Below are 60948 nucleotides of genomic sequence, written 5' to 3'. Positions count from 1 at the left end.
GTGTTTGGAAAAGTTCCCTTAGGATGCTATGGTTGTTCCCTGTCCTGGTCGTGGTTGGGATAGAATTAATTTTCTTCTTAGTAGCTGGGTCAGTGCTGTGTTTTGGATTTAGTATGAGAATAATGTTGATAACACACTGACGTTTTAGGTGTTGCTAAGTAGCGCTTACTCTAAATTAAGGACTTTTTCAAGTTTCCCATGCTCTGCTGGTAAGCAAGTGCACAAGAAGCCGGGAGGGAGCAGAGCCAGGACAGCTGACCCAAACTAGCCAAGGGGATATTCCATACCATAGAACATCGTGCTCAGGTTATAAACTGGGGGGAGTTGGCTGGGGGCAGCCGATGGCTGCTCAGGGACTGGCTGGACATTGGTCAGTGGGTGGTGAGCAATTATATCGTGCAACACTTGGGTTTTTTTCCCTTGGGTTTCATTCCTCTCTCTCCCTCTCCTCTTCATTACAATTGTTATTGTTACTATTATTATTACTTCATTTAAATTATTAAACTGTTCTTATCTCAACCTGCGGGTTTTACCTTTTTCTGATTCTCCTCCCCAGCCCACCGGGAAGGGAGGGGAGTGAGTGAGTGGCTGCATGGTACTAGGTTGCTGGCTAGGGTTAAACCATGACACTCTTATGTTTCTGCTCTCTGCCAGCATTTCTGAAGGGGACTGTCAGATGCACTCCACGCTCGTCTCACTGTGCTCTGCCCATAGCATGGGCTGCCTTTGACAACAGCAAATGTAAACCAGGGTTGTCTGCCTTTGAGCACTCTGAACTGAAACCAAAATAAAGTTCTGCAAAATTAAAGCAACCTTACTCATGCAGATTTATTCTAAGGGAAGTGGGCAGAGAATTGGTCCCAGGAAGATTGCAATACAGGAATCTCTAGACTCCTAGACAAAACCTGTCTAAATGAGTTTGTGGTCAACACTTGAAACAAGCAATTGGCCCTCCCATCAGCTCTTACAACAGACTGATTATGGCAGAGTTCCATGTGGCTGGCACGGAGAGCTCCTCCGTGGCTTCTGCTGGCAGTCTGACATGTGAAGGTGCGGTAATATATTAACTGCACCACAAGACTGAAACCACTGCTTCTTTTGATTCTACCTAGAATACTTCTTTTTCTACTCAGCCTGTAAACATGTGAGCAAATAAGAAGAATGGTTCAAAAACCAGCAAGCATGATTAAAATGCTTAAAGGAGAAGAAGATACTGTTCAACTGAGCAGAAGTGAGAGGGAGGCAACTATCCAACTTGGAGGGACAAGGGACTTGCTCAGGGAGCCACAGAAATATTTGTCTGGAAGCCATGGGAGAAAATGAAGAAAAGTATGCTTTATAATAAATATCAAGACAATCTTGTATCACTAAGATCTAGCAGGCTGGGAAATATTTCCTTCAGGGAAGCTCTGGACTTTAAAGTCTAACAAGAGATTTTCTAATAGCTAAAGAATAAATACATGTGTAGCGTAATTAAAATAGAATTAGATTCCCATGCAGAATATATAAATGAAATAGGAATAGCACCTTTAGAGCAGCAAGTATTATACAGGACTAAAAATCTAGTGAGACAAATCTAAACTGCTGTTCCATAGTCAGTCAGCTATGGTCTCTGATCTGTGACCATATCAGCAGGAAATAATGGGAGAAATTAAATGGGTCAGTATAAAACCAATAAGGAAGTAGAAACCCCACAAAATCTGTGAGACAAAATCAGTACATTGATCACTTTTTGTTGTCTAGCTCCGTTACAATGTGGAAATAGCTCATTTGCAGTGCCACGGTGCAAGAAAAGCCTACTGCAGACTTTCTTGCACCTTTCTAAGCCGATGATCACAATTACAAATTCTACTTAACAATTAATGATGGTATTTTATTATTATTAGTAGCAGCATCAGCAGCAGTAATGGTTGTTGTGTTACAGTAGTCTTGAGAGTCACGAACTGTATGCCCTGGCCTGCTGCACATTGCACTCTACAAGCACAGAGTAACAGATGGAAGAGTTTAAAACCCTGATCATATTTGTTTGTAAAGTTTTGATTTGATTTAAAATTTGCTCTGTTCCAGCAAAGATTTATTTGTGTGCTTTTCTTTACCACTGTGAGGAACGTGACTACTCACAATGTGGAAAGCAAAGCACATGCAGGACAAAAATCAGAAACAAGCAAGAAAAAGAGGGGAGATGGAGAATATTAGCATCCTTGAAGACTTTATTTGCCTTTGCCTCTTTGTAATGTGAAGCTTTACTCACTGCCAAGCCCCTCCACACTCAGAAAACATGGGTGAAGACCCAGAGCATGCTTAGATTGCCTTAAAACTTCAGAGATTTAAAAATGGCAACATGGTTTGGCTTCTTGTTGTTTGGCATCTGGTTTCTGAGCCTTGCAGTGCATTTGGAACACATTTTCCCTGCAACTGGGAGAATTAAAAATTTATTGTTAAAAAAAATGAAAAGTGAGAGAGTCATGTGATCATGTGCTTCCAGGAGCTGAGACTTGAAGAAAAAGCCCACCCCAGACTCACAATAAAATCATGAGAATTGAAAACACCAGACTTAAGAAGCTCATCCAAGCTTTCTGCTGTGCATATGGAAAACCAGGGTGTTGTCAGGACTAGTTAGCTAATGTCATAAAGCACTCAGAAGAATAACGTTAGTTATTATTTAGGAGGAAACCAAAGTGTAAAGTGTTTTACATATAAATCTGCCCTTTAGAAGAGCAACATTAAAAACGCAAGATTGAGCTCTGGATTACTGAAGGGTAATAAAGAGGTTTTAAACACAGCCATAACTCATTCTGCATGAAAATGACTCAGCAGTGCCCTGACCAAGCTGGAAACAGGACCTCTGGAAGCGATTAGAAGTGGACTGTCTCCCATCATGCCTTCCCCCACTAAACTGCTTCGGACAGTAGATGTGTGGAGCAGCCCAGTGAAAGGACCTAACCCCAAAGCCAAGCAGGGAGACAATGGTTCTGCACCTTTGCATTCAGCCTGCCTTTTGACTCAGAAGCAGAGCGATGGATGGTGGCAGTGGGTCTGCTGGCACTGACAGGTAATGCCTTGCAAAACAGCAGATTGTGCTGTGAAATATATGGTGTGGTCATCCCTGTCTCTGTATCACAGTGATTTCAGGGGTTTCAGACTAGCTGCTGCCTGGGTATGTGGACTGAACACCCCCACTAGCAGTTGAAGCCCATTTGGTGCACTCCTGCCTCTGTCCGTTTTCTTTCAGACAGCAATTGAGTTTGCACAGCTGAGACCATGCTGCAGTGCAAGCAGAATCGCGTGAGTGGGGACAATAGGGAGGTTACCTTCAAAAGTGACTGCTGAGCTGAACCAACCCACTTCCACAGACTCACCCGCTGCTGTGCGTGGTGAATGTGAGGAACATGGGCTCTGAGAGCAGAATTGAGCCTTCTGAAAAAAAATTTTGGGGCCAAGTGTTTTTCAACCTTGTCCACTTGTGGGTTCAGTGATAGCAAATGCAAGCCTGCTGACAATAGGTTCACTTTTCCTTTGCACTGTTTGCATTCTTCAGAAGTCCCTCCCTTCCCCAGACACCCCCAGTTAAGAATCACTGGTTTCAGTCTTTTGGACCAGATCTGCCAGTAGCAGAGTTCTGTTCAGTTTGGTGGCAGTAGAATAATTCACACATGTTGAAACATTCGTTTCCTGACTTTAGCTGCTCTAGAGCTGGACCTGTCTTACACGCTACATAACTGCTTGGAACTCGCTGCTCTGTTCAGATGCAACACGAAGGGAGTGCTGTTACTTTGTTAAGAGAGAACGTAAAACAAACAAGCCGCCACCAACTGCAGTTCATGTATACGGTTATGATTTTAAATTGCAAACAGGAGGCTACTTGGCTTTGCATGGTAAGCATTGTCTGGCAGCGGATGGGCTCCTCTGATCTCCCTGAGCCTTGGATTGCTGCTGTGAGATTGTGTCACAACTAGTCATTAATTATTTCATCAAAAGCTTATTTTTCTCATTTCCTCATCATTATTTCCACCTAGTTTCTTATAAATTGAATCCAGTTATTGGCAAGGCTTGTTTCTCCCTTAAGTGGGGTCTGGGCTTTGTAGAGAAAAACACTGACCTTAGAAAAAATGTACTGTTGATGCACGTGCATATGTATACATACACCAAGCGAGAAAATACTGTATATGCATATGTGTATAAACACTGTTCTGACCCTCCTCATCCTCCCATTTACTCTGGAAGCAGATTCCCCTTCTTCCTAACTGTTAATAGATAGAAATATTGTCATTCTCACCATGGGAATGAATAAACAAGGAAAAACAGAAATAAAGGAAGGCAAGTGGTGCTATCAGGAGATTCTAACAGTACCTTCCCCTCCTTGGGAGACACTTACTTTTTAAAAGTGCCACAGTATTCTTGGAAAAATGGAGACCCCTCCTGGTAATGTCATCCCTGATAGACAAAACAGTACTATTCATGGGAGATAATTACAACCTCCAGAGAGTTGGGAGTACCAAGCCAAAGAAGTGGGGGAGGAGTGAGGCAGCCAAAGGGTCCAGAGGAGAGGCTCAGAAAGCTCTCCTGTCACCAGCTGCTGAGATACTAGCAAAGAGATAGGAATGCCGGAATCTACCAACGCCTCCATCCCCTCAGAGAACAAAAGCAACCTTACAATCACTTTGTGGATGACGGCCGAAGCATGGAGGCTACTGGGCCACAGTGGGCCAGAGGTGAGGGGAATGCCCAAGGAGAGGCTCCCCAGGCAGCCCCAGCAACTAAACCAAAACAGACAGAAAGCTGCTGCTGCCACCCTTCCGTACCCTGGAGCTCAGGTAGCCCAGCTGCAGGAGACAGGAACACTAGCAGCAATTTGCCGTACCTATGTAAGAGTCACCTTGGTGACGAGCCCAGTTGTTTTTGGGAAACAGAGTCTTCTCCTCACAGTATGTTCAGCATGTCATGCACAAAAGCAATGAAGAATGTCAGCAAGATCCCTTCTGTGCCTGACTCAGCAATGGCGCTGTGATAAGCGCAGTTTGTCCTGCAGCCTGTGCTAAAGAACGCAAGACTTACCACAAGGACTCCAACTCTTTCACAACACGAGAGCACAAGAACACAAGAGCAGCCACACTGGGCCAGGCCAAAGGTCCATCTAGCTCTCATCTCCAACAGTGGGCAAAAGCAAAATGCCTGGGGAAAAGTATGAGCACAGGGTAAGCACATACAATATTTCCCCTGAGTGCTCTCCCAGCCGCCAACCATCTCCAGATTAGAAATTTCTGGAGCCAAGTATGTTTTTATGTACTTAGAGCCCTGTAAGCTGCCCTGGGTTGCATCCTTCAACAGTCCTTGTGCTTCCCCTAATCCTTGTGCTCTCTCAAGAGTTATTCTTTCCGATCTCTTATTCATTTGCCCTCCAGATACTCTTCACCCTCTTCATGCCCATTCATTTCAATGTTTCGTCCTTAGTCTTACATGCTCCTCCTTTCTTTCCCATCCTTCAAACTTCACCACAACTGATGAAGAAGATGCCTAAAGCTCAAAGTCACCTACTGGGACTGTCCACCACTTGAAAGTTGACTCTTCCATGCCACAAACTCTCAAAATGTTTTGGTCCCAGAATACACATATTGTTCCATCTTTCCCACCCTCACTGGTTCTTTCTGACCATCCATTTTTGTGGTTCTCTGCTCAGGGCTGATGCCCCTTTCTGAGGTTCACTTGTGCTCCCCCCAAAAAAATCTCAGTGAATCATCAGAATTTCTCCAAAATTTTTGATTTTGTAGCAGAACTGTTGATGAGAAGTGATGGATCAATTTTCTGATGCTGTTAGCCTGTGTAACCAAGGTTAGGCCATAGAGTGCATGACACTCCTGAACTAGGTGGATTAAATGTACATCATATTTCCGTGAAATGTGAAAAAGACAAAAGCCCTAGGTCTTTCCAGAAATCCCCATGCAATCTTTTTTTGGCTTCTGAGAAAGACCCATTAAACTGTCTGCAAGCCCCTATTGGCAGAGACCCCATTCTGAGGGGACACTACATGTAGCAGCCCAGTCTTAGTAATTCAGAACTGACAGTGAGGAGATGAGTCCCTGAGATCTGCACCACGTAGCTCATTCCCAGAAGCAGCAAGTCATTTTCAGTACTACGACAGTCAGGGGAGGAGTCCATGTAAGAGATCACAGCTGTCCCTTTTGGGAAGGCGGTGTCCATACTTCAACCTGGACTTCCCCAGCAATGAATCACCTCTCCAAGAAAGCTGTTCCCATGAGTGCAGTGGGTTCAAAGAACAGCTCTTGCACCCATGGTGATGAGTCAAGCCTCTGCTCCCTATGCTTTCTGTTGAATTGTCATCAGTGTTGACACGCAGAGCCCACTGCTGCTCTGCCTGTTGAAGAAACTACCAGAGCTTTCAAATGGCACTTTCCTTCTGGGGAAGATGAACTAATCTGGTGAATCAAAGGGAGGCTGTTATTCCTCTCATCCCTTATTCCTGGTGGAAAGGGAGGAGGTCAGGGAAGGTCATATGATTTTTCTCACTCCCTTCTCACCAGTAATCAGAGTGAAGGATTAAGCATCATAGGCTCTGGGACAATTTTTTTCCCCATCCACATGCTCCACAGATACTCATTATAAAGAGTTAATTTCTTGTCTGGCCTCTAATTCCAGAGGTTAAAATCTGTTGCTCATAGAAATGGTACAGTCTGGGCAGGGTTCTTGTAAGCACCTCCATGTTCCTTTGTGCTGCTATTGAGGTGTGGAGATCATGTCTACATATCTGCAGGGCGCACGTTTTAATGCCCATCAGTCTTTGGCTTCTCACAGCCAGTAACTGTGTATCATTTCAAGTGGTGTTCTTGCAAGCTCCTGAGTTGTGCCCTGCCAGAAGGTATCTTTAATTTAGAAAATCAAATAGTGAGGCAAGCTTCATCTTGCTGCACACACAAAGAAAAGAGAGGATATAGCAAACCGTGTAGCTTAACCCTTGGATGCTCATCACAAGGACTTGGCACAGGAGCTATCACAGCACTTCTGGAGTGCTGAACCTCTGCCAAGCCAGCTATTGCTCACGTCTGCAAATGGCACTGGGAGAATCCATACATATTCTAACCCTGTGGCACACCATGACTTCGAAGCCAACCCGAGTGGATGATCAGCTGCAAACTGGTCCAAAGCTGGAATTAGCTCCTCCGCCAGAAGAAGCACACAAAGCACAGAGGAAAGCTATTATCAACATAAACAGAGTCTTATTTTGGCTTTGCCAGTTGTTGCCCATTTGTGTCTGGTGAAGTCATTGTCCTGCAACTAATAGCAGGCACATGCATGCATGACATTATCAAAGCAGAAGATGTTGTCATGCTCCATTGGAATTAGAAATATTGCCAGGAAGAGAAAATAATATTTTTAAATACGATGTTGCTACATCCCCATGTCTCCATACAGCAGGAAAGTGTTTTAAGAATTCTTACTTAACATGTTTATCAGTATGTAAGCAAAATAAGATTATTTGATAGCTAAGGTTTGTTTGTGTTAAAAGTTGGAATAAGAGAGGATACTTAAAATCCCACTAATATAAATATGTAAATCAGCCACTGGTTGGAAATGCTTCACTCTGTTTAGGAGAAAAATGTTATTACAGTATTACCCTCCACGCACACTTTTTTCTACTTATTCCTTTAAATAATTCATGTGTTTAAAATGGTATTAAATATTTTTAATAGTTGCCATACAGAGACTGTGTGTCTTTAGGGGCAGGGACCACTTAGACACGCCCTCCCCCCCAACACCTAACACAACAAGGTTGTGCCCTGGCTAATAGCCAAGACATCTGTTCCAAAATAAATATTAATGCTACACCTCAGCATGCACCCTCTGATAGCTGTCAGGGCTGTAATTCACAACATACATCTCACCAAGAGATTTTCCTGCACAGCACTCCAAAGCCCTAACAAGCTTTGAGCAGATGACGAAACAGTCTGGCAAGCTGGCAGTGACAGCAAAAATGGACATTTTTGCAGCAAACCCAGAGATTTATTCAATGTCTTCTAGAACAGCAATACATTATGGAAACACTACACATCTGCATAATTGCGCTCTACATGATACCATCTACTCTGTACAGCCCACTGTGCTGGAATATGTGCACTGATCACCTAAGGTACACTGGGCTCCATTTAAAACACATTAGTACTAATCATAGCATCTTCTCATGCTTCCTATGCAAGAAAAAACACCAGGAGGAATGCATTGCTCTGCCCTCCCCCCTGCCATGCACATGTGGAGACTATACGGCAACATCGTGTCCCACTCACAGCAGACCTGAGACTCAGCATGACATAGGTTATCTCCGTATGGAGGTAACACAGCACATGGATTTAATTTTCAACAATTTGGCTGGTTTAATGGTAATTAGTCCCTTTAAGAGCTTTATACTGAAACATTCACACCCCTAGACCAGCCTAGCTCATACAAGCTGTCATTACAGTGTCAATGCCAGCAGCCTGTCTCAGAAATCCCTTTGGTCACAGACCCTTGTCTCTGGTTCCTCACCCTCCTGCTATTTCCATCAAATGTGCTTTGGCCATTTCTGAGCTCCAGCTTGGAGCTGTCAAGTGCCACCAAAGAACAAATGTGACAGCAGTGGCAGAGCCCCTGATACATTTCCAGTCCCAAACCTCAACCATAGCAGGGGTATGAGCTGCTGGAGCCCACAGATGCCCCGCACCCACAGCATGCACCAACCTATGAGGCTGAGCCATAGGCATCCCTGCAGCTTCTCTCAGTGTTGGCACCACTCACTGAACTGAGCTCTGAGTTTTTCACGTTAAAAAGCAACTTCCTTCCCTCTTGCATGTGTGACTTGTGGACTCCAGCAGCAGCTGCACACGTGATGGTGGGGAGTGGAAGGGAGGTATAAATTAGTAAAAAGTTAGAGCTCCACTAGGAAAGACACACAGAAATCAGAAAGCTAAAGGGACCTCCCAGAGCCAGTGCTGTTTCTGAGGTAACTAATTTGAAAGCAAAAGGGGAATAATATATTTATACTGAGGCAGAATTACACAATTAGGAGGGGCTGGGATACTACCCAGTTGACAGAGTCAGCAATAGAAGAGAACCTAGCCATGCATCAAGAGAGGAACTGGACACATATTTGGAAGCAGAGCAAACTGAGGCATAAAGCCATTGGCCAAGGTCAAATAAGCTGGAAAAGAAGCTGATTTATATGTCCTGGGCTGATAAGGGCAGGTCTTGCTGGACTTTCAGGGCAGACGTTCTCCATTTGTTAGTGTTCCTATATTGCTTGCATGTTCAGTTCATATTGATGAGATTAAATGTAATGGCTTTGGAAGTGTGAAGCCATGACTGCCTGAAACTCCCAATCAATGGGATAAATCCAGATTGCCTTCCCTGAAGCCAGCAGACAAAAAATGGACATAAACCAGTTTGGCAAATATCAGTATTCAGCCTTTGATAACATTAACATAACATTACATAATGTACTCTTTAGTTTAAGCAAAGGTAGCAGATCTGAGCTCTTGAGAATACATTGCTCATATCACAGAAAGGGTATTCTATTTCTGCCTATCATTAAATATTTTTTTGACGCAATATTCAGTGGCAACCAAAGTGTACATGGGCTGAAATGCAAGCTGAGGTTTTACAGCTCCCATTGGTTCAGCATCTCTGAAAAGTCGGAGCTGTGCGTATGCACAATCTCAACATGAAAATAAGGATGAGGCATCCTGGCGAGGAGACCAGCTCTTCCCTGGCTCACATCTAAACTTGTCCATTCAAGCATGTGTATCATGTCTACCACCACCACCTACTACGTGGAAATTTAAATCCTTGAACCGAAGGAAGGGAGGAGGTATATGGGGGGTGTCTTCCCTCTAGACTTGGTAATGAGAATGAAAAGTTACATCAGGCTTTCTCAGAAGCTAATCTGTGGCTTTCAGGCCAACATGGGTTGTTGCCAATGACAACTTGATTACTGCATCAGCAGGTCACAGAGATCAGGTGGGGGCAGAGGGAGTGCATGTATCCACCCAATGAGACAAGGCTGAGCTCTGTCCACTGTCTCCTTCCCCTTTGGTGGGTGTCTCCCTGTCCTGAGTTTGGGGGTGTGGGTCGGAAGTAACCCTTTGAAAAACAAACCCCAGATGTACTCAAAGGCAGCTGCTGGCCATTCCTGGCTGGCAGCTGTGGTGCATCCTGGACAGTCAGGGGATGAAATGACTGTGTAACATGCAGGGTGTTTACTAAAGGCTAGACAGATGAGATAATGGTGGTGATACCCATGCTAACAATACCGCATTGATATCTTCACTGCTATTGCAGGGCACAGCAGTTCAGGCACTGGCCTCCTGGATTACTGTCCTGATGGGCAGACTCTACAAAAGGTCTAAGGACAGAAGCCACCACGGTAAAGGCCACTCGGCAGCCTGCCAGGGAGGTGGATGCCACTGTGGAACAGTGTACTGGAGCAGCTGACCTTGCTTCGGGTGAGTGGTATGGGCTCACCACACACACTGGCCTGGCTGAGAGTCCTCCCTACTGGGTGAGCTGCTCTGCAAAACCAGCTGAAATGGATGCTGGAGCTGTTTTGTCAGAAGGCATCAGACAAGAGGCACCTACTGATGAAAAATGTGGTGTAGGATGTAAAATCTGAATCCTGGCTGTTGGAGTCACAGAAGGTAGGTGAGAGCTGCACAAGGATGAATCTCATATCCTCAACCTGGGAGCCTGGCTATGCTGCGAGCACGCTGGGGCAGAGTAGGTCCAGCTGTAGCTGCCAGTTAGCTCTAGGGCAATCTGAGGACATTTGGGCCATCAGACTTGCACAGCATAATCTTTCCCAGCCTCTCATCAAAGCCTGAGAGACTTTGGCCTCATTTGTCCTGAATGGATTTTGAATCAAGCCCATAAGGTATGAGGGTTTCAACAGAAGATGGTTGGGACCAAAGCTGCTCAAACAACCCTAAAGTCAAGCTGATAAAGGAACTTTTACGACACAGTCCCCATTTTATAAATGAAGCAAGAGATAAAAGGAGATAACAGATTAGAGAAGATAAACCCTCTACCATCCTCCACCAGTCCATGATACTGATCATACCAACTGGCTTTAGCCCAAGGCACTCAGACCCTGCAAGGCTGAGGCCTAAGGTAAAATGTCTGGGGAAACAGCATGAACTGAATATAGATCTCCTGCTTGTGGCCACAATTCCCAAGTGATAAACACAACTTCCCTCCCAATGAAACGCTGAGCAGATAATAACATTCTTAAGTAAAACTATTACAATAAAACACTTAAGTAAACAACTTGCAATCTGGGATTGTGACTGGAGTGCAGAAAGCAAGAACTTGCAGTGTCTTGAAGGTACACCAATAGGTAATGGTTGAAATTTCAGAAGCAAAAATTGCTACCACCACCCCAGGTTTAGACCCCAATGCTAATGATATAGAATTATAATTGCATTAGCAGAATTGCATGACTGTAACATAAAAATCAGTTCAAGAAACAGCTTGTAATAGTGCATATTAACAGCAAAGTGATCAATTCCTCTTATCTTTGTGATCTTGACACATGCAGACGCTCCAGCTATGCAAGTTGTAGATTGGCTGTACTCCCAGCTGGGGAGGTCTGTAGCACCTGACTGAAGAAATTCTGCATTTCCAGACTTGTTCTTACTTTTCATACATCTTGGAAGAAACACCTATATATAAAAAGGTACATTTCCCTCTCTAACTTAAAACAAAACCAACCAGAAACAGACACAAAGTGGCTTCTGGCCAGGATTTTCTTCAAAACATCTGCTCCGCAGCTCAGTCAGGCTCTGTGCCCTGTGAAACCAGATTTTAATGAAGAAGGAAAGGAAGAGGAAGCAAAATCACCTGTGGCTTTGCTTCTGAAGAACTGGATGGTTACATTAGGCTTGGTTTAGCCTGGCTTTGAGCACAGGTGCTAACTAAAGAAAATGTGTTGTTTTTCTAATCCACAGCCTATAGAGGAATGCATGGTCTGATAGGAAGGAGTCTATTGCAAGCAAGTCAATGCAGTATAAAATTCCTTTTAAGTTGATGCATTTTGAATTTATATAGTATGCAGATAAATGTGTTACTGGTTATTGCTGTTCCTACAGATACAGCTGACTCAAATCGTAACCAATGTGAATTTGAAAATGTCACGAATTTGCCCATTTAAGATATTAACTGCCAAACATTTCAGAAATTACTCTAAGTTTCACTAAATCTTAGCACTAAATCCTTTTATATAACCTAAAGAACAGATCTCTTTTTGTTTTTAAAATGTACTCACTCTTGTCTGCTTGACTACCAGCTGCTGCTATCTGCCTGCTGTGGTTGGTAACTGTAAATGTGGGGGGCCATTTTGAAACCAAAAGAGATTAAAGACAAGAAGAGGAAGTCCAGCAACCTGAAGATGCTATCATCAATCCACAGCTGGCCGGGAACAGGAAGCAAGCGGAGATGACATCCATAACATACAGCCTCTATGGCAGAAAGACAAACAAAAATGAAAGGCTGTAGGAATGGTAGAGATTATTCCTCTATGGGCATGGCTATTGCTTTAGGCTGGTCATCTGTGAATGACAAGCACACACTTAGAGTGTGGGCTCTCTCCCAGTGCAGACAAGGCACAGTTTGTCTTACAGCATAAATGCTTCTAAAATGGTTTAGAAAGGGAGCAGGGCGAAGCGCAGAATGAAGAATAATGATCTGCAAGGAAACTTGAGGATCAGACTTCATTCCCATGAATGTCAGAGCTTTGTATTGACCACAGTGGAAGGGTATTCAGGTCCTGAATGGTTTCATCACCAGTTTAATTATAGCAGATGAAATGCAAAACAAGACACGGCTTCTCGTACACAGCTTGCAGAGAAACAACATTATCATCACCTCAGGAGCCTGCATGCAATGGAAAAGCTGCCATTAAGAGAAAGGCCATTTCAGGCCAAACATGAAAAAGCCAGATGTGGGAAGTCACAACAGCAGTCCTTGAGAACAAGCCTGGAAAGGCGGGTATGCTGGATATACTGAACCACAAGAGCAGCAGTTTCAGCAGAGCTGCTTTGCTCCCTCCCAGCACTGGGTCCTAGGTGAGGCCTCTGCTTAGGATTCACAGGAGCACTTTCGCTGGTGGGTTGTGTCCACTCAGGGTGGCAGACGCATGTGCTTTGGCTGTGGCATCCCCTGCACCTGGACCACAGCGCAGTGGCAGTTAGCAGTATGCCACACCATCTCTGCTACAGCTGCTTGGAGAAAAAGGACCTACAAAGAATCTACAACATTTTTCAACTCATTGTGACCCCTGAAGGCCAGTGTAAATGAGAAGAACTCTCAAGCCTGGGAGGAGCAGAGAATTCAGACTAGTGCCAGGCACAGGACAGGGAAAGGAAAGCATTACGCCCTGACTTGCCGCCTGTGGAGTTCAGCCAGCTCCAAGGATCTGACCCACAGCTCATTAAACATTTCACAGTGCAGTCCGAATCTCTTTTTATGTTTTGGTAATGCCGTGAAGTAAATTGTACCTGTAATACATTTGCATGTGTAGCTTGCATCAGGTTGGATTAAGGTATAGAAAGCTTCTTAAGCACAAAAGTGCCCATTGTAAGAGTGCTGTCATTAATGACACTGTACTCATTTAGAGCAGAGTTCAGCCACAGCCTACCTAGCGTCACTGTAGAGAAATCAAAGTGGGCACATTCAGCCTAAGCGCTAATACTCAATATCTGCACCAGTGAGGTAATTATGATAATCCCTTAATTACTGGCACCGGGAGAGTTTGAGGAAAACCTGCCTGGCAAACAAGCTCACCCTTTAAAAACAAAAGTTCACAGGCCTGAGAAAAGTTGAAAATATTCAAGTGAATGGTTATATCATCACAAGTAAAAGATAATCAAAATGGGAGACAAGTGAGAAGAAAAAGTAGAATCCACATTTTTACAGATGACTTTCTCATCTTTGCTGCTTGCTTCCCATAGCCCTTTCTGGCAAAAAACACAGGATCCATTTCCTAGACTTCATTGAAGTCTCCCAGTACCCCAGCTCTTCTTCACCTGCAGCACCACACCTCCTAGCAGAGCAAGAACATAGGGGTGATGCACTAAAACTTGTGCTAGCTGAATCTCAGCCCCTTGCTGTAACCACTAGCTCCTAGTGGTTTCTGCACAGCAAACTCACAGCAGGCAGCAGGCACTGTGCTGTCCCGACTGGCACTAGGTGCTAACAGGAAGCCCACAAAGACTAGATAAAAACTGAAAGGAAACAACAGCACCAGATGCAATGAATTTCACTGAGGACTAGCCTGTGCCTGACCAGCCTGCCCCTAGTGAGGGGCTGTGCTTGGCTCTGCTGCCTCAAAAGCAAAGTGGGGAGACTGCGGACTGTGAGTCACCGCTTGTTTCCTGTTCTCTTCCCTATCTGTGATGGAGCAACTTGTGCTGGCTATGCCAGCTACCCTCGCCGTGGCACTCAGTGTCTCAGCCTGGCACCCCTGCTCTGGGCTGCAAAGGGGAAGGGAGTCGCGTGGTGCTGGGGTACCGCCCTGTCATAGTGTGGGGGAGCTGCTCTGTGAGACTCCTGTCACCCCTGCTTGGCTTGGGGAAGTCAGGGGTGCCCCGGGTGTCACGTACAGCAAGCGGTGACGCTGACCTGGAAGCACATGAGTCGCAGCCCCAGCAAACTCCCAGGAACTGGCTTGGTCAGAGGAGAGGAAGGGTCTCAGATCCATCCTCAAGACATGAATCTGCCATGAAAGATTTTTAAAATGAGGATTCTCCAACAATTTTGTGTCTCAGGACACTGGGGTGCTTTGCTTGCATTAAAGTTCCCCTCTTTGATTCACAAAACAGATGGCTGCAGACTTTAACTCCAAGAGGACTTGGGTCTGTGTTCTCTTCATCAGAGCTCTAAATGTGACAATGGAGAACATACCATGCTGAACTGCATGGAAAACGAATGCTTGTCTCAAGCTCTGTGAATAGTGCATTCAGGACTGCTTAATAATAACAAATCACAAATATAGCATAGCACACACTGTACTCAAACTACAAACCACTGAAAAATTACTAATACAGATTTGTTAAAATAGAATAAAATAGGTCAAGCAAAGCACCGAACAAACTGCCATACCAATCTTTCCTCGACAGGATGGCACTCATCCTTCATTTTCACAGTCTTTGTCTCTTTTCAGTTGCATGTACAACTTTTATCCTGGTTAGTATTAACTCACCCAAAAATTCACAGGCAGTTTTGCCCTTTGTTTAATCGCAAGAGGCATAGGCAAGACTGCATTGGGGTCCAGGCATGTGTTTGATTGGTTAGCTGAGAATTACACTACACTAATTGGGACACCTGTGCAGTAATACCAAGCAGTATGATAAAGTTTTAAGGGAATATGAGTTTTACAAAGCAAAACCTAAATATATACCACTACCACCATGGTACATACCATCAGTAGAGATTTCCCACTTCAAATGCCCAGACCAGTTATAGTATCCACAGAGTTTGTTTCTCAGAGAGGAGGTACTGGGGGAGAGAGAAATAACTGGTAGAAACTTCTTGTAGTAATTAAACCAAAAGCTGAGTCTGGCATCCTTTGTGACTTACGCTCTGAAGAGCAGAGTTGCATGCAACATTTTGCTGCAAATTGCCTTGTTCTGTGATTGTAAAAATGAAAATAAACACTTGAAGAATTGTTCTTGTATTCGCCCTTCCAACAGCAAATATCAGGCCAAGTTTATCAGCTGTACTGACTTCAGTAAAGATACCCCCAGACTAAATTTGGCTTGCTGACCTTTGCACCTCTTTAAATTTGGAGTAAATGTTATTAGTTGTGAAGACGACAGACTGAGCCAGACAGCAGGCACGTGCTGCGCAAGCTTCCCCACAAAAGTTATGCTGATACAACACAATCCTGACCTGCAAAACCTCTGCTAGTCTTACAGTCTGCCTTTCTTAAAGAGAAACTGTTACTAATGTGACACTAGATCCAATTGTTCTGTGACAATGAGCACATCTCTCCTAGGAATTAGACCAAACATACTCCATGGGCGATCCAAAGCAGCCTTGAATTCTGCTGTGGGTCTAAAAGAAAATAAAATCTAATTAAATCTGCAGGGTAAAAAGCGCCGCCCCCCCCCCCCCGCCCCCCCCCCCCCCCCCCCTTCCCACCAGAAGCCTGACTTTCAAGCTTCAACAAAGACCTCTCCAAATCTAGGTAAACCTACAAAAAACTCAGCAAGCCACACCTGGCTAACAGTTTTCTGGAATGCTCCAGTAAGTTGGTAAAGGAGATAAAAGTGAAATATTTTCATGAAGGCTCATTAAAAGTGTGCCTGTTATGAAGGATGTGTGTATCTTGCAGTGCAGAAAGACACCAACAAAATTGTTGGAATAGATTCTGCCACTTTTTGTGTCCTTGCTGTATTCCTGGTCTTTGACTTGCCCTCAAGCTTAATAATGAAGTGATTCTATATAATGGGTGGACTAGAGAATTGCATATATGTGCTTTGCTTAATTGCCTGTTGCATGCTGTGGTCGATCGTGCAATAACAATGAATCCATTATAATTAAATCTGAGAATTATTAATTGATTCCATTTACACATACTGTCATCTTCCATAGGAGCTGCAGGAATCTGTTGTCTTTAATGAAATTGTATTAGAAATTTTGGGGACTGTTTAAAGTCATTTAAGATGGAGATTTACCTGTGGTAGGTATTCCTAGTGAAGATTAGGTAATTAATTTTGTGTATAAATAAAGGCTTAAATGCACATTGTAATCATTAGGTTTGTTTGGCTTTTTAATGTCAAAAATTAAGGACTTAACTTGTTTACTGCCTAACTATAGATCGGTTCGTGTGGAGATGTTTATAATGAAATTCAGCAGCAAGGGAGCAATATAAAAACCAAGGAACTGGAACCGATCTCAGGAATAGAAGTTTAGTATTGTCCTAATAATTATGCTGGCAGCTGTATTTGCATGAAACCATGCTTTTTCTGTAGTACTCAATTAAGGTTATTCAGCTGCCTTGATGTGTTTAGAAACAAAACCACTGGCATCCAAATAAGGCTAATAACAAAAATGCAATATGATGTTTCCCATTTCCAGCAAAGGGTAGGAGAACAGATGTTCCTTATGTTGCCATGTTTCACCAGCACAGGGGGGAGCTGAGAAAGTTTGCAATTCATACTGACAGTGCCATTAAACTAATGTAGTGCAGAATGTGTGCAATGGAAGCATGCAGCTCTGAACAATCTGTTTGGGCACAGAGGAAAGGATGGGGAGAACTAGAATTGACCTTGCAGGTTAAAAAAGAAAAACAAACCCACAAAAATTCTTCTGGCCTCTCTTCCCATATTGCATGGAACAATCAGCTTTCAGGTGGGACTTCTGACAGTATTCCAGGCTCCTTGTGTTGTCTGGACGTCCAGCCTTGTGCAATGGACTTTCAGGATCCAAAGGGAAACAGTTGCTTTGCCCCGTTGCCCTTGGCTCACGTGTGGGAGTGTTGTTGCACAGTGCTGCACAGGCAGGCTCTGCTCCTGCAGCTATGAGAGCAATGCCACTAAAGAGGACAGTCAGCAGTGGCAAACAGCTACCCCAGGCCATGAAACAATCTCTTGATCTCGCACAGACAGCGCTGCTGGTCCATGCCAGGACACGGCACTACTACAGTGCGGGAGGGACTGACACAAGGTGGCAGTGCTCTCAGAAAGTTGCCGCAGCTTCTCCTCTGGGATCTTGCAGGGCCAGGGTGACTGCTGGTGCTTGCCACCTTGGCATAGCACAGCCGTGCCGTGGCCATGGCGTGACCAGGCCCCTGCACCCACATGTCCCCCTTGGTGTGCGGGTGTGCCACAAGGCCAGCTGGCAAGGATGGTGGCTGGCACAAGGATACGACAAATCTTCACTGGGATGCGACTGTTCCCTGGCCCTATGGCTGCATAGATGCCTGTGGAGACCTGGCCAGTGGGGCAGGGGCTGGGGGACTGCACAGGATGGGGAAGCACCCTTCACTTTTCAAAACTGTTTATTCCTCTGTAGAGACCTCCTGGTGGTGGATATTTGCAACATGTCTGCCCCACACGGGGACACAAACAGAAGCTGCAGAGAGAAGCACCCCTGATTCGGACCTTGCTCGCAAGGGCCCCTGCCCCAGCATGACAAAGCACAGCCTGCATGGGGAGGGCTCTTGGCGGGGTCTACTGGTGGGACAGCCATTTGGCTCCCTGAGGTGCTGGGACCTCAGCGCTGCTGTGGACAAGCTGGGGTGAAGCACAGTGGGACAACTAACCCTGAGCCCCAGGGCTGCCTGTGCTCCCCAAGGAACACCTAAGTCCTTTTGGAACCATCCTCCAGCCCTGGCTGGGCAGCTGCCCCAGTGACAGCTGAGCAGGGGAGCCTCTCCTGCTAGAAATCCCCAGAATGAGCTGAGCAAACCATTGAGCAAACATATTCCCCCAGGGAGATCTCCCCTCCTGAACCGAGTCATCCTAATACCCCAGAGACCTAAACCCAAGAGCAAAATATTGTATGACACGTTAACACATTTTGGGGAGGGGGGAACAAGGAGCAACAGACTGCATCCACTCCCGTCAAAGTCTCTACCACTGCTTGGTTAATAGTTCAGGCATCGCCACTGGGGCAGAGTGGGCATTGGGGTGGGAAGGCCACTGGAAGACACACAATATCAAGCAAAGGGTAGATCTCCAGTGAGGCAGATGAGATCAGGGCCACCAGCAGAGAAGGAGACACACAGAAACCAGTGGCCGCCAAAGTAAAGCATCAAATGGATCCAATATTGATTTTACTTTCGGTGCAAATTCCTCGGGAAGACTGCTGGTGCCCCAGCTGCCTGAGCAAGCAGGTTGTGCTCCAGCTACTCCTGAGCCAGCACCATCACCTTGGAGGGGTGCTGAGCACCTCCCCAGTGACAACAGGTCCTCAGCACTTTGCAGGATCAGACCCTTTGACAGTTCTGGAGTATTTTCACTGACCTTCCTCCAAATGTGTCTTGTCTTGGCTCACAATGCCAAAGTAAATAAATAAATAGACTAACAAGCAGAAATGCCTTTACCGGACATTATTCTGGGCTGATTGGTTGTGAAACTACTCAAAACCCCAAAACCACAAAAACTGCCAGTTTTCCAAGCCCTGTGTTTTTCATAGCTCTCATAGCATTCTGAATAGTTTGCATTACTTCAAACATAGAATAAATATACATTTAAACTGGTTCGATTATTGACACAGGGTAAAAAAAAAAGGCAGTTAACTCCTTGTTCTGTTTCTTTTTCCCATGAAGTGAAATAAGAATTAACACTAGTGAATTATGCCTTGGATTTTCACATTTACAGATGCAAATGCTGACAACAGCCAGAGTGCCTGCAAATGCATTTGTACAAAAATCATTGAATAGGTGTACTTTAAAAACAGATCTAAATTCACCACTTAAGTCTCTCTGCCATTTACTCAGAGAAAGCCTATTGTAATGACCCCAGGCACTTACACAGTATTTTTCATTGCATTATACGCCATGTTCTCTAATGTTAGCACATCACTATACTTCAGCTGAACTCGGTAAAACACTTTGGAATGCAGTTACCCCTGTTTTATAAGTGGAGTGATATAAAGACAGGTAACTTGGCCAGAACCATGCCTAAGTCAAAGGCAGTGTTGAATTCTCAACCATCAGCTCTCTGCTCTTATGCTGTCATGAATGGTATTTGGTGGCTATGGACTGGACTTCTAAGGTCAGAGGTCTGTGGTAACATCCAGACGGGGAACAGCTTTGTGTGAAGCATGAAGTGCTGGTGCCCACGCCATGCCCTGGCACAACTACTTGCCTGAGCCCATCCGGGCTGTGCACTCAACCCCTGCCCCGGGTCACTCACAGCCACAATGCCTTAGAGAAAAAAAGGCATGTTGGTCCCCTATTGGAAAATCAGGCACAGAAGGCAATTTCTCCATTATTCCTTCAGAAATGCTGTTGTATTTCATATGGTCATAATCCCATAAATTCAACATGCTGCCGAACAATCACAAAAGGCTACTCAAGGACAGGAGGACAGACGTCTGGGAAGGAAAACCAGTCTGTTATATTTGGAGATCCTGCTCTAATGAGTAACCTTATACAGTTATTCAAATACAAATGTCTGGGTAGCTGAAGTGTCATATGTGATTAAATCTCTGCAACAAATTATGTTAATATTGTTACTTCAAGAAGACAAATTAATTAAAAAGTTACAAAATGTAGGCATGGAAATCACATTCTCTAGAACCTGTATAGACAGTTTCCCTTTTCATGCAATGGCTGGATTCATTACTGAAGTTGCAAGAAAATGAGAACCCTTGTCAAGTAAGGTATTAGAGACCTCAATAGCCTTCATTGAATAACTCAGTACTAAATGCACACAAGTGTGATATAAGGAGACATTTATAAAGGAACATGAACAGTATCACATCTGTACTTCTTATACTAATTGTAACTTTGAGATTATTTAAATTGAAGAGTTTTGCTGAAAAAGAGAGATCAGTTTAACTTTCAGCACTTGCGCTCTTCCTTTGTATTCTTGCTGTCCTCTGGTTATAGGCAATGTAAATTGTTTTACTTTCTTCAGCTTCATATTTATTTCTAACCTGTTTCATCCACTTACCTAAACAATTCTCTTAAGAGATAGAAAGTCAACAGCATTTGGGTGGTTGTTTAAAATCAGGAATTTACTTTAGTGCTATCTGGATAGGGAAGTGCTTTCCTGAAATGGGGTCTTGGTCCGAGTTTCACTTCTAGTGAAAAAATGCTTTCTTTAAAGCAGTAATAATTGAACTGCGGGAAGAAAGTAGAGCAAACAACTTCAGTTAAGCTTCAGTTGCTGCTTTTTAAACAGCAACAAAAGAAAATTCCTTTCAACTTCAGTTATACACTGGGCCTAGAACTGTCCAAGTCTTCACACAAACACCCATCCTTTCTCTGGGACAAGAGGGGTGGATGCAAAGGGTCAGACACGATGCTGGCACACATTCACTTCTGTGGGGAACAGGTCCCAGGGGTCCCAAGCAGACTCCCCAAAGCTACCAGCATTCTGCACAGGTGCCTCCTTCTAACTGTGTGAGAGAAGGGCCTTAAACAGTCTTCTAAATCAAGTGAAACTGCAACAGATGGAGGAGCCAGGGCTGCTTTCCACTGAAGAGCCAAATGCCTTCAGGACTGCCTGGGTTTAATACAGAGCATGCAACCAAAAGTCTTTTATTTATTTCTTTGTTCTTCTGAGCTGAGGGAGGGATGCCATTTTTCTTTTCATGCTGCTGCAACATAGTCACCTATTAAAGTTATGGTTGTGCTCATTCCTGGAATTTGTAATGGACGGTAATTGTGCCTGTAATAGTAAAATTGCTCTCAGCTAGGCTTTAGCTTTGCTGTGATGCATTCCCTACTGTCACCCAAATCCTGGGATAATAATGAGGCTGAGCTGCTTTTATCACAGACAATAAAAACTGAATACACAGTATTGCTGAGAAACAAAGTAGAACACTTCCCATTGGACTATCAAAAAGTAATACATAGGGGTTAATGAAAAAACAAAGTGCTTGGTGATTGATTTGAACATTAATTAAACCCTGTATTAAGATTCATCTTGGAATGAAGCTTGGAATTAATGCTACATCCCTGCATCTCTCTGACTTAATTGAGACATTGCAGCAGCTCAACAGCTTTGGAAAACATCACATGCCTTAAAAGAGATCTGCATTGCATTAGTGAGTGTCATGATACTTTAAGTAAATCAATTGCTCTGGACCATCCCTGATTAACAGTCTGGTAGCCCAGTGTTCACCAAATATGTAGAAGGCATGGAGGCATTGTTCCTAAATATGTTGCAGTTCTTATTTCTAGAGATGAGTTTATTAACTTCTGCATCTTTACAGCAACTTTACTGACACTAGTCTGCATTTTAGCTGCGAAGTTTTTGGAACCAGAATTTGAGATGACCACAAAATGGAAGTCTGGCAAAGTCTAGGCTGCAAATTTGAGCTCTTATATCTTTCTTCATATGAACTAAGGGTATTCAATTGGGCTTTTGCACTAAGTGAAATAAGAGTGTGGGTGAGCTAGAAGTTAACTGTATATTTAAAACATTTTGACATCTTCATCAAAGGCTGGGTGCAACCATCAACACACGGTACTACAGCCTACAAACAGTAGAAAGCAGGAATCCCCAAGTGCTAACACATGTAAGTAGGATGGGCTGCTCAAAAGATGAAATGCTGCCTACCTCAGTGGGACACTAACTCTAGTAATCATCCTCCCAGAAAGAATCACTAAAAAATAAGATTTGACACTGCTTCTACCTTGTCTGGCTTAGTAATTGCAAGAGGAATCCATGCTGTCCTCTACCTCACCTGGAGTTCATAGCATTCCTTATACTCTCACTGTAGTATGTCAATGCTCTTCTTTCCCTAGGTCATTTTAAAAATGAATATGCCATACATAATTCTCATCTAAGCCTATTACAATGGGCTATAATAGAAACAATGGTGAAATGGCTTTGAAATAATGATGAATTGGGCATGTGGCACACGAATGTGTGCTTCATCAGTGAGTGCCTTGTGGACACTGTGTGTCTCTGAGGCGAATCTTACTCATAGTCCATTATTATTCTTTTCAGCAGGAAGACCTCTTCTACTAAGCCATGGTCCCTCTCACCCCAGGCCCCTGTTAGTCTGTACTTTATGGCAATTCTGTTTCCCAGCTCTGTTCTCAGCCACTTTTACCCCACATTCAAAAATAGGAAGGACCCTGATACAGGTCTGCTGCTGTTACTTGGTGGCTATGTCAGAGCTTCCTGTCATGGCGTGTCTCAACAGCAGAAAATACACATTGCAACAGCACAGAGCTGTGGCTTACGGCCAATCAACTGTTACGATTACACTACCATGCTGAGCTACTTTTGCGTTTCTCTGTGAGGGAACCTTTCAGAGGCCCTAAACTATGTTTCATAACCTTTTCTGGTTTTACATGTTAGACTCATATTACTCCCTTGCACCTTCCACTGCACAAGTTCCCCCTGCAAGTCTCTGGGAGATGCTGATGTAGGCATCAGAAAATGGGCCCTTCGTTAATATGGGCTGTTCACTGAGTGTACGTTAAGGGGACAGTGTTCAGGGCACCAACAGGACCTGGATGCCCAGTTTCTTTTCAACAGGGAATCAGTTCAAAGCCCTGTGAGAATGCCTGCCCAGCTACCCAGATTACTTTATAGAAACTGTACAGCCAGAACACAGAAACCAGCTTGGGTTATATCAACAGCAGGCTCCTTTTGAAAGCTAGTGCTTGAGAGCTAAGGTCCCGCCTTTGGCTTCTCAGGAACCCTAAAACAAGACAATCTATGTACAGTACTGAAAAATTAATTTTAAAAGTGTGTGTGAAACTGCTTATAAGCAATTGAATCCTAATAGAATTATTTGCAAATACATCAATACTCTATTGGCAAAAATCCAGTAGTAACAGACTTCTAAAATGGAAAAAGCTGAGAAAAGAAATCAGCCTTTGTAAAGCAAGAAGAAATTGAAAAACTGTCTTCACATAGGCCGTATCTATTTACTATCTGGATATATTAAAACCCCCTTATCTTCTTCATTCACTCTTGCTATACACCAGTGAGAAATTTGGTAACAGGATCTAAAATACCATGTCATGTAATTGACAGCACATTACTATGGTACATACTGATGTAACGTGAACACACCTATGTTTTATAGCTGAAAAAACTGGGAGACAAACGTGGCCATCACTTCTGCCCAAGTTCAGCACAGCGCTCGTTGTCACCAGCCTCACATCAACCAGGCATTGAGCAGGTATTCAAAAGTCCTCATTTGCAGTGCATGCTGTAGCCTATAATCATAGTAATCCTGTAAGGCAGTGCTCCATGGATGCCAAAGACCGATTAAAAAACTGGAAATATTACTTTTTTTTTCCCTCCACAAATCAAGCCCAAGGCAAAATGCATTTCTTTGCCAGATACTTTCAGTTCTCCATGGATTACCTTCCCAGACAGGGGTAACCAGATGCTTCATACGTTTCTAAACTGGCATTAAAGGTGTGTCCTGTGGTTTTCAGTTTTTCAACCTGTCAAATATCTTGCAAATTTTGGAGGCTACACACTGTTGACCACCGCCGAGCAGCAAGAGAAAAGCCTTGTTAACAGGCTAACACAGCACCAGGACAAGAACTGGACCATGCTTGGGTGCTCCCTGGTACAGTGCTGGTGAAAAAAGCCTTTGAGCTGAAGTGACTTTCAGACCCAAAAGACAGACAAATCTAACACCTCTGTGCAAAGACTATTGCCATAGTCATCTTCATAGTGCCACGCTCTGCTCTGAAATGCATTTTGCTACAAAATACTAAGGGAAATTCAGTGCCCTGAAATGAAATATAGGTTAAGCTGTAAATGCTTCCTCTCTGCATCACACAACAACAGTAAAATGAAACAGTAAAATATTTAGGAGCCACTGAGGCATATGCATTATTTATACAAAGGGATGCCCTCAGCAACACTGGGAGTTCCCTGCAAGCTAGGGACAAGGTAGAAGGTGAAAGAGGTTGAAGTCTTATGAAAGAAAGTTCAAGGAGATAAGATCACCTGAAATGTTTGGGCCAAAGCTATGGGTAGGAAGTGGGGGCACACAGTGTAGTGGGGCAGCTGGCTTTGAGCAATGGTCTGATCCTGCTTTGAGCCAGTGTTGCTGAGCATGAACCACGCAGCAGTATGGCGTGCTTTGATGTGTCCAGCGACAGAGCCCTGCAGACACCTCTGGCCTTTTGGACTTGCAGCTGGGGCTCTCTCCTGGTCTACCAGGACTTCGCTGCTCACTCCATTAGGACATAGAAGGAGTTCATCCTCCGGCTTTAGACTCCAGTTGCTTATTTGTTATTTATTATTGTTTTTATTATGGTAGCCTCAAATGGCCCAAACATACAAGGGTACCACAGGGTTCAGACTTGATGAAAAGCAGATGAGGAGCCAGACCCTGCCTCCAGTAATAAAATGCAAAAAGTTGATGTAGCAATGCAACAAGGCTTTTGTGTGGTTTCCTCCTTACTACCCCTGTCTCTTGCTTCCTAGGGGATGTAGGAGACAGAGTCCTGGTACTACTTTGCAGTATTACTATTAGGGGGGACCTATTCTCAAGGCAAGCAAAAACCGAAGGCAGCTCCTGCCTCCTTTGACAAGAGCAAGGTCCTAATAGCCCTGTTCAGCAGTACCCTGTGTTACCAATGGGTCCTGTGATGTCCACAGGGTTGCTGCTGATCTGCATACAAAATGAGAGGTGTAAAGATCAGGCTCTAATCATCATTAGACAAAATTGTCTTGTTTGTGCCAGGTTTTAAAATTCATACATCAGCCATTTTGGGGAAGGGAGATTTTATCAGAGATCTGTTCACAGCAAGGTGGCTCAATTTATGCTGGGGAATGTGTAAAAAGTTTCTCTGACACACACAGAAGTGGCTGAAGAGATCTTGTTCAACCATAGGACAGAGTGTGCTGTACCTCAATGGCACAACAGAAGCTGAACTCAGAAGTTACAGCAAACACAACTACTCAGTTCAGGAAATTAGGAGCCTGCTAAAAGCAAGGATTGTAATGGAAAATATTTTGCAACCCTAACTCTTGCTGTTTCTAGAGAGATAAGCAGAGGATAGCCAAAACTGAAATCCAGCTAAAATATCTGGGCAAATTCTTCTGCAAAATGTCCCACAGAATTTTTATTAAAAACACAGTCAGTGCCCTCAACAGCCCAATGCAATGTAAAAGCAGTGCGGGGCTATTGACTCAAGCCAGCTACAGAACCAGTAATACTGCTTCCCCCAGCGTTTACATTACACCAAGACGTTTCCCATTCAAATTCAGATAAGAGCCAGCCCTATTTAGTTGGTTAATTCTGGCAAGATTATATCAGAGGAGATCTGACTTAATGCTGATTTTAATAACATATCAACCCCTCATTGGTTGTGGGTTGGTTGGGTTTTTTTGACAGAGGCAGAGACTGTCCTAAGTAATACATCTTTCTTAAACTACCACTGTTAATAACATAAATACAGAAGTGACAAATACATTTGTAATTGCACAGCTAGTTTGTGGTATTGGCATAGCAGAAAGCGTTTCAAGCCTATAATACTGTCAGTAAGAATTACTTTAGGTAACAACTTGGGATCAGTTGCTTCCTCTAAAATTGGAAATTGCTGAAATTACTCCAATTACCAGAGCTCTCTGGGAACAGCATATACACATACCACTTGTCCTCTGTGCTATCTGGGAATATTTTAACTAATAGCAAATTATGGATTATCCATAACTGGCTGTCATTATTTCGGAGAGAGCTTTTAATCTAAATCTGATTAAAAGACCATTTTTTGTTTCCCACGTTTAAAGAATACAGCAGATGTGGATCTGAATGCTGTTATGTTTGCTAATAGATGCAGGACACATGGTAGTGTGGTATTAATAAAGGTTTGGGCCAAGATTTTCAAAAATAGGAGCCTAATTTTAAGATTCCACCATCCATATTTAGTGTTGGAAATGAACAACCTTTTTTCACAGAGCTCCAGCAGCTCCTATTGAAATCAGTGGGTGTCAGAGCTTTTGGAAGTTGAACCACCAATTCAAGAATCCCAAGGGGGGATTAAGAGCCAAATTTTCATATCCTCATGTTTGAAAATCTGGGGATAAGATTCTGTGTGTGTAGCAAAATTCCCATTCACTTCAATGGAGCCAGGATTTTTCTCTGATCTGGAGCTGGTTTTGAGAAAACCAGGTTACCCTAAGAGACACAACCAGAAGGGAGTGATGCAGGTCATTCCAGCACAACAAGAACATGAGATCATCCCAGAGATGCTAGGAATTTTGTAGAATAACTATTGCTATTTTAGCTTCTTCCCCACCCCCCACCCCCTTCCTAACTTGGCTTGTTAGTATATTTATTGCTTTTAATTTTCCTATGTTCTGAGCATTCTTATACACATGGAAGTAAAAGACAATTTTGAACTGTGGGAGGACATGTTCAGAATCAATACTGTGTGTATGATAAAATGGGAAAATGCAGTACACTGCAGAGACTTCTCACAGCTCATCAGCTTCAAAGACTGTTGTATCATGGGCAATTTCGGGGATTGGGAATGCAGTTCATGTGGTCTCAGAGCATAACCAATTTTTCTCTAATTACTATTACTGAATGTCCCCCAAAATACCTTTCTAGAAAGCATTTCTGCAGCTACCACACACATGAAGAGGGGCTTCCTCAACAGCAGAAGAGTGGGGCGGGAGGGAGATGCAAGACCCAGAGTTGGTCTCTTTCCTTTGCTCAGCCCCTCCTATTTGTGCCCACAGCACAACTCCGAGATTCAGGTCCGCTTCCAGAGCTGCTGCTGGCAGCCAAGAGTGTGCTGTGATCAGGACATATTTTATACACATTATGTCCTTATGGATGTGAAACTCTGGAAGACCGAGGCAGATTCACTCATTGCCTATGTCATTAAAAATAGTTACACCCTGTCAGGCCAGCAGCAAGCCCTTTGGCTCCAGCTGGGGTGAATCATGCCGGTGTGGAACCTGATTCTTCAGGGGAGATAACATTGTAGCTCATATTTTTAATAAACAAGGCTGGGCTTGAGCTTCCTCTGGGTAAAACAGGAGGTAAGAACCAAAATGATACTCTGCCTCCAAACAAAAGCCCGCTTTTATCGATTTCCAGGATTTTCCTAATGCCAATGTTGTGGTTCTCATTTTTCCACAAAAACATTGCTAATAATGGAGCCATCTCTTGAAAAGTTCCAGGATTTATAGCAACTGGCATGTTCAATACATAATTGTTTTTTGGAACAATCATAGTCTTACTAGTTGCCAGTCTCCTCCACCAAGATAAATTTAAAAGAAATCAGTCTGCTGACACTTCCCTGATAATTCTGGCGATTCTAACCTTTAAATTTAGCAGTTGCACTGAGTGTGTACCTTAAGGGTGTGAATCCCTAAGGCTTCCAGTTAAGAATTAAACAGTAAATTACCAGCAGTGAACAAAGACCATTCACTAGCCTAAGCCCTGACTTTGTCCAATTAGTATTAGAGGAAGATATTGAAGCAACTTTGTCAACAAGTTCAAGCAAAGATTTCATGGAATTATCTGGATGGGTAACAAACATCAGAACGTCATCAGCAGAGAGAGTCATTTTATACTGCTTCTAATAAGAAATATGTTGCATCCCTTGAACTTGTTCCCTGGGTCTTGTGGTGATAGCATAAGGCTTCAAATCATAAATTATCTGCACTTTGGGACTGGTCAAGGTTTTGAGTTATCTGGCTAAGTTTGCAAAGTATCCCTGCTTAGTGTTAGCTGAATTTATTTCTTTTAGTGAAAATTCAACTGGTCTGGCTGGATATCAAATGCTGAATAATTATTTCTATTCTTGAAATTCTAATCTTTGCGAGAATAAAAATCTTGTAATCAAAACTCCTGTTTACCCAATAATGTTACTAATGATACTGGCAGCAATTGCTAATGGTGACAAACTATCATTTTGGCAGTGCAGTCATACACTTCCAAATGCAGATCTGATATAAGCACCGCAACAATTTGCCCGTTATTTACAAAATTTGGCCCACTGAATACATACATGAATACATGAATTGAAAATACAAATATCAAGGTTAGGTGTGACCAGGACACTTGGAGGAGTTTGTTCTGCAGAACTAGTCAGGCCCAAAGCTCATACCTTTACATGCCATGCAACGCATGCTCAGTGCACCACAGACGCTCATGTGCCGCACAGGTTCTGTGCCAGCCATGGGCAGTTGAGTAAATAGGCGTGGGGCCTATGCAGCTAACCTGGACAGTCAAGCTACATCTCGCAGGGCCATACTCTACAGATCACTTCAGAGATTTACAGGTGAGTCAAAATGAGGGTTAACCTCTCCCAAATGTCTAAACCCACAGCGCTGAATGGCTATGTCCAACCTGGTCTGCAGAGATTTCACAGAACACTTTCCTGCGGTTACTGCTTAGTGCTATCTGGCCACTTTGTAACCTCTTTTCAGCTGTGCAATTATACAATGAATACAAAACATCTGGTTTCTGTTAGGTTTGAAACACGCCTCATCAGTGTTTGAATGAGAGGATATGCTGGTGAACAGCTCTGGAAGGATGGCTGATGCAGCAGTGGAGAGCATTGCCTTTCCACTGATAGCTCTGGCAGCACGTGATGCATTCTAGCTGGAGTGATTGCGGTCATAATGGTATGCGGTTGGCATTTTCTGGTTGGAATTTACTGATATAACTTGCTAAAGAGAAGACTATGTGAGAGTGCCCCCTCCTTACACTGGAATGTTTCACAAGCAGGAAATATCACCTCCTTAGCCAACCTGGATCCCCACTACTGCTGGAGAGCACGAGATGATGCAGCCAGCAGAGCTGACAGCACTTTGCGAAATGAACGAGGCTTGGTGGTGAGGAGGAGAAAATGGCCTGATTTTGAATTATAGTCTCTTTTCCGAGCAGAGTTTGGCTCTTTTTTTCCCCTGCAGCTAAATTAAAGCTACTGTAGGTACTCTGGGGGGACATACTAAATCTATTGAAACTAAAAGACAACTAAAGAAAAACAGGTATAAAATAATCATTAATATATTTGGGCTAGAAACTGAAGGAAAGCTTCTCGCCATGAGAGGATGAGAGCCAGAACAGGATTCTACTAAATCAAGAAAAATCTCATATCAGATGCAAGTAGGATTAGAAGATATGGTTGCCTGCAGAAGCTGGAAACTAGACTTGAAGAGTTTTCCTATCCATATATCCCACAGGAGGCAGAAAATAGAGACATTGCACAGACACGGCTCAGAGGATGGTTCTAGCGCTCTGGCTGCCTGATTACAACTGCAGCTCTGAATCCCAGATCTGTGATTTGCGGGTGACAATCTGGAGTCTGAACTGGGCATTTATACATGTTCTTCACAGGCCGGGAATCAGAAGCCTTTATTAAGGTATTTGAGTCTGGAAATACGGCTCCCTGCACTGGTACGATACAATTCCACGTATCATCCACTACTCATGGTGATGTTACTAAGCTGTTCACTTCCCAGAGCTGCTCAGTCTTCAACCCATATACATGAGCACATCCTTTAGCCCAAATTCATATTATGAGTAGTAATATTGAAAATTACTTTTATCATCCTTAGACAAAGTAGTTAGTTTTCGTTTATAGATTTTCTCTTTTTCCCCAGTAAGAAATACCTTTTCTACAAAGACAGAAATTTTCCCACAACAGTTTAACTGAACAGCAGTTTCCCACCCAAAAACCAGCTCTGAAGAACTGTTCCCAAATGACAGAAGGAATTCAACATGGTTTTCTTACCTTGCTAAAAGAATCGTGAACCCATCTTTTATTTACACAATTCAGCAATAGAACCTGGATTTTGAACACTTGAAAACTTAATTGAGTTTCCTCAGCAGAGACAAAATCACTGAAACACTCTGTCCATTGTATAAATAACACTGGAGCAAATCAATGCTGAACTAAGCACCAGCAACTATTGTTAAGATTTAGGTAGATCATTTACAAAGTGTCACACTTCAGGAATTAGTAGTTAAAAACACTGTTTATATTTCAAGACAAAATACAGAGCAGGAATTAATCTCTATCCATATTCTTATCCATTTAAGTGAGTGATGACAGGTACTATATAAACATCAACATGTGTGATAAACTGAGTTGGTTTTAATTCAGTGATCTGACTGAAGCACTAATTGTGCTGAAAGGTATTTTGAGAATCAGACAAATGCAGTCAGTTGCCTGACTGGAGTTAAGTCTCACTTACCACTTGCTGACCACAGTTTGCTCCTGACCGACCATGTCTGCTATTTAGCAATGAGCACAAGCAGCTGTCTGAGCCATGCCACTCCATGTCCAGGTGTCTGCTGCCCTAAGATACTGTAAACTATGACTTGTTACTCAAAGGAGCTTTGTTTCAGCATATTGCATCGGTATGACAGCTAAATCCCACTTGTGAATGAAAACATTCACTAAGTTCCTCTTGTGTCAGGTATTTTTCCCTCTGTTACATGTCCCATGCTAATTATAGAATTATCTGAAGGGCTAAGTGATAATGACTGTAAAACATAGTTCAGCGTTGCAATAACATTTCCTCTTTCTATCCTGTGAAGCTAAAGACTAACCGATTTCATCCTAACATGCCCATTTCTTGACAACTTCATAATGTTTCCTAATCTCTAGCTTCCAACTGATGAGTTAGCTACTGTAAAACAGGTAACACAAAATCATCTTGATGAATTTATTTTCCACAAAAGCAGTGAGAAAGACATGGAAACAGCATATAGAAACAACTCAGTTTTACTCTGATTCGTACGGATACTGGCCTAGAGTCCTGGACTAGTTTTGATTATAGGAATACTTTACATAATGTTTCATAACTCCTAACATATTTCGATGTTTTAGCATTTCAAAACTTCTATGCTAACATTTTTTGAATTAAATGTTTCATTTTCATTTGAAAGCATTTGAGCAAAGGGTAAAAAGTTATATAAGAAATATTTTACAATATACAAGGTCAATATCTAAACGAAACCCAAATGATTTTTTCTTTGATAATTTGCAAAATATATCCACATTTATATTGTCTCAGATTTGGGAAACTTGCTTTCAGCATTTTGATATCTTCAGAAGGCGAATATTGATGTCTGGGCAGGAATTTGGCATCTGGATTTTAGGAGTCAACGATGCACACAAGCCAACTCACTTCATTACTAGATTCTGTCTTTCAGAACCTTCTCAGTACCACTGAGCAGGCATATCCAATAAAAAGCATTTACTTCCATTTTTCCTTCTTGGAACTGTTGAGTATTCAAGGAGGAAAACAGCTCTGCTACCTTCCCCTGGCTGCTGCAGGACCATTGATGGAGGAGCTCTGAGGCAGCTCCCTGTGCTGGGCTGCTCTACCAGTCTGCTGCTCTCCCAAAGAATCAGACTGACTGCATGTTGTAGACACTCTTCCAGGCAAATTAGACAGCCCCACTGTGCTTGCATTGATTACCCCATTGTTCCGCACAGCGGCAGTCAGTCTGATGCCTCAGGGAAACGTTACAAATGTGGTGTGAGCCCTGTAAGCTGTTCAGAGCACGAAAAGTAAATCTGACCTGTCCCAAAAGAATTGGACTTAGTGCAAAGTAGCTGGTGCATGTGCATATATTTTTGCCCTTGGATTATTTGGGTCTGTCCTTTGATGTATGATATGTAGAGCATGGATGCAGACCAAACACAAAGAGAGGGGAATTCTAGAGGATGCAGCTGAAACGATATGTGGATTCAATGAATTAATTCAGGCAACTATGGATGGTGGTGGTGAATTAAGTGAAAGGGAGGGCAGAAAACATGATCTCAAGCCCTGTACTGAGAAGGAACCTGTATTCTCATGGACTAACAGCAGCATTGCCTTGCACTGCAGCATCCTTGTTACTTCTGTCAGCCTGTCCCTGATAAAATGGGACCCAACACCTGAGAGTTACTTGTGCCTGTGTTATGCAGTATTGACTGAACTGGCTTGGACAAACATTCATTAATCCCGTAACTGCCTTCCGTGACAGATCAGAGCATGCCCTGATTTGACTTACATTTGCTGTTGAAGATCACACACTGAGTCAGACACAAGTGGAATCCAGGAATCCTGCCTCTGTCTCCTGCGTTACCCACCCAGGACTCTAGCTGGCAACTGATTTCATCAATCATTTCAGTGTTTAGGGGGCGCCAGTCACCAGACTGCAGGATCCAGGAGGCATAGTTACCTCAGTGCTTAAGAAAACGGGAAGAACTGCATTCCCTGTGCATGGCTGTGGGTAACTATGCACACACGTAGGCTTTTTTAAAGAAACTCCTCCTCGCCAAACCACAACTTCAGTCCTAAACAAAGGAGAAAGCCATCTCTCTACTGGACTGGGCATGGCTGGTTTCCTTGGTAAAATCTGTAGAGGTATTTCAGTAAGTCTATTTAGAAAGCACTCTGCATTTTTCAGACTTGCTGAATACTGCTTAGCCTAGGTAGGAACCATCACAGATAAAATGTACAGGGTGCAATTAAAGACTAATTTTATTCAGATACACTGGGGACTTGAAACAAGGTTGTGCAGGTAATCTTAATTATGGCATTTGATATCTGCTCTGTGTTTGACCTTGTAACCTATATAATTTTCTCTTAATATAATTTTGTGTGTATATGGTAGCACTGCATGCATTCCTGAAAGGCTGTATAACCTTCTTCATCTGCCACAGAGCTTCTGTAAGTAACTGGCAAATATTTGTATACAGCTAAATGAAGTCCATCCAGTAGTCTGGATGAGGAATGTGTACTCTCAGGCCTGCAAATATTCTCAATGTTAGTCAATGCACTAACTTTTGGCCTCAAATGTCAAAACTTCTGCCAGTGGCTTGCTGGCATTTGTGTCTGTGTTTGATGGAAGGCCTGAAGTCTGGCTGACTGTCTTTCTGTCCATACTCTGCTTTTATAAAGCTGCCTACCATAGAGTCTCCAAGCACCTTCAAGGATAATTGAAATAGACAGAAATCGAGATAATACACTACCCAAACATGCAAAATTCCCAAGTTCATTAGTGATTTTGCCTGTGTCAGGGTTGCAAGAATTAGTCATACATGTTGATTATTAACAAGGGTCTTAATTTCTAGATTGCTTTAAATAGTCATGTTGATTTTCTAAACCCCAAGATTTAGCTATTTTGCACAAATACTTGATGACCTCCTGCAAGCAGAGATTTTATTAGCTGCCTACTCACTGTGTTTGCAGAGTCTTAAGGATAAATTCCATCTTGCAGAACATGTAAAACTGCTTTCTGTCACCTTAAAATAGACAGCGGTTCTGCCAGACAGATGTGAGAAACAGATTATCAATTGGACATTGTGGAGTTATTATCAATACATCATTGGTTTTAATTGATTAATCAGATAAGGAAGATTAGGGGTAGTTTTATAATAAATGGTAATTTTTTTCCTCTCTTATATGGGTATGCTATAGGAAGCAATAGACCACAGAAAATGGCTACCCCTTTGATTTTACTGCAGATCTGGCCACAGGAAATGTTGCACATTTGGATCAAGCAGGATAAACAGCAAGGGCTTCCTCTTTTGTGAAATCATCTTTAAGCAGCACCCCTCCCCAGGAAAATAGGTTTTCCACTTTACATAATGTTGCAGCAGCAGTGGTTTGTTCCTAAGTTTTTTCTGGGTAGGTTATGAACTTTACGGCTCTGACCACAGATCAGTTATTTATCATAACAGGAAAGATGAGACCAAAGATATTTCCTAACCTTCTTCTTTGCAGATCAGAGAGAAGCAAGCCAACAAACACTAACGCTTCATATTCAACTGACAAAGATTATACAGAAATATTTGCTCCTCTCCTTTAATCATATTTGGTTGAATTCATCTGTAATTTTGAACAGCGAGGAGCAAATAAATATACAGTTTCACTCAGATCTCTTCTCCAGTGCAGTATGATCAGTCTCTCAAAAGTAGAAGTGCAGATACAAAAAGAATATTTTTGTCTAGAGACAAACTAAAGAAGGTGGTGAAGAAAAATCTCATTTCTAGAGAAGACCTCTTCATTTGGTAACTGTTAGACATGTTCCTATGTAACCTGGCAGCATGTTAAATATATGAAAAACATCTCTGAAGTATTGCTGGAAACAAAAAGCTGTTCCCCATCTAATGCATTTGCCCTTCAAGAATTGCCCCTCAGCGTCAGGGAGCCTGAAAACACTGAACTCTAGTGGCAGATCTAGAATATTTTTGATGTTGCAGGAGAAAATTAATAACTGTAGGAAAGTGTGTTCCTACTTTAGTGCCGTATGACAAGGCACACATAGCTGGGATTGCTCAAGTTGCTGCACCGCAAACCTAAAGAGTAGAGTATTTCATACAGAACCAGATTGCAGCACTTAACCACAGGCCTGCAGCATGCCGGTACACAGCTGCACTGTTGGAGGGGGAGGTGGGACACGTACTCACCTCTCCCAAACTAACCTACCAGGAGTGAATTCAGAGCAGTCACCAACAAGCATGCTTACAAGTAAAAGCTTTAAGAAACGAGGGATTAGTCCCAAGTACCTAAACCTTTATTCCTACTACCTTGGAACAGTATTAAACTCCTCTTCAAACACTTCTCCATGCTGTCACACACATCAGTTGCCCCAGTTCATGATGAATAGCTTGAGCCAGCACCTTCACTCTGCACTTGCCAGTGAAAGTGACAGTTCCTGTTAGGTTTGCCCTCTGTCTAGGTAGCATTTTGCTGCCAGTCCAGGAGACTTTGGGGTCTTGCTCTCAACTTGCTCTTTCAGCTAGCACTGGGTTCAGGTGCCCTCAGCCTGTGTTTTAACAGGTTGTTTCTAGCATGTTCCCCTAGGATGCTGATCACTAAAAGATTAATAGAAAAAGGAACCTCTGCTGCAGTCCTTCACACCTCAGAAGACTGCATTGGGAAGATCTTTCCTACTCATCTTAGGTGAGGGAAATGCATTCAGACAGGCACACAGGGGAGGTGAACGTCATTGGTTACATTACAGGAGACACGTCTGGCCAAAAGGCTGTTTGAAGTCATGAGGCTCTAGCACTAGCTTCAGTAAACTTTGGATCAGATTCCAAATGAATTATTTGTTTCCTTTTGACATCAGTCGGACACTTCCTAGTTCACATGAGCCTGAACACCCAAATAGGACCCAGCAGGTTGGAACTGTAAACCATACAAAGAAATCCTGCAAGCCTGAATTTGCTGAGGCTTGCCTCAAACAGAAACGTGGGTGATCTACAGCTTATGGGGCGTAAACCACAGACTGCTGGCTGTAAAGCACATACTGCCGTTTCTCCATCCCTGTGCGTTAGCCAACACATGTAAGAACAGAGACACTGAAACACTATCTTTGACTTCAACTCAATTCAACACAATGCCCAACTCAACAAAAGATTTCCAACTTTTTCCTTGCTGGAAACAACATCAAGAGAATATAAGCAATTAGCACTTTTAAAAAAAACTTCCAAGTAGCTCCCAGCAGACTCACCAGTATACCTCAAGTAAGATTAACACTTCCAGACTGAGAAGTATGGTCTTTATGAATTTGCCACTAAAATCTGTGCCTTGTTCCTGTAGCCAAAGCTAGTCATAAAGGCTCTGGCCATCCTGCTGTGTTTATAAAAACGTTTGTAATTAAAATAGATAGACAGATAGATAGATAGATGAGCAGCAATTAAATTTAAACTCATTTGTTCCTGAAATTACTGAATTTCTCCTAAATGCAAGTCTGGCTGTTAACGCAAATACCTGAGTCTACTCAGTTTAATTCTTTAAAAGGAGTTCTACTTTGTCTGGTAAAAAAAACTTGACTCTTGCCCCTTTTTAATCAAGACCCTTCTATTTAAGCAGAAATGTCATTTATAATAAATACAGTATTGGTGGAAGAAAGACAAATCTATTGTCTGAGAAGAACAAGCTATTTAAATTCCACAATGATGGAGAAATTGAAGGAAAGAGGTGGCTGAGGGGTTTTGTGAGTCGTACAATGCCTCAAGCACTGTAACGAGTCTAGAAAATAATAGTGGTCTGCTTAGGGGTTGTGTCTGTTTCAAACAATGATGACAACGCTTCCAGTCTCATTTTAGTACTGTTGCTGTTATGGAAACTTTCCCTGTCCTCATCAGCTCAATTATGTGTCTTTACGACACTAATGAATCACAGCTGACACTTCCGGGGCTCAGCCTCTTTTGAAGGCATTTGATTTCGCTGTAAACTCTTTGGTCAAGTTTAAAATCTTATTTTCGGAGGCTGAATGAACAGTATGAAGGGAGTTTTGAAGATTAATTGAGAAACGTGTAAAACCAGCAACAACTGCTACAGTACTGGTAGTTCTATCACTGATACCTTTCTAAAATAACACACTTAAATTTTTGAGAGGCACTCAGATACATAAGAAAAGAAAATAAATAAAACAAAACCAGATTCCCCTCTCTGATTTCTTGAGTACCTGTTGTCTGCTTTGCTGGGACTAAGCTCTCCAGCACAGGCAATACTCTTACCACTCCTGATGAAAATTTGCTATAGGTACTCATAAGGGATCAGGGCAAAAAGTATTTCTTCTGGTGGTTTGGAGCACTCTTAGGCACTTGATCATTTAAATTACTTTTGCAAACAAGACACACTCCCAAGGATTAGATTCACAAAAGACCATTGTAACGCTGACTTTTAAGAGCTCAACCATCCAGCAGAACCTGCAACCCTGAGTACAGCTCTCACTACAATGCCTCTAGAGATGCAGAGACCAAGGAAAGACAAGTGTGCAGGGAAATCATCCAACTAAATTAGCCTACAGTAAATGCCAAGACAACAGACATATCTTTGACCCTAATCATGTTGCATGCTTTCCTCTGGACTGCAAAGACAGTGCTCACTGCCCACATCCTTGCCTGCAGGTTGGTACTGTAACACCAGCCCTTTCTCCCAAACTTGGCAGGGGCAGCATCTGTTTTTCCCTTCACTAGCTCAGAGGTTACAGCACCTGTCTGAGATGTGGGAGGCTGGAGTCACTTCCTTTGCCTGAAGGGAGCTGTCCCTGTGGGTGCACACATCACCCACTTCTTAGGTAACTGAGGGAGCCCCAGAGAGCCTGCTGTGAGCTCAGGAGCAAAGGTGGTGGTCTTGAGCGTGGCGTGTTGTACGTGCACCAGAAGAGACGAAGAGACGCTGCCAGAACCAGTACAGCCAGCTTGCTCTCCTCCTTTTAGCTGAGAGCTTCATAAGAAACAGCAGCATGCCTGTGCCAGGTAACAGCAATACTGGGGAACTCGCTACAGCTCTCCCTCTGCTAACTAAAAGAAGGTTACTTACAGCTCTCAACACACCCTCCTGGGTGAAACAGCAGTGAGATGGTGGTGCCAAGAGTGGATCGTGCACTACAGAGGGATGCAAGGCAAGCAGTAAGCACAGCAGAGGGGCAGCTCTGTGCAGTTCAAGCGTGTGTATGTAGTTTGACTGTAGCCCACTGATATACAACCTGTTTCTGACTCTTCATGAGGGTGAAAATTCTCTTTCAGCATTTTTACAATTATTAGGCCTCAAGGAGGTTTTACTGGAAATCACTGACAAGCTCCTGTCACAAGTATAGGTAACTCAGTATTCAATGGCAGAGTTTGCCTGACAGTTTTATTACACTCTTGAGTCAAACAATCAACTGCATTTAAGGCCAGATGACTCTCCTGTTGTACATCCATATATGCTTTACAGTACAGCTGTAAACAATAGTGAAAGCCTCTACAGGAAATTAGATTTGCAGATTTCAGCTTTTAGAGGTTGGGCAAATTAATTTGATTATTTAGTGCTGATCTGTCACTGATGCATTTTGCCTTATACATTCGCAGGGACCTATCCAAAGTGAGATACGGAATATGAGATTCAAAGTCTCATTGTCACACTAATTTTAATTTTACTTACTTTGAAACCTACTTCTAGCAAATCACCAAATATTTAGTTATGGCTTTCATGAGCTCTAATACCAAGACAATACACTTATTTACTAGTCTAATCATACAATGCAATGACAGAAAGGGCACAAACAAGAACATGAACTTCCTCCCAGTAGAACTATATGCTGTGAGCATTTTTATTGGTAGCACCAGATGAAGCTGTCCCTGTAACTAGTCTAAATAACTCTTTCCTTCTCAGCATTTTGGAATTTCTATTTCAATTCATTTCTTCTTATTTGAACTCTAATGAGCTATGGGGTGCAACCCAGTGCCTTCTCAAAGGCATGCTGGCTGTCCAGTGTTGTTACTTCACGCAAAGGCCTTTTATTTTTTTCTTAAGGTTATTAGCTTGGACGGGTATGAAAAGAGGAAAAGTAATATATATGAGGATTGAAAGTAAAAATCAGACGTGCTTTCTAAAACCAGCTCTCACGTAATCTAAACTACCGGTGATGGTATGTATATAGCAGTAGTAGACATCCCGTCTTTTACTTTTACTTCATACTCATCTACACACAAACTTGTACCAGGTCAGTCAAACCACTAAAAGCCTCAATTAAAAAGTGGAATTTGTGCCATAGCTAAGGATCATTCTGATTAGGTCAATTAGCTGATTTAGTCTAGCCCCAGAAGACTCTGCTTCAAAAGATACTGCAGGCAGCATTTTATACAAAATTAACAATAAAGTTATTTCATTTCCAAATCAGTTTAAACTCTGAACTCCTTATTTTCCACTTACTTTCCACAAAATCTCAGGAATCTGTCTCCTTGCCTCTCTAAAAGTTGAATTGTAAATTTGCCATATGGCTTTCACCACTCTTGAAAAATGACAGTGAAGATTTGAAGATGTCTTGGGGGGCCAAAGAAGTCTTCTGCTAGATAGACTTGGCTTTATGCTGTCCTTCTCTGACCACCTGCATCCTCAGGACATTACATAAGAAAAGCAAAAGAGCAAATAAGACCCAATGGGGTTTTAGTTAGTTAACAGCAATAGAAGACCACTAGGCAGCAGGGACAGACCAGTGGGTGAATACTGATCTCAAAGTAGTTAAATTGCATATTATTCTTATAGATTTTAATCAAGTACATTTACAGCATGAGTGAGGTACTAATTGCTTCACAACAAAGAAATAAGACAACAAATAAGACATAGAATTTAATTCCATATTCTAAAACTATGATTCAGATTTATCCCAAAGTGAGAGCCAGTCTAGAGATCAGACTAAGAAACAAAGAGAACAAAGCCACCCTACAAAGGCATTATTAACAACCTACAGCACACAGGAAGAGATGTCACATAGCGTTTATGCACTTATGAAATAGTTTTCTAGCCTTAATAGTGAATTACAGCAGTTTAACAAGCAAGTTCAGACCACACACACAAAAAAAAAAAAAAAAAAGCAAAATGCTGCTGGTGAGCTGTTTCCCTAACTGAAGTGCCTAAAAGTTATCTTCTTTCCTCATATAACCATGGCCTTAAGTTTTTGAAAAACAGCTCCAGGAGAATAAATATTTCCATTTAAAAAAAAATTACAAATCAGAGTTTGCCTGAAAATGGATTGTCCATGGATCTTGAATGATCTGTGGCATCTTGGATGCAACCTTAAGAGATCAATGTTGAATTCCTTCCTATCTAGGGAAAAAGGAGAACAAGGGCACTGGGAAAGATACAGCAAAAAGAAAGGAAAATAAAACTTAGTAAACTTTGAAACTCCCTACAAGTGTAACTACTCTGTGCTAGAAAGGCTATTCTGCAGGACAGATTGTTAACTGCACACTTTTTCAGAGACAAAGTGAAGTTTTTAAATAAAAGATTTAGAAGTTTGCATCACTTTTCAGGTAGCAATGTAACAGTGCTGTTACTTTGGTGCTCCCCATACTACTAATTCAGCCAGTCTTGTAAGCTGGTCCCCCATCAACTGTTGCTGGCATGATCACAGCACTATTTTTAGTGCAGCAGGCGGAAGGAAGACAGGCATGTAGCCAGCAGAATAGGTCTGATGGAAGGATTTAAATTTTAAAATAAAGCAGTACATGCTGTTTTAAAAGCTGAAAGGGAGAACAGAGAAGATTCAAGAATGGTGGGAAAAGGAGAGAAAGAAAATTACTGCCCTTCTGTTGGTGTTCTTGGGAATATTTCATTTGTTCTATGTAACTAATGTACAACCCAAGGTGTGGACTGAAGGAAAAGCTATTCTCACTCCATCACTAAGATTGCATCATAGCCTTGAAAACAGACCAGAATTCCTTCCCAGGAAACATGCACTGGGATTTATTAATTCTCTCCCAAACTCAGATTATGATGAAGTTTACATGGGTTAAACTGGCAAGAACATAATTTCTCATCTTTGAGAGCACAGGAGAGCTGTAAAGTGGGGATTTGTATAGAAAATTCAGCTGTGGTGGAACATGTGAAATTGTGCATATCCACTATCCCTGCGAGGACTGAAAACAGCCAAAGAATGGCAGGCAGTGAGGACTAAGTAGAGCAAATTCACACCTTGTGTCATCCTGAGAACTCCAGCATCACACAGAGAAGCCTGTGAAAATGGCTGTATGGGAAGTTCGGCTTCAACAAAGTGATGCCAGTACAAAGAAATGACACATCCTTGGAGCTGTGTCAGGCTGCAGGTGCACTCCTAGTCATCCTGCCTCCTCCCCTCCTGGGCCAGAGACAGTCCCATTGCCTGTTCTCCTGGCTTCGGACCTACACATGCACGTGCTTTGCCGCAGCCCTTCACAGGCTGTGTGGGCCACAAGGATCTGCAGAACCAGGGAGGCACTTGGTACAGCACCCTGTTACTGATGGGAAGAAAAATCCTCCATGTTTGTGCAGCGTTGCAGGTATGCATGTCATTTCAGACAGGAGCTGAGACACTTGTCCTACTGCTTCACGGTGTCATATATAGGGTTTTTATTTTCTTCTCTTTAGCTCAGTTGGGCCAGGGTCAGCCAAAGTACAGCCTGCAGCTGCTCCCTTCTTTAATTATTGATGAGGATTAGGATGTATTTTTTATATACAGCTCTGTAGGTGTGCAAGACATTTCACACAAATATACAAGGACAAGGCTCTGAAGAGCTTATACAGCCCAAACAAGTCGTAGCACAGCTAGTGAAGACATACATACGATTAAAGGCTTATTGATGTAAGCTCCATGTGTATCTTATTGGGTGGACAAAACGTAGGTTGCTTTGTGTGGCCTTTTTCTGAAAGCAAAGGGGCATTTTTATGCATGACACTTTAACCTTTTGTTATAGCAATCTGCTGCTTCAAAGCCTAGCTCACAGGACTCCCATATCCAAGCTTGGTGAGGTGATTTGCTTCAAAAATAGCTTGTGAAAAGTTTTAATTCAGATTAGCACTCGGGAAATAAACATTACTGGTTAAAGGGCAGAAGATGGCCCTTTGCTCTTGCTCCAGAACAAAGCCTGCATTTCTCCAGCTTTGCCTGCAGGATTTAGTAACTAGCTGCAAGGATGTGGGACTACTTTGCCAAGCTTTCTAAGCCCTTTATTCTCCCAGGAGCAGTCCCAGGGTTTGGGCAAAAGGAATGAAAGGATTTGCCCCAAAACACAGACAAATAGTGCCCTTGTACTTAAGAAAAAACCCCCAAACAAACACTGTAGTATGCTTTGTTCTGTTTTGTTACCGCTCTGCTGCGAGCACCTCATTTACATCCCAGCACCTTTCTGTGGCTCACAGTGGGTATCCACAGTCACCCCATTTCTCACTGTTTTTCTTCCCTTCCGCTCCCAGTGATTACAGTCTACAGCCAGCAGCAGCCTCAGACTGTGCATCCTCACAGCATCCTCCAGACACCTGAACATGGGAAAACCTTCTGTAAACTTCTACTTAAATTGCTGAGCTGGTTTCCTAACATCCACTTGTCTATTTTACTGCCTGTGCCTCACTGTGACAGTGTGTTTGAACAAAAATGTGAATAAAGGGTTCATTCTCTTCATGCTTTAACAATGTGAATGCATTTTAAATGGCAATGTTTTGTCTCGTTCTTATGTAAGCCAGTTGCAATGTTCTTTGAGTAGGTAGGTGTTGAAATGGGATAACATCAGCATGTTATATAGCTATTCAGACACATACTCCGACAGATGCCCTTAAGAGGGATGTCAGAGGCACCACAGTTCTGCTTTCAGCTGCACCACATCAGTGCTGCATGGCTAGTAACGAAGGCTCATACTTAAGAATCTCCCCAGGCTTAGAGGCCCAGGCTAAGAGATATAAAGCCCCGTTTTTAGAGTTGGTAGGCAATGCTAGCTGGGAACAAAGCTCTGGAAACAAGCTTAACATGTCCTGTGTGTCCTCACAGACACTAATAAGAAGTTATCACTTTCTAACGCTCTACCTTGAACTGTCCCCAGTATGTATCAGAACATAACCCAGTACGTAAAAGGAGAACAGTAAGTTTATGCCTCTTATGTGTGTTTCAAAAGAGATTTTAAGGGGCTTTGGGGATGACCCTGCAGTCAAAGCAAAATTTATATTGAAGATAAAAAACAAAACATGTAAGGTTCAATAATGACCACATCTGCTGATCACTGGAGCATGACTGCAGCTAACTGCAAGAAGACTTGAATGATGGAGACTAACACAAAACCTCATTGAGACAAGCCTCAGGACTCCAAGTGAGATGTACCAAGACCAGTGGCTAACAATAAGCAGAAGAATCAACACAGGAATATTAAGAATTAACTTGACATACTTGAGACCCATTGAACAAGCAATGCTTATCATCAAAGACCTCTAACATTACTGAAGAAATTTGTTTGGAACCAGTTATCCATGGGGTCCCAGATTTGACAATATAGCACCACAATATTTTAAGCCAACATGAAGCAGTAAGTATCCAAGAGCTGTATCTAAAGACTACAGCTGGCAAGACTGGACTTACGGCCTTCCACAGAGCTATCACTGCAAGATACGCAGTGCTGTCTGCAATGTTTCAGCAAAACACTTCCTGACTCCTACAGCCTTCAAGTCAGCAATATTTACTGGAAAAGATGCAAAAACGGATGCTTTGAGTAGAAGCAAATCTACAAACCAGCCTTTCAGCTAGTGAAAAAGGGCACTGATTAATGAGCTGGCATACACAGGCAATTTTTTTATTCCATCAACTTTACAGGTTGGCTAAAAGCCCCCAAAATTTTGGAAATCACGATTGCTCCTAGGGGACTATCTCTGTCTGGTTAGTTTATTTGTTTGTATGTACATTCGGTAACTAAGGTCAAAAGTTTTATAGCAGCAACTGTCTCTGAACTGTTACTTGGCTTTGATTTTTCAGCTATGGCATCGAGACTTTTATGCAACATTGTTAATAATAGAAATGCACTTTGTTTTAGTTTTAACTAATTATAGATTTGCCTGATTCAGTATTTCATGTGCATGGGTAAAAGGTAGTTATTATAGCCTTATAAAATCTACAGATTAAATTTTGCCTTTAATCACATATATTTCACTGGTGCTGCAGAAGATTCAATTACGCCAGAATTAATCTACAATAATGATTTAGCCATGAGATTAGGCAAAATACCTATTACTTGATGTGAAATCATGTAAACATAGTCTACAACCTTTAGAAATGACTGCCTAGACCTGAGCTAAATAAGTGTTACAGTACCACAGCACAGTTTGCACAAAGATGACTGTTCCAAGCTGCAAAATTCACATTGCTAAATTTGATCAGTGCATGTAGTGTACAACCCAGCATTCATCCCTGTGCTTACAAGTTCAAAGCCATTCTTATTCCACCCAATTTTAACCCCCCTACATGGCGTTTGAGACACAAAAGAGTTTGCACAAAAGAGTTCACGTAAGTTTTAAAGAAATATCTGATCATGATATTTCAGCCTCCTTTGATTTTCTAAAGCAAGTGTTTATATGCTAATAAAATTATTTGATATTATCATTCACTTTAGACTTAGTATGCATACATGGGGAAAATACTGTCCATGAAATCTGGGAACAGAGATTATGCTATCGATTTAGGTGACCCTTCCTTTACAAATACTTAACAGAAGCTGCAAAAGTCTGACGACTGTCCACTTGGTCTTTTGTGACAAATGTTCACAAATAACCACAAGAAATAACATCTGCAGAAAATGGGAGTTTGCTGAACAGAAAAATAGCTAAACTCACTGCACAAGTGATGTGCAGTTAACAATATTGCAGCCTTACTGATGTGTAGTTTTATTTAAAATTTCCATCAATAAGCTGAGAAGCAGGAAAGTAGTCCTAAACACTGAAGAACACAGACATTTTCACCTTTCATATACACTGCAAAAAGAAGCAACACCACAAGCATCTACAACAAAGGGCCCCTCTGGGCATGATGCCATCATCACCACTGCTTTCCATTATCAGTATACATTTGCAAGAATTATGATGTTCAGGTTCCATTTTGAACTCCCGTTCATCAGAGTGTATAAACTTGTCCTTTTTCATTTTCTTCAAACTGAAATTTGGCAGGGGAGTGCTGGTGGGTGGGGAGTTTTGGAAAGATTATTATTTTTAAAATTTAGTCTTTTCAAACTGTTCTAAATACAGCAGTGGGGAATATGCCCTGAGGAGCAATGCTGTTGCATGTCTCTCAAGGGAGGGGTATTGACAATTAGATATTGTCAGTCTCTTATTCAGTGCAAGAGGAAAACAAGCATTTGCGTTTCAGGCTGACTTACAGAAGGCCTCTGGCCCAGCAGAAATGATGAGTTCAGGGTGATGCTGTGGGGCCAGGAGGCCAGGAAGCTGTCCATCAAGGGTTCCCAAGGGTGGCTTGTAGTCCTCTTGCAACACATAGAGCTTTTGTATGTGGACTGAACAGGATCTGGGGGTTGTGGCTGTTCTCCACAGAGCCAGCTGATTTTAAAGGCTGTAGCAACCATAGGGTCTCCTCCAGCAGCTCTGAGATGGGGTGAATGTCTGGGCACTCGGGATCTGTCAGCCATTGAAAGCCTGGACTAGCCTGCCCCTCCGGAGTAGTCAGGTATTTTGGCAAGTGGATTTCAGACCCCTGGCTATTCCTCCAACCCTTCCCATTACTCCACATGACAGCAAAAATCCTCTGGAAGAGCTGGCCCAGGAGTGCAGTATTTCCAGAATCAAGATGAATTTCTGCTTTCAAAAGCAGCAGCAGCAGTGCACAGCTCGACTCAGGGTGTTAAGAGCTGAGCACAGATGCGGATAGCAAATTCCCACTCCAACCAGGGGCCAAAGTGATGGACAGACTGTCTCTAGATATGCTCCAGAGAGAATACCAGGAGTTAGATCTGAGAGAGGAAGAGGGGGATGAGTGATAACCACAACAGAGTTGAGGCAGCCTAAACACCAATTTGCAGCACTAATACTCTTAGAATTTTTCTGAGCATGCTATAATGCCCACAGCTATCTGTCCTCAAATACCAGCACATCACCTGTCTCATTCACCACAGAAACACAGAAACCCTAAATAAAGCCTTCTTAGGAGGAGTTCAGGAATGTGGTTTAGAAACAAGGACCTTCCCATTCACTTGCATGAATCACAATTCATTTGCAAATCGTGTTTCTTTGCTTTCTCTTGTTTTATGACCACCTGTGACATAGTCCACAGAAAGATGCTATAGATAATAACAAAAGCAGTGAAAATGTTTGCCAGGGGTCTAATGCAGGGCAAAATGTGCTGTTGTAAAGGGCTGAAGCATTTAGTTAAATGCTGCAAGATCTCAGCATTGCCTGGACATTGCAGGGTGGTACAATGGCCTCAATTACTTTGGCCTAATGGAAATGTTCCAGGCCGACTGGAAAAAATGGCCTTTGGATCAGGCCCTTATCCCTTAGTTTCCACACTTGCCTGCTCACAAAACCCTAAAGTATTCATTCAGCTCCAGCCTGTAAAGATGCCAGAGACCTACAGCTAACAACAAAAGAGAGGAGCTTGAAATTCAGGACAGAAATTTGGAAAAACTTCTTGATTTCCAAATATTTTAAATAATACTGGAAAAACAGATATTTCTGTACATTTATGCTGATTTGGGTTGGATTATGGGGGAATTCCTAATGCGCGCTAATTGTTATACACCATAAGGTACCTCACATCTATCCTGTTCTAAAAAAAGATTCAAATAATGCACAAATGGAAATGTTGGCAGCTGATCTTTTCAGCCCTGAGAAAAAATGACCATCTTCACACCTGCTAGTATCTCACACAATTCAGTGGGTTTGCTCATTCACATTTGCAGGACTAATTTATTTGTGTATCATTTCATAGTACATTTAATTTATCAGCTACACAGTAAATATGACACAATTATCTAACAAGAATATGTAAAAAAATAGGCTATGACATGCAGCTGTATCTATATTTCCTCCTGTGCTTCTTAGAAACTAATGCAATTAAAGCCATTTTGATGAAGACACTTTTACTGACTCCTTCACATAAGAGAAGTTACTGGCAGACTCTTATCTGCTCCATCAGAAGAGTGTTCCTGGAAACAGGACAGTCCGTGGCTAGACATAGGGCATTGTGGAATCTTCTGGGCTGCAGTATCTGCCTTCTTGGTCCCATGGAAGTTATGGTGATAAGAGACAGTAATTTCTGTCCCTGTGCAGACTGACATGCTCCATCCCACAGAGCAAAAGTGGTAGCAGTGGCCGTTTCCATCTGTTCAAACAGCGTGAAACCCTTTAAAAGCCTGCCTTGGAGCCAGATGCTTTTCAGTCACTTGCCTTGGAAACATGTTCATATCAACTCCACAAGGAGGAGGGAGCTTGTCCATTTCTGGAAGTGTACCTCCAATATGCAAACCAAACAGTACCTACAGCGTGCAGCTGTTATCTTGAAGAGACAGGTTCTATGCTGGGGCCAGGAGCTAATTAGCTACAATAATTTCTATTTCAAATTACTGACAACCATTCACTGTATTACATTCTTATTGGGAACCAGCACTAGACATGATTTATTTTATGATACCCAAAGAGAAGCTGTTTTAATCCTGGGAAAAATGTACCTTTTATGTCCCTTGCTGCCGGCCATCTCTCCTTTCCTATTTCCAGCACACAGATGGCAGAAGCCATTTGCAGCAACTGCTTGGATCACCAAACTTTAGCTGAAGAAATCAGTGCTTTTAGTATAAAATTGTCCAGGATGTTAACTGTCACAAAGCGTGCCATAATACAGATAAAGACATGGTTCATCATCAGTTGCCCTTAACCACCCTACTTCACTTGAATGACAATGAACTTAGTACCCCTGTCCTGAAAGAACTTGCAGATCAAGGCCAAGGATACATTCCCACGGTAAGCTCAGCTTCCAACCTGACCGAAAGTTAGGTGGTAAACAGGAGAGGAGCTAAGCAGATACAGTTTTGCATAGCTGCTTCCTAGTCACATGTCAGCATCCAACATGACACTCAGAACAGGCCTAATTTTTAAATTAATTTTAAAAAGATAGGGAAATTGTGTGATTTCTTTAAATCTGGGCAAGAAGATATCGCTCCCTGAATTATACTTTTGTTTGGCTCCAAGGGCTGTCACCCTGCTGTTTCAGCTATGTGGAAAGTCAGGGCGCTCCTTCTGTTCTAACATTTATTTTCTGCATCCTTGTTTTATTTTTAACAGCTTACAACAGAAAGAAATGTGTTATCGCATGACTGTCTAAAGCAAATAGCACATTGTGGTTTTGGGCTTGGACACTTGAACATGTAACTTCCCAGCAACAAGTACTGTTCTCTCTGTAGGGCACTTCTGGTAACTCGTCTCTCCTAGAGAGAAGTAAGGAAAACTGTCACCTAGTGAGGGAAACAGCTATTTCTTACAGCCCTCCCAGCTGAGAAAAAGCAGAAAAATGACAACAGACTGCAATTATTATACAAGACATAATGCTGCACAGAAAGCAGTAGGCCTTGCTGATTAACACCAGCACTGGGCCTTGAACAACTGGGATATGGTCCTGACCTGCTAGAGGCTACTGTGCTTCCCCGGCCAAGTCATTTCACTTTTCTGCACTTCGATTTCCCAGTCTGTGAAAACGAGTGTGCTGTGGTTTATTTTTAAGCATTTCAGCAACTGACATACTGTACCTCAAACTCCTTAAATGGTTACATCATTTTCACTGCTATGAAAAGTTCACTAAAACAGCATTTCAAAATCCCTCTCTATGTATTGTACTTTCTGTTCTCAAGTCTGACTGTGGTTAGACTTCTGGCATCTGAAGTTCGGGCTACTGTGGTGGTTTGACTTCAGACAGCAATTGCTAATGAACGCAGATCTTCTGTAGATTTGAATGGGTTGCATAATCAATGGAAACATAACCAGTGCAGCTTTAAACACTGGTCTATACTTCATTTGTGTAGGTCCTACTTACCAGTGGCTACTCCTTTGAGAATATTTATTAAGACCTTGTAAAAGTTAACAAGTGCCTTTTTCAGATGCACAATTCATTTGGACTCTTAAGACAGAATTGTGAACCCAGATTGGTGAGCAAAATGTATATAGAACGTTAAAAACAAAATAAACCCTTTTTTAATAAAAACTATACTTTCCATCTTTGTGAAAGACACCATATAGCCATGTTCAGTCCTTGTGTTATTTGTTGATTATTGCCAGTTTAGTCAGAAGCCAACAGACCTGATTTTGTTACCAAAAATGACCAGAACCTGGCAAATTATTTTGGTGAAAACAGCATCTTCTGCATGGATTGACCTGACAATAGCTTGGGTTTTCTTAACTATATTTTGTCTTAAACAAATTAAAGTTATAAACTCATCAAATAAACCTGGTTTCTCTCTTCTGAGTTTTGCCATATTTTCTCAGTCTGCTGCTGCACCCAGCCTGTCAGTGAGTTGCAAAACTGCAATAAACAGGCTCTAGAGCAGCTGAGGCCAGCGATCTCAGGCTGCAAGGAGACATTAACAGGCAAAGGGAGGCGGAAGAGATTATTACAACAGATACAGAGAGGAATATGGCCAGGATTCGGTTTAGCTCAACTCTAGTAAAGTTAGCCCAGAATTACCAGAAGCTAAGAAATGTCACAACTACCATGCACATACTTTAACAAGCAGAAGTCAATGGGATGTTCAATAGGCACAATACCGAGACAGGCCCTGTAGGCAGGTATGCTTACCATGCATGGGAAGAACGATTCATAGCATTCTGAGAGCTGATAAAGGCATTATAAAACCACTTTGCCATGCTAATAAGGAATCTTTATACTGCCAGAGCAAAAAAAATCTAATCCTTCAACATCTGTTCACATGATTAACATCATTGATTATTCATGCGGTCTCCTGAGGAAAGACCAGATGGTTTAATCTGGGTTTTAATTCACTGGGTTTGAATCCCTGATTTTTAGCTTAAAAATCTGGCCCTCTAGTAAATTAACTGAAGGAGTCAGGCTATTAACAATACAGTAATGCTACTAGAGCTTCTAGGCAGTAGATCTGATCTTCTGCAACTGGGTGCCACTGGGAAGTCCAACACTTTGCAAAGATGTAACATACTGTCCCTTAAATAAAGCATTATGCTAATACAGCTGAATTCAACAGAATCCAAGTCAACCGTTGGTCATTTTTAATGACCTCATGTCACCTTCTCCTGCCTGGAAACTTTGACTTTAAATGAAGGGTCATTGGCCTGTATCCTAAAGGTAGGGCACAATCCATCCTGTGCAAAAGCATGGCACATGTGGGGATCTATGACTTTAGCTCTAAAATCACATAGGCAGTGAGGCGGATTCAATCACTGAAAACATCTTTCCTAACCATTGTTTTCAACTGATCTATAACCGAGCTGTTGTCTTGATGTAGCAGCTGTGGTGCAGCTTATCTTTCAGCACTATTTCCTACTTTACCCTTCATCACTGCATCTAGAGTCATTATTTTCCCTACTAAAATTGAAGCAATCCTACCATTGTCTAACATACTGATTTCAAATTCAATTGTATCAGAGCTATAGCATCAAATTTGCAGTGAAATGTGAAAATTAAGGAACTGCAAAGGATTACTTGAAAGTATTGTGTGAAAGTAATAGCAAAAAATTAATCCTGCTGCTAATTAAATTAAAAAGCGAACCTTGCAAATTTGTATTATTTCCATTCTTTGCATACTTCTGTTACTGAAATCAGAATAGTATTTTCCAGTAAAATCTGGTCAACTAAATGACTCATATGACTTCAGAAAGTGACCATGGATTGCTTCTGAGTTGCATGTGCTCGCAGGAGTTCGCGTGTCCAAGGACAGATCAGAAAAAAAGGGGAAGTGAAAATGGCTGACTGTAAAGGTGGCTGTGCACTGCACTTCCTTATTTATGCCAAAATAAAATAGAAAACATTATTAACCATTTTAAACTTTAAATGACGCGATCCCTGGGACTAGGAGCACCCGTAGACATGCACAGAAGTGCCCACACTTCATTGATGCCCATGCTGCACGCTAACCAGACATTGCACATGCATGCAAAAGGACTTTTGCATTCAGTTCTTCAACACACATGTGCCTCCCACAGCTGGCACAGACAGGCTGGGTGCCCTTTGCATGGACAGTCTGAGGCTTCCCACTATCCTGTTTGCATTCAATTACTCTCTGCCATATTTTTCCAGTTCCAAGCCTAGGAAAAATGGAAGCTAATAGAAAAATATACCTACACACTGAAAAATCCAGGTCAACATTTTCAAGTGATTTGATATGGCTCCAGTGCTGATGCTCAGCCTTTAACACCTGACCTAAGCCTCCTTTTGGGGCACAAGTGAGCTTGCTCATTGCAAGGTCTGGCAGGAGAGCACACAGGAGTCACCCCAATCACCCTCCACTTCCAAAGATCTTGGAGCTCACTGTTTCTTAGCAATGGTCACTACTCAGAGCCATTAGTCATTTTCTGACCTCACCTCCCCTTCTCCTTCCTGGACCTTTGACTTCAAATGAAGGGTCACTGGTCTGTATCCTAAAGGCAGGTTGCTCTTCAGTATCAACAGTATAGGATTAAATTCCAGCTCCAAAAATAGAAGAATATAAGAATAGCACTGATTGAGCAATGCATAAGTGAAACTATTTTTACAGACACACAGTGAGTGACTGAGAGAAATGGTGAGCTTAGAAATGGTTGTTTTCACAGAGGAAAACCTAGAGAAATTGCAGCAGAGAAGGAAAGCTTAGAACTACCGGTACCTACTAGCCTTCAAGAGGAAGAACATTTGCTTTAGGAGAGTAGGTATTTGAAGGGTGATGTGCACTGCTCCTGGCTTTGACATGGAGACAAATCACTGTGGTGCCCAAAGCAAAAACTCCAGAGGACCAAATTCTGTGCAAATCCTGAATCTCTGTGCGTTTTATCCTGTAGGGTAAAATCTACTGACTTCATTGGAACTGCTAGGTTATGAATGAAAGTAGATCTAAACCCACAGATGAAAAATGCTGTGTTCAGAATTTTAGTCTCTGATTTTTCAATACAGATTTATGTCCTCACTCTTTTGAATGCCAATGAATGTAACAAGGAGGAGCTTTAAAGAGCATGGGTTTGCTTGTTCATGGTACACGGACGAAATTTGCTTCCTGCAGAGTCTGAGTAATTAATACGATTAGCCCAATCCTCTGTGGGAGGTGAGGGCCAACATGAAACATCTAATTTCCTGAAAAACAATGTTCCCCCTTTATAAAATTCTGGAAGAAAAAAAATCTAAAAAGAAATCTAGGCCACGCCATGAATCCTGCACAGGAAGAATGGCCCAAAGACTAGTTTGCCTTTCTTCTAAGAGATACCCTGTAGTCTCAAGACTTCTTACACATGCAACCCAGGGAACTGAGCTGTGAGAGAACAGTACCACCATGAACAGAGCTAGCAATCCAGATCTACTTCTACTGCATCCCTCAGTCCTGTCCTACAGTTACAGATTTTTTCATGCCATTGTACACTTAAAAGAGGGAGAAACTAGCAGCTAAAAATAATGCATACACTGAGGCAGAGAATAGAAGAAAATATAAACCAATAATAATAGAAATAATGAAAAGTTTTAAGACAGGGGAAAAACAGAATTGAATTCTTTGTGTCTTCCAGAGGAGGAAAAAGGTACTCAAAATTCACCTGTTAAGCACACTTAAGGCCACGTGGGCTTTCTCTTCCTGACCTTACTTACCCTCAACGTTTTCATCATCTTGCTCAACCCTGCAGTCATCTATTGTAATAAGGGGCAAAACAAACTCCTCTTCAGAGCTAAAGTCATGCAGAGGAAAATTATAGCTTCATTCCTTTGGAAAAACACTAACAGATTGTTATCTTGACACGGATTATGAACAACACCGTAAGCATGAAGGATAGGACTGAACTCTTTCCTCTACGACCTTACCATAAGCCATGCTGCACTACACAAAGTCCTACATCTAGAGGAGTCTTTAAAAAGGGACAGACAAGCATGGCTAGGGCCAGGTCAGGGCTGAAGCACAGAACCATGTTACAGCAGCGATCAGAATGCATCAACCACTCACAAAGACACACTGATCTAATTAAAATGAGTTTAAAGCTGATTCAGTGTGTGCTTTTAAAGCTACTTAAAATTCACCTAACACAATTTACTGTGGCACCCAACTAGATTAAGATTCACTGATATGGGCTGCTTTAAACTGAGTGAAGAGTATCTAGGCTGGGAGAGAGAAAAGAGAAGGGTTTTACATCCATCCAACAAACTGGACTTTTGAGTTTGAATAGGAACAAATCATACTGAATGAGGGTCTCGCACACTCAAAGAGCTTTTGTTTCCCTTCTCAGCCAGCTTCCTCTGCCTCACCTACTACAACAACTCCATGCACAACTCAGGGTAGCCAAAGGAAGACTGGGATTTAAGAGCACAGCGTCTTCTCCCACGCAAGCAGGTAGATACTGATATATTCCTTTGGAGGTGGTGGAGAAAGGAAATGTATACAGTACTCTAAATTAGCCTCAGATTATAAAATTCCATTCAACTTTCTCAGCCTGTCTGGAAGGAGCATCTGGGGCTGCACTGCATTTGAACATGCCAAAACTGATGGGGAGTGGGTATGCGGGGATGGTGGAGGCTGCTGACAGAGGGCCTGAAAAAGCTGACAGAGGTTGGAGTACATGGGAAGTGGCACACTACCTGTGTGTGCCTATATCCTGACAGTGCAGGACAAGGGAGATGAGTTCTGCATGGCAGGTACTGTGTGTCCTGAGCACTCAAGGGGAATTAGGATGTTTGGAGGGTATAAGGGAATGAGCCACTATTCAGCTGCTGGGTGGTCTGGGCAGCACCATCTAGTCAAAGGCCAGAGGGCAAGAAAACATCACAGCTGAGAGATGTGAAATCTTGGACCTGTATCCAAGAGGGTGATGTTCTGTTGGGTGTTGGAAAGAAAGCAGCCCAAGTTCAGCTTGCCACGAGCCTCTGGGCTCTGTGGTATAATGTGGTGCTTAAAGACACAGCAATGGTAGCCCTGAAACAGTTGGACACTCCAGGCTCAAGCTGAACAGTGCTCACAAAGCACAGCAGCCATGTACTTAAGGCAGCTGTGCGGAGGAGGAAAACAGTGAGTTCACAACATTTCTCTGTTTGCCCTCTCTTTCCCCTCTGCCCCCAGAAATTGTGCCACTTTTCCCATGCTAGATGTAGCAAGACAGCAGCTGGCAGTGCTGTCCCCAGGCTTGTCCACTGCTACAGGGAATCTGCTTCTGAAAGCAGTCAGGACTGGAGCCTTTCGGGGGTGCTCAGAGCATGCAAAGCTCTGCAGCAGCATCAGACCATGTGTGACAGAGCAGCAGAGTCAATCTCCTACCCTGCACCCCTAACACCATTGCCAGACCCAGCTAGCCCCATTAGCAAAGCAGAAACACTGTGCAGATCTAAATTTGTCAAAACAGATTAAGCCTATCATTCCTCACAATACAGAATGAAAGCAGCAGTAAGTCCTGCTTTGTCAAGAGATCAGTTGAAGTCAATGTTAGCAGCATAAAAGCATCCGTAGCTGGCTTGTACTGCCCTTCCCTAGGAGCTCTGGCCTCCTTTAAAAGGTGTCTGTAGAAGGCTACTAGCAGAGCTGAGCGACTCACCTCTCTCCTGGCTCCCACTGTAAGGGCATTGAGAACCTACCCCTTTAATTCCACACCTCCCTACCAATCTCCTTTTAAGGATTAAGCTCTTTCCCAACCATTGGAAAATCCAGCTCCAGATGCCTGACCTACACACACAGGCCCAGTCAATAGGGAGTGGAGGGAGCTATCGCATTTGTTTCTCAATTGATCGAAAGACCAAACGAAGCTGAGTCAGACAAATCCCTTGGTTTCCTCACACTCCACTCCCTTTGCTTTGGGGAGCTCCAACATGCTGGGAGGGGAGATAACATTTGGCAACAGCAAAGAGGCGCGTGCATGAGAAGAAATAGGGTAGTCCACCTCCCCAAAATTACTATAAAATCTGACTCTGAAAGATAGGCTGGTGAGACTGGGAGGAAGTGGAAAATCATCATGCCAGGAAGGCTCCATTTGTTAGTCAGAGAGCAGAAAAGCTGGTCACTACCAGCGGATGTCTCCTGTCTTGTTATCTCTTCCTGCTGAGCTGCCCAATGGGAGGATGAAGATTTAGTCAGCCCATGGCCTCCCACTTCCGTATGCTGCCTCCTTTGAAAGAACTCACTCGTTTTCAGCCCGAGTATTTTATCCTGCCAGAGAGTTGGTGCAACCGGTTCCTGCAGCCCCCTCAAGGCCACAGCAAGGGCACAGAGCGGTGTAGCCCAGCACAAGTCATGCTCTGGCAAGCCCTGGTGGCAACCAGCAGCTCATCCTGATTAGAGCAGCCCCCAAGATGCTGTAATCTCTTCTCTAATATTACTCTAATCAGTGATGGGGCCAGCTTGTAACCTGTCCTCAGGTCAGGGAGCTATAATTAATTGGCTATGGCTCCCTGTAGGATCTGGGCACAGCTCAGATCCTGGCCTTTGCAGTTTAACTTGAGGCTAACACTGATTCGAGTCTATCATTGCTGTAATTAGTTTTCCCCAGTACAAACCAGGACTGTTAGTGCTGCATGTTAAATAGAAAATACATGAGGACAAAAGTATGTGAATTACTGTAAGTTTTGACTACTGTTCAGGCAAGTTTCAGATGCCTGTTTACTTTGCTACAGTATGAAGGCCCTGCCTCAGTGAAGAACCTATAGAACTGCGGCCATACATAAATCAAACCTGAGCAATGCAGAAAAAGTACTGTACGCATTTCTTCCATAAAGGTAACAGTAAATCATCTACTAAGTTAATGGTTCACTGATGCAACTCAGTTTCTAAGAGGTGGAAACAAACCTAGGGATGTTTTATCTATGACCCTTGGCTTAGGTCTGAGATACAGCTTTAACTGAAGAGCAAAGGTTAACTGTAATAGAAAATGTCTGCATTACTTTACAAGCCACATTCTGATTTTCTTTTTTTTTTGGGGGTGTGTGTGTGTGTCAAAATTAAGACAACTTCTTTAATTACGGTAACACAGCCATAAAAAGTTGATTGCAGAGAACTATTTTTCAATGTTTCTTCAGAATACCACAGAAGATGATGACAGGAGTAGGTGCAAAGAGAAGACTTGGGGAAGGAGGAAGGCTTCATATTTACTTGAAAACCATGAAGAGAAGCAATGGTCAAGGAGAGCTCTCATTGACGGGAGAAACATGCTTTCAGACAGAGCTAACTAAACACAGCAAAATTCATATCTCAAAAGTTGTGCCCAGGCACAGCTTTCACTGTGGGCTCAGTATTATCCTACCAGGCAGAGCATAACCAAAGAAGCAAGATGCAAAAAATGAGGCATATTTAGTAGGAGCTGCTCAGACAAATGTTGCGCTTGGGTAGCACATAAATATAAAGGAAAGCAGAACATAGTGCCTCAACCCAGGGCCCAGCTTTTCAAAATGCAGCCACAGGGAAATACATATATTTTCCAGATGAAAATCTAACAAACACAGTGTAAGACTGTGGTCTGCCATGACTTTGTTTGGCTGACAACCGCTAATACCTTGGGGCATGGTGAGGGGAGGGAAATTCACTCCTGGCAACTACAAACAAGTCCCTGCTCTTGACTGGTATTACAACGCACCAACACTGAACTGGTCAGCTTGTACAGAAATAGTGTGAAATAAAATGACAGTGAGGGCAGCACGAGACACTGACGAGCACCAAAAAAAAAAAAAAAATTGAAAGCAGTCACTCTCCACTGAGAGGAATTTTCATGTGGTTTTTCTGGCATTGTCATTTGGAAAACACTGGGGTTTTGCTACCCTTTCAACTTTTAGAGTTCTCACAAAACCTCTAAACCAGGTCTTTATTTATAATAGGAATTTTGAAACTATTTTTTGCATTCTTTTAGACTCATTCAATTCTTGACCCCAATTGCATTGAATAATGTGGTTACAACTAACATAAATATAGTTCCGTTATAAATCAGGACACGTTTGCCTGGAGACAGCCTTTTTTCATCCCCTTGCCCATGTTCTGCAGCTGTCCAAATACATCCCCACACTCCCTGGAACCTGCAGCACAGTCTCACTGCCACAGCTGGTGGGGGCAGAGGTAGTGGGGCTGCAGGCTTTCCTCCCTTCGTGCCCAGCCAACAAGCCAATTCATGTTCCAGTTTGCACTGTGATGCTACAAGGCTGACAGAATCTTGTGCTCCTGTGAGGGGTATTCGATCTCCCTACCAGGGATGAGGGCTGTCTGTGTCAGTTTGATAAAGATTCAGTAGCTGGCTGGTTGACTCCCTGGGGCACAGTTCAGTCTTGGCTTAACTGGAGCAAACATCTTACTGCATCACTATGCAGAGAATAAACAATTCCAGGAATGCAACTATAACTGAGTATTCAAGGCTTTCCACAGTGGGAATTATTAAAAAGACAGCAATTGTCATCAGATATCAGCAATACCACATTGGTTAGAATAGGAAATAAAATCTTTACTGGTATTATCTGCTGGTGAATGCTGATCTGAACTGTCATGCTGCTCTGGTACATCAGGTGTCATATCAACACCAGGACAGCTAGGCGAACTAGGAACCCAGCAAAGCACTTCAATGATCCTGTCTTCCCTACCGAACACAAGACTTTTCAGGAAGATTTTGCATTAAATGATACAAATAGCAAGGGCAGCAAACTGATGGAGAGAAAAGGGCTCACCCAGCTTTACAGAACTAATTTCTCACCATGTCCCTTGTAATTCCTTTTTCACCTTCACCTTCTACTGCCAGTTCACCAAAACAAACCCCTGAGTTGTCCCAAGACAAGAGGATCAGCTCTGCTTCTAACATTTTCAGACTCTACTGGAATCTAAAAGGCCTGAAGTGCTTCTGGGAAAACCCATTCTTGGGAGGTTCTCACCCCCGTTCACAGGAGGTCACACTGGATAAGCATTTACAAGCTTAGTGAAACAGTGTGGTTCAACATCTACCTGCAAATACATGCCAGCTCAGGATCTGGTCCTTCAAAAGTGTATACACTTATAAACTGCTGCTCAAATCAGTGACATGGTAGAACATCCCCAGAAGACAGTCTTTGACATCTCATGTAAAGTTTCAAAAATACAAATGAATTTTCAAGTTATACTGAAACACCACCAAGCCTCTAAACTGTCATTAACAAACATCAATCAGGTCAAAAAGAAGAGATTTTAGCCTTCTGCCTACAAGGGGATCTAGAACTTATATTCTGCCATTTGTACCAGTTTCTCAGATGTCCACAAGGTTTTGCCACTATCAGAGATACACATTTGCACAGTAAGTTGGTGGTAAATCTATTTGATTAGGAACTGAATCAGGACTGAATTTAACATGGTTTTATTGTTTTCATTTTTATTAGGATCAGGAAATTCTGTGATCTGACAGATGCTACTCTAATGTTATGTTTGACGGAACTCACTGCCTAGAGTCACAAACGGCCATAAGCACCAAAATCCCAGCTGCTTTTGGTCTGAACACCCCATGCTAACATGTCTGGTGCAGGCACAGGCAAGACCCAGCTCCATGCAGCAGACTGACAGGAACTGCCTGCATCTTCCTACACTATTCAAGCAAGTAAAAAACCTGAGCGCTTCCTGCAGAGAGGTCTCCCCACACAGCATGGTTACCTTCCTCTTACAAGACCATTGCCTTCATCCCCCACCTTTACCAACAGCTCAGTGGCTAGAGAATTCACCCAAAATGGCAGTGTGGAAGGGAAACAGGTTTAATTTCTTTCTGTAATTGAGGGACATACCTGCTACCCCACAGGCAATGAAGGAAGGGCTTTCTCAGCTCTGTTGGGAGCCACTGTTCAACTTTGCATTATATCATTAAACAGTGACTGAACCAGAAAGAGGAGATGGGACAGGGAAAGAGCTATTTCTCAGTCTAAAGCTAGGAAATGAGGTGGCCTACAGAATATATGAACCCCTGCCTCAGCTACATCCACAAGCTTAGGACTTTAGCTACAGGTCAATAACGATGAAGTGCACCACAAAATGTCCACTTGCCTTGACCTATGACTATGCAGTATTTATGGTTCTTTTCTGTATATTCCCTGTTTGCGGATGTTGAACTTAGAGATTATTTACTCAGGGGCAGATTCTGATTCATTAACACAGAAAAGGAGCTATTCCATGAATAGTCCCACCGAGACTAACCGGACTTCAGCTTTACTGCCCAACTCTATACCCTCTCTCATCAAAAGGTTAACTGGGAGTAAAATACTGGAGGATTATTGTTATCCACTGGGGTTTTATTTCAAAATAGCTCCATGCCTTCAGAACATTGAGTTTAGAAAGTTCACCCATTAGAGTGCAGTATATTGGCGTGAAGTGAAAGTTTGCAGCTACACGTGATCCCGGAAACTGCAATACATGCTGAAGTGCAGTATCACGGTTTTGCAATTAGATTCACATTCTAAAAAAGAACTGAGATAAACTAAGAAATAGTTCTACAATATGGCAAAGAACTATGAGAATTTATATGAAGTTTGCATACAGTTGCTTCCCAGCCTCTTGGTCACTTCCCTGGGCTTAGTAATGGGGAAAAGTTAGGGTGGAACGAGAAAGCTATCATGTCCTCTTTGGATGCTTTGCAGTTAAGTTACACTGATTAAGTTCTTATTATTAGAGTGGAAACTACGTCTTGGTACCTTGGGAAGCCTGCATGCACTCACAGTGCAAAAACTAAGTTCCACGCATTGCATTGAAGTGTTACCTGCACTGACACTGAGACAACATCATGGTAGCTTCAAGCTGCTTAAGTAAAAGCTGCTGCTGCAAAGGATAGGTCTGATCACATCACCTCTTCCCTTCTGCAAGCACTAACCCTTCTGTGACTGCACAGGGAGCCAGATCTGGGAAGCAATCCACATGAAATTCAGCCCAATGTATGAGCTAGCCTGTGTTCTCCACACCACTCCATAAGCACCGGTGCTAAATACAGTACAGGCAGCAAGACACCTATTTTAGGAGGAACCCACACCTGGATCAGCACAAGGCAGTCATGATGCTGCAGGTTAAAGGCTCTGCTGTAACGCTAAGCTTGTGAAGCAGCAGTCAGTGGGAATGAGATGACAGGGCAGGTGCTGAGTGGATATCCACACCATGTATATCTGATGTACAAGGGTTCAAATGGAAAATTAGGTTGCTCTTATATGCTGTTGTGAAATTCTCCTGAGTGTTTCATAAACAAACATTTGCATCTTGGACACCTTTTAACATTTCTTCAGACACCCATGTTGAGCAAACTGGATACATATGTTTTCTTTGTAAAGTTTCCAAACAGAGTTGCCTCAACTCTTATTTCAATGTCAGTGGGAATCTAAGCTACGTAAAAGTGCTCAAGACAGGGCCCTTTGGGTAAAGGAATATTGCAGATTATTTATCCAAAAGACAATGCAATTTAATGTTTTGCAATGGCAGGCATTTCACATGCATCAATACTTCTGTATTGATCGTGCAAACCCATCACAGCACACACAAGGGAAGAGCACAGCCTATGCAACCTGCTGCCACCAAACTCAGAAGAGTTGCTGTGCCCTGATACTGGCCCTGTAACATGTGCACACCACACTGTGGGTGACATGGGGGAGTAGCACCTGCTAGCTGCCCGTCTAAGCACCCCAGAGGTTCACTCATACACAAACTCATTTGAAGAGGAGCTTGCAAATGGCTGCACTTCCACTGATACCCTCCATGCAAGCATCACTGGAACTACCAGACTTTTCAGTTAGCAGAGGTGGCTTCAGCTCAGTGCAGGACTGCATTCAAGACAGACTTTCTATAGTGCCTTTTACTAGAAATGGGTGGGACCCTGTACAGTTCACTCTGCAAGGGCCACAGAATTGTCTTGTTCCTGACTCTTACATTTAGTTCCTCATCTTTTGACTCAAGGAGCCTTTGAGGAGGGG

The 60948-nt window shown here is 42.7% G+C and overlaps 1 long non-coding RNA gene across 1 annotated transcript; it reads left to right on the top strand.

Moving 5' to 3' along the window:
* The first annotated feature begins 10170 nt into the window (after positions 1-10170).
* On the top strand, positions 10171-15700 carry LOC114017383 (uncharacterized). The gene is made up of 2 exons (XR_003562422.2): positions 10171-10679; positions 11576-15700. It is a non-coding gene; the product is annotated as an uncharacterized LOC114017383 (long non-coding RNA).
* The last annotated feature ends 45248 nt before the right edge of the window (positions 15701-60948 follow it).

Source organism: Falco cherrug, chromosome 14, assembly GCF_023634085.1.
Source record: "Falco cherrug isolate bFalChe1 chromosome 14, bFalChe1.pri, whole genome shotgun sequence".
In the NCBI taxonomy this organism is placed as follows: domain Eukaryota; kingdom Metazoa; phylum Chordata; class Aves; order Falconiformes; family Falconidae; genus Falco; species Falco cherrug.
Note: the sequence above shows the minus strand (reverse complement) of the source record. Positions and strands in the feature narration are given on the sequence as shown.